This window comes from Biomphalaria glabrata, chromosome 9 (assembly GCF_947242115.1).
Source record: "Biomphalaria glabrata chromosome 9, xgBioGlab47.1, whole genome shotgun sequence".
Classification (NCBI taxonomy): domain Eukaryota; kingdom Metazoa; phylum Mollusca; class Gastropoda; family Planorbidae; genus Biomphalaria; species Biomphalaria glabrata.
The window spans coordinates 4,967,386-5,039,474 of record NC_074719.1 but is presented as its reverse complement, the minus strand read 5'-3'; the positions used below and the strand labels follow the sequence as shown (position 1 = coordinate 5,039,474).

The window sequence follows — 72,089 nt, the reverse complement described above, 5'->3', positions numbered from 1 at the left end:
CGGACAGACAGATATTTGGCACAAACCTAATAGCGGCTTTTCCGCTAATAAAATGGCTTGTCTTCGAGTCCGAAGATTAGTGAGGAATGCAGTATTTCCCGTTATTTATAATATAATTACTACTATAGTGTTAAACATTTATTAAATTATTTATATAAGACCTAATATTTCTAATATTTTTCATTTTATTGAAAATGTATTCTTCCATAAAATTATTTAACATATGTATAATAATAATAATAAGGTTTGACTTCAAGTACGAAGATCAGTGAGGAATGCAGTATCTCCGGTGGCTGCGCAGCCCCAACTGTGACCTACATATTTTGGCACATCCAGGGCAAGCATAACTCTTGTTCATAGGTGGTCGATTTAGTTTTTCTTTTCGCCGTCTGTGTCTGTCCTCGGCAGCGGATTTTCTTTTGATCTCAAATGTGTATCTCCCGGCCTTCGTAAGTGACCTCCAGCTTTCTCGTTCTGAGGCCGCATGTAATAAAGTGCTCTCTTCTGTGTCAGCTAAGGCAAGTTAGCGACTAAGCTGGTCTTTGAAGGGTTTCCGTGAGGCGCTTCTCTTACTTCGACTATCTTTCAACTCAACAAAATAGACTACCTTTGACATACGTTGACATATATGGATAAGTTTAACAATTATTATTTGAAAAAATATAAGTGTACGCTAAATGAATATATGGAAACGCGTTGGCTGAGTGATAATGTGTTTGGCTTACGAACTGGGGATCTTGGGCTAGAATCTTGGTGAAGACTGGGATTTTTACTTTCCGGATCTTCAAGGAACCTTGCACCTGCCTGCAAAAAATCCTGTTGGCACCCATGTTTATTACATGTAACATTTTATTAATTTTGAATGCATGGATAAGGTTAATAACTATTATTTAAAGAAATAAAAGATTACTCTAAAAGAATAGGGCTTATATTGAAGCCGTGGTGGCTGAATGATAAAGCACTTGGCTTCCGAACTGCGGTCCCAGGTTCGAATCCTGGTGAAGACTGGGATTGGTACTTTTGGGATCTTCGTGCGCCTCTAAGTCCATAGGCCACGAATCAGATGACCTTTACATCATTTGCCATATTGACCACATGGTCTGAAAGGAGAACTTACTTTTCTGTATGTTGATGAAAAAAACTAAAAATAACTTCATTTTCGACCCCAGTTTTGGAATTTTACTGGAACATGCAGCTATATGTCTGTCGTGCCTCTAGTGTGCGTTTTAGGCTATACGAATCGCCCCAGGCCAGCGCTAGAAGAGCGGTCAACCGTGACAGTAAAGGCCTGAGTGATCACCCGACATTCCATCCGGTTTAAGAAAGTCAGTGGGGACCCTATATAAGAGCGAATGTGTCAGAGTCAAGTCACTTTATGTTACCTGGTAATGTGACCAGTACAAGGCTAAGTCAGAATCAGGTGTGTGAAGTCAGTCTGTTCTTGACTACTGTACAGTATTTGTCGTATATTTGAAATTAAACTGTTACTTTGGAGCCCTGATTTGTGAGGTTCTTTATGTTTGTTATGTCGTGTGGTGCAGTTTGAAGAGAGCCTATATAATAGAGAGACGTAACCATTATTTATAAAGCGCTGTCACATCCGATATTTAACGAAAGGAGTTGTTATATTTAAATTTTAAATATTGAGACTGGCATTTTAAGTCTCGAGAAACGATCTTTTCCACTTCTTGTGTGATTAATGAAACCAATTCTTGATACACAGCTGCGATCGCAGGTTGGGCATATATAATTACCAGGCGCCGTTGCATTTTTACACTTGTTTCTGCTGCTGTTGTGTATAGCGTCTGCAATCCGAGACCCTTCCTTTGTGCCCACTCTCTCTCCATGTGTTACTTTGACTTCCAGCACCATCTCTCCCCAGCTGCCAGTGTCCATTTTAAAGAGCTTCATGTCGCGTTTGCATGCATTGGAATACCTTAAAAGTGGGCGACCAGCGGCTCTCCTGTCTTCTGTTAGATAGTAACACTGAATGTCTTGTGGAAGTTGACCTACTGGCATTCTACGAACGTGGCCAATCCATCCAAGGCGTCTGCTGCTGATAAAAGAGCGGATGTCCTGGCACCCTGCTCTTCGTAGCACTTCCTCTTTGGTTATTTTATCTTGCCACCTTATTTTAAAAATCCATCTTAGTCATCGCAGGCGGAAGACATTCAGCTTTTTTTTTCTGCCATGAGTAGGTTGACAATGTTTCAATTCTGTATTGCAAAGTGCTCATCACACAGGTCCGGTAGACTAAGGCTTTAGTTTTGTTAGTCAACAATAATTACGGAGATAAAGAGTTAATTATGACGCTAGAAGTTTTTCCGATTTTATTGTTCAGAAGTATTGAGCTATGTGCATTTTTATATATAGGGCTTGTCCCTTCACTGTTTGATAGCCAGTGACATGAATATAGTGGTGAAGCACTGGTACACTTTTTTTTATCGGGATTATGATGTTGCACGGGAGAGCTATGAATTATGGGCAGGAAATCTCGTTTTGAGATTTGACCACATGGTCAGAATTTGGTATACGCCATGTTTTTAAGAAGATAGACGTGTCTTGTATCTTTAAGTTGAAACTATTTCTAGCTGTGTGTTCGATGAAATTCTATTTTGATTTTGTTGTATAATTATGTGAACTATTTCACGTGATCTCATTGATGGCTGGAATAGCCAGTGAACTGTTATTTTATGGTCAAATACATATTGTTTGCACATTCAAAGGACACTTTGCAGGGCTTGGATAACATTAATAACATTAATAATGTTTTAATCTATGTTGATCTCCCTCATCACCTGCTGCATGCAATCATGCCAAACTTGGTCAAAAGCTTCTCAAGATCTATGAAGCTGTGTATCACTTTCTTAATTAAAGCTAATTAAGTAGAATTAGATTAATCAGTATGTGTATCGTATATTACCTTTAGTAAAGTGAGAACTGTCTTAGCTGTATTGATGATAAGTGATGCAGCAAGTGATTTAGACTGAATGGGGAAAGAATCTAGATCTAGTACTCTGTTAAGAATGGAGAAAACTGTTGATTGTGTGGTACATTACTGTGTGTTATGTGTATTTATGAATTTTAATTTTTAATACTTTTTTTTTATCTGTCTGTCTGGAAAAAGTTAGAATTTTTTTCCTTCCATTTTCCATTCTCGGATCAACCTGAAATTTCGCACAATTAATTATTTTACCTTTACATTTACAAACGTAAAGCATTAGGGTTTTTTTTAACTTTAACTATTTCACTTTAGCTAGGCCAATTTTAAAATACGCAACAGTTAGGTTGTCAGGGACACTAAAAAAAACATTTCATACAATAATAAAGGCCTCCTAAGGGTTGTTTTTATGTTCAAAACATTTAAGCGATTTATTTACATGAAAATAAATAGTAAAGTGAAAGTGATGTATCATATAACGAGTCGCACCATTTATAAAAGTTACAAAGTAGCAGTGACGTAGCTGGGGTAGGGGGATAGAGTGTTAAAATCCATCTGGTCTTCGCTTGGGAGGCCCGCAAATAAGCGTTCTATTTTTTTTGTTACATTAATTATTACGCAAATGCTATTCATGTTGTCATGTATTTTAGTGATCTTCTTGCATATATTCAAAACATTAGACTTATATATGTATTAGGTACATGATCTCATATCATGGGGTCAAATGTCAAAATGCAGGGGCTCCTAATGAGGCTAACACCCCCCTCCCGGGCCCCAAATCCCCTGCTATGTCACTGCAAAGCAGTATACTTGAACTTGATGACTTCAATTGGACATCCTCTCAGACTACCTATTAGTGATATACGAAACAAATATTCTAAACACAGTAAGGTACCATGATCATTTCAGGTCACAGTAAACCTCAAACTAGGCTGTGACATACGCCCCCTTCCCCCAGGAAAAAGATGTTGCAAAAATCATTTTAATATGGCAACCTATCCCAGTGTTATCTTTTACTACATATATCAACCAGAGGGGAGGTATCCCTGAAAATCTTATTTTTGTTATTTCTAAAGCTAGGCCTTTGAAATTTGGTATGGTGACATATAATGATATTCTAAAATAAATAACGCTAAAAAGGAAAGTTTTTTTTAATGATGGTTGCCATGGTAACGGCGGCCATATTGTTTGTTGTATACAAATTAAAACTCTGAATTTTGTAAAACCTATTGATCAGAAATATATGAAATTGATAAGATAAGAAAAAAGGATCCTCTAAATTGGTACAACGTCAGAATTAAAGATTTAAGTATGTTAAATTTTTTACAAATTTTTGAATTTTTAGTATTTTTTAGACCTAAAAAAACAGGATAAATATTAATTAAAAATACTTTTAAAAAAAAAAGTAAATAAAATATTGAAAAAAAAGCATTGTACGAGTTAAGTAGATGATGCCTTTAAGAAGTGTTTCAAATTTCATCAAAATCTATCAAGTAGTTTAGGAGAAATTCCTACTAAAGCACAATGACATGTGCAAAAACTAACATTTTGAGATAAATGAGTTTAAAAAATAAATTTTATTAAGATTTGGTCTCATAACCCTTACAAAAACATTGAAACAACATGTTTTAGACACAGATTTAAGCAATAAAAATGATTGCAATGTAATGAAAAATAATTGATCTACTTAATTATGTTATTAGTTAAAAATCGATATCCTAGACCTAAAACTCAATTTTCTCTAGGGATACCTCCCCTTAAGACTCCATTCAATCATCAAATAACAAATTACAAGTCATATCAAGTTATTATTCTTAATTATAAAGTGTTTAAGAGGTATATCACCAATAACAATTCAATGTTGATAAAAATTTATTTTTTTTTTCCTGTTTCCAGAAATCACAATGTTTCAACTGAAAAATGTTGTCAGTTGCCAATGAACCTAACATCTTTTTACATTAGGGATAATAGCTTTGGAAAAAATGATACATGTTTTAGAACATAGCATTATCAATGTGTATTGAAGAAAAATTTCAATCCTATGACACAATGAGTGAATTTAATCTAATATAGTTTACAAAAATATAAAATAATTATTGATAAGTGTATCATGCATAGGCGTAGCCAGGATTTTTTTTCGGGGAGGGTTTTGGGGGGGGGGATTCCCCCGCCCCCCCCCCCCCCCCGCGGAAAAAAATTATATATATATTATATATATATCATGGGCGTAGCCAGGATTTTTTTTCGGGGAGGGTTTTGGGGGATTCCCCCCCCCGACCTCCCCCCCCCCCCCGCGGAAAAAAATTATATATATATATATATATATGTGTGTGTGTGTGTGTGTACATAATTAATCTTTATTACATTCTGACCCTTTCGGAAGACGTTTATTGTTTATTGAAGACTCCCCGCCCTTGCTAGCAAGGGGGTCTGGGGGAGTTCGTAGCGCTCCCCCAGCGCGGGGCGAAGCCCCGCCGCCGAGCACTATTTCTGGTATTGAAAGCCAACAAAATGCATATTCTGAGGTATCTACAGTGCATTATCTTGCTATTAAAAGTTTTATTTCAAAAACCTAATGTGCTATTCTTACTGACTTAGACCCCCTCGCACCGTTCGGCGCATTTTCCGGCAAGCTGTTTCCGCAACTCTTATTTTGCGTAATTCATTTTGTCGGAAAACATGTCCCGCAAAACCTCATTTTGTAACCTTTCTTGACTACGCTCTTGGAATTACATGCCTGTATTTCGCTTTAGATTTTATATCGAAAAGGAAAGTTTTTTTCGTCCAATTTTTAAACTAAAAAATCTCTGGGTTTTTTTTTTTGTTTTGTTTTGTTTTTAATTCAAAACACCATTTAGCTACGATCATAGAATTTGGTGACTGTAGTTTGCTTTAAAATAATATTGAAGAGAGAGGTTTTCAACTCTAAACGCTCTGTAGGGGAATTTTAAACTCAAAACCATCTGGAGGGGTTTAAACTTTAAAGAAAAAGCCATCTGGAGGAGGGGGATTTAAACTCAAAACCCCTTTGGCTACGCTTATAGATTTTATAGTGTGTAATTTGTTTTTTTTTTATATTGAAGAGATACTTTTTAGCTTCAAACCCCAAATGGAAGGGGGGGGGGGTTAAACTCAAAACCCCTTTGGCTACGCTCATAGAATTTTGAGTGTGTAATTTGCTTTTTTATATTGAAGATGGGGTTTATCGTAAATTTTGGATGGGGTTTTAAAATCAAAATCTTCCTTAACTGTGCTGTTGGAATTTGGGGATTGTTGTTAGCATTTTTTTGTTTTGTTTTATAGAAGAGGGGGATTTAACTGCAAAAACCTCTGGTAGGGGGTTTAAAATTCAAAACCCCCTGTAGGGGGTTTTAAACTCAAAGTCCCCTGGTAGAGGGATTTGTATCTCAAAACCCCCTGATAGGGGTTTTTTAAATCTCAAAACCCCCTGGTAGGGGGGTTTAAACTCAAAACCCCCTGGTAGAGGGTTTTTAACTCAAAACTGCCTCGGCCGTGCTGTGGTAAGTGATGATTTAGTATTAAAATCTCACCTAAAATAAACAAAATGAAAGCAAAAATCATTCACTTAATTCCGTTCCCCCCCCCAGGGGGGGGATTTCATTTCGGGGGGGGGGGGTTTGAACCCCAAGAACCCCCCCCCCCCCTGGCTACGCCCATGGTATCATGTATACAAGAATCACAAGATTAATATGTAATCACCATCATGAAAATATAGTGACATGTAAACAAAGGAATATACATGTTGCCGCTGAAAATTATATATACGTTCTTACTCTCCAAAGGACCAAGTGACAACCGCTGTTTTCATGACGTGGTCAGTTTCAGACCGAGAGCTTTTCCCTGCAAAAGGCACGCGATAACTACAAGATCATTTCATGTCAGAGCAGAGGCGGCCTTAGCAGATCGCGGGGCCCTGGGCGAGTGTCAGAGGCGAGGCCCTAAGCCGTAAGGGTAGACTATATATCCTGTACAACTTAAAGCTAGAGGGCTCGTTCGCCTTTAACGCTATAGACCTTATTTTATTTCAAAACATAGTACCATACTGTTGGCTGTTTGACTACATTACATTGGCCTGGCCTACAGTATTGTAATTGTTCTGCTAGTAAGATTTTGCCTTTAATAATCAACGTAATGATTGAATGATTTTGCATTTAAAAAATCAACAAATTAGATAATAATAGTTTCTGCTATTCCTGTTTGAGTCGAAAAGTAACTATTAGTTACGAGGAAAACCGGAACAGTGACACTAAAACTGACACTGAATAGCTGTTCAGACGGTCACAGATGGATTTAGTCGCGGAACGTTTCTGGCTTTTTGCTGTGTAAGCTGGTGGGTTTTTTTTTTCGAAGCAAGATGAACTGTTAAACAATGATAGCCTCTTAGAATCGACAGGTCACAAGATGCTGTCTTTACAGAAACTGAATGGTATTTCAAAACCAAACATTTCACAGCTTACATGGTAGCAAGTATCAGATAGCTGATATAGCCTAGATGCAGGAAAGGGCTTCCAAAATATGGAGGAACAGTTCCTAGTTTTAGAGAACTCTTCTGTTTTTCGAACCTGAATGTGAAAGAGAATTTCTCATGTGCGGGACCTTGGGCGGCTGCCCCACTTGCCATTCGATAAGTCCACGACTGGTCAAATAAGGCTGTGACACCAACACTATGGCAGCCCGTTACAGTACAGGTCTGCTTGACCTACACATTTAACTATACACTGGTCATTCTAGGAAAATAAAAACATTTAGGGGACAAAGGTCACAAAAAAAAACAATAAATAAATATTGTTCATAATTTGTGTACTCTACTTAGAGACGTGACTTCCAAAAAGAATCTAATTATGTTAATTGAGACGTTTTTCTTATCTTATCGATTACAGACGTTAATTCCAAAAGGAAGTTAAAAATCAGCTTTTAATATTTTCAGAAAAAATAGAATGAAATTCTATCAAAGGCAAATGACAGACAAGAATGAAGAATGAAGGTTGACAGATCTTGTGTGGTGCCCTAACAGACCAAGGGATAGGTGCTAGTGAAGGTGAAGTTAGATGTGTACCTGGCCTAACTGATGACATATAATGATTAGCTAATTGATCTAATAGCAGTGCATTGCCTGCAGGTCTGAATTAAAGCCCAAATAATTATTATGTTTTTAGTGTTCTGTGTCAATGGTGCAGCTCTGCAGTTTACGCAATAATTTGAAAAACTACTTTCAAAATTTAAGTATCAATACAATTATAGTCCCATCTTTAGAGAGAAAAAAATAATATATACTAATGTACAATGTATGCTATATTCTCTTGCACATGTCTTATCATGCCATCAAAAAATTTGATGAGACTAATATATGGTCTCGTTTGACCTTACAATATTTGAAAAAAAAATTTGTCTGTGAAGACAGTACTCATAGTTGTCAACATTATTTACAAAAGCAAGTGTCTCTTCTTTACACAAAATTTTCAAAATGTAAATTTTCAATTTATCAATAGAATGCTTTCAATATTAATTTTACAACAGAATGAGCAGCCATGAAAAATGCTCAGTTTATCCAAACAGGTTACAAAAACAAATGAAAAAATATTGACAATATCATTTCAAATAAATCAATGCAAGTGAAATATATCAATAATAAATATTAATATTGTCTTAATGGCTTGTGTACGAAAATAATGACAATGTTTTGACAATGCAACTAAATCATGAAAGTCAAAAAATATATTCCTCATAAATCATCATAATCATCATATTATTATAAATCATCAAAGTCATAAGCATATTATCAATAAAGCATGAAGGTCGTAATCATGATATTCATTTGGCTCATCTGTCTTACTGTGAGCTCAAGTTGCTTTAATATATGTATAAGTTACAATCTTCTCTCAAAAAAATCAGTTTACGTTACACAATATCAAGTATATTAGTTCGAGCCATTAATAGTGATCCAATAATCTTCATGAATCAAATACAATGTTCTTTTCAAAAATCAGTGCTTACATCACATATCATATATTGCTTTAAGACATCAATAATGCTCCAATAGTTTTCTCATATTCATACAAAATTCTTCTCAAAATTAGTGTTATCATCAATTAGTATCAAATATATTTCAAGCCATCAGTAATGCTTAAATAGGTCTCACTAGCTAAATACAATATTCTTTTTCCAAAAAATCATTGTTTGCATTACTCAACATCAATTTTATCATTTCAAGCCCTGAATTCAGCTCAAATAATCTTCAAAACTGATATGTGGGAAAAAAATAAATTCATCAATGAAGATCAATGTCAATATGATATGTCTACAATTTACAAAGATTATGTACATTTAAAAAAAGTGAAAAATATATTTCAATAAATAGTGTCACATACTCAGGTTCCATTTTGACAGTTCTGTTCAAATGGCGTCATGTAAAAATAATTTACACATATGCAAACATTCGGACACATATGACCTTTTGAAGTGTCATGTGTACTAATAAAATTTAACTTATACATAGAATATGGCATCAATAGATTCAATGGATGAAAAAAATATATATTTGAATTGGTTAATGAATCCTTCTCAGTGCTAGTGTTATGTAGAAATAGTGTGATAGTTATAGTTGCTGACTTTGTATACTATTGTTTAGCTATATTACTGTTGTATAATAAATAAAATTGAATGTTGTGCAGACCTATGTCTAGCTAACTACTAGTGTCATGTGTGTTTATAGTTTTACTGTTACTGTTTCGTGATGCGTTGTCTGGCCCGTTTGTAAGTGATGGATAGTGATTATGTTCAGGTGTTGGTGAGTTCATGAATGCTTACATGTTCATGTCCATGGGTGTCTATAGTTGCGGCTGAGTTGTCATAGTTGGTAGTTGGACGTCTGTAATCTCTATTAATGTTAGTGTCCCATCTGTTTGAGGTATTTCTGTTGTATCTGCCTCGTTCATAGCCAGAACTTCTGGACTGTCTCTGATAGTTCTAAAAGATGTTGTGGTATTGTATTGCTGTCTTCTTTGATAGTTCTGAAAGTTGAAGTTATTGTTGTTGGTGTTGTATCGCCTTCTGTAATTAGGGCTGTAGCTTTGGGTTGCTCTGGTATTTCTTCTGTTGTCATATCGATTGTTCTGATATGTGGCCACTTCTATACATTGGCTCTTTATATGGCCACCACAATTGGCTCTTTATATGGCCACTTCAATACTGGAAATTACTTCTATTATTTGATCTACATTGGCTCTTTATATGGCCACCACAATTGGCTCTTTATATGGCCACTTCTATACTGAAAATTACTTCTGTTATTTGATCTACATTGGCTCTTTATATGGCCACCACAATTGGCTCTTAATATGGCCACTTCTATACTGAAAATTACTTCTGTTGTTTGATCTACATTGGCTCTTTATATGGCCACTTCTATACTGGAAATTACTTCTGTTGTTTGATCTACATTGGCTCTTTATATGGCCACTTCTATACTGAAAATTACTTCTGTTGTTTGATCTACATTGGCTCTTTATATGGCCACTTCTATACTGAAAATTACTTCTGTTGTTTGATATACATTGGCTCTTTATATGGCCACTTATATACTGAAAATTACTTCTGTTGTTTGATCTACATTGGCCTTTATATGGCCACTTCTCTATTGGAAATTACTTCTGTTGTTTGATCTACATTGGCTCTTTTTATGGCCACTTCTATACTGGAAATTACTTCTGTTGTTTGATCTACATTGGCTCTTTATATGGCCACTTCTATACTGGAAATTACTTCTGTTGTTTGATCTACACTGGCTCTTTATGTGGACTCTTCTATACTGGAAATTACTTCTGTTGTTTGATCTACATTGGCTCTTTATGTGGACTCTTCTATACTGGAAATTACTTTTGTTGTTTGATCTACATTGGCTCTTTATGTGGCCACTTCTGCGATGGGCAGGTCACGTCTACAGAATGGAAGACCACCGCATCCCTAAACGACTCTTGTATGGCCAATTAAGCGAAGGAAAGCGCTCGCAAGGTGGTCAAAGAAAGCGCTTCAGGGACACCCTCAAAGCTTCTCTGAAGGCGTTCAGCATAGACCCAAGCACCTGGGAGACAGAGGCACATGACAGAGCATCATGACGTCGCGCTGTGAGAACTGGCGCACAGGTTGCTGAGGAAAAAAGAACAATGCTGGCAGAAAAAAAACGCCAGAAAAGAAAAGCAAGGCCCACGACACTAGCTCCAGCTGGAATAACCTGCCCAGTGTGCGGCCGAACATTCCGGGCTCACATAGGTTCACCAGCCACATGAGGAGGCATAAAACCCCAGTGCAAAGCCCTCAGCCCCATGGATGACAAAGTGGTCATCATCGAACCACGATGGACGAACTATATATATGTAGCCACTTCTATACTGGAAATTACTTCTGTTGTTTGATCTACATTGGCTCTTTATATGGCCACTTCTATAATGGAAATTACTTCTTTTGTTTGATCTACATTGGCTATTTATATGGCCACTTCTGCCGCAATTAAAGCAGGTTTCATTATTATTGTTACTGTACTTGAACTTGCTTGAATCAGTGTTAATGGTGGCAGCTACATGAAGGTCTCTTCTGCCGATGGTGTGATTAGGATGGCTGTCTTTAAATAAATTCAGGTTAGTTATGAGTTCCGTTTCGTTTTTAATTTTCTTTTCTTTCAGGAAAGTGAAAATGTTGTCTGTAACATTTAATAGTACACTGTCAATTAAGAACATATCAATGATTTCTTCTGGTTTCTTCATATCACAGTTGGAGAGTTCAAGCCACGTTAAGATATTTTGCTTAATTTCAAAGATATTTCTGTTATAATTTCCATTCTTTTGTAATTTAATGTCTCGAGAGAGTTTTCTCTAGTGGTCCTCGGATTTGCCAAAGTGCTCGAGGAGTCTGTTTTTCACATCCTTGTAGTCAATCTTCTGTTCGGGTGTCAGGGTAGCTATTATTTTAAGCGGTTCACCTGCAAGATTGGCGAGTAGGTGCTTAGCCATATCTTTAGGAGACATCTCATAATAATAATAATAATAATAATAATAATAATTTTATTTATAAAGCGCTGTTAACAAACAAAATGTAGGCTCAAGGCGCTGTAACAACATTACAAACAAAAACACGAGAGCTAAAATGGAGCGTGGCAATCTTAATAATTTCTGTCTTGTCTTCGTTCATTTTGAGTTTATTTTCAACCATCCAATCGCTCACCCTTGCAACGGTACCACTGATTTTCTCTGCCAGATGCGACACCTCTGAGGGTACTGATGAATCGTATAACTGTGAGTCATCGGCAAAGAAATGGTATAAGATGCCGGTTGGCCTTAAGACACCGCTGAGTGGATATGTGTACTGTTAGACACCTTATTTATATAGATTAGTTATTTAGCGACGCACCATAGAAGACGCATATTGAACGGGACTAGTGACGTTTGGGATATGTTGGGTTAGAGACCGGAAAATCAGTTAGCGATATAATCCTCCAGGGTAACGACGTGTTTAGTGACAGAGACTTTTACTGTGGCCTTTTTTTAGAATAAATACATGTTACATTGTTCTTCAGCGTTGACTACATCTCTTTACTAGTTAAAACCGATGTGTTTGTTTTGTCTGGATTGTTGATCAAATTACACGGAATTTAATACACCCGAACAATAACACCCAAACGCTTGCAGAGTAATTGGTTAAAATTCAACAGTCATCCATAGTTGACCTCAAGACAGCCTGAACAAGCAACATCACAGTACATAGTGAACAGTACTGGGCCTAGAACTGATCATTGGGGTACTCCGTACTTCAAAAGTAAGCTTGTTGATTCCGTCCCGCTAACAACGACACTTTGGGTGCGTTCCGTCGGGTAGGATCCAAGCCACTTTAGGACGACTCCTGCTAAACCAAAAGTTGCAGAGAATCTGGCCATCATAATTTCATGGTCTAGCGTATCAAAGGCTGCGGACAAGTCCAGCATGGAAAGAATTGATATGTGGCCTTTGTCGGAATTGTGAAGTAAGTCGTTTAGTACCCTGACCACTGCTGTCTCTGTGCTACGGCACTTCCTATATTTAGATTGAAATTCTTCCAAGAGACAGTACTGTTCAAGATGAGAAAGAGTTTGCGCTAACACGATGCGCTCCAGAAGCTTTGACAGGAAGGGAAGATTTGATACCGGGCGATAGTTTTTTAGACATTCCGGGTCAAGACTGGATTTCTTTAATAAGGGCCTGACAAGTGCATGCTTAAATTGCTGTGGTACAATGCCTGAAGTCAGTGAAGAGTTCACAATGTTAGTAATTGTAGGTACAAGCTCATCTAAACATTCAAGGAGCAAGGAAGTTGGAATGGTATCAAGGTCACATGACTTATTTGGCATCTTTAAAATAGTACTTTTGACATAATCTTCAGATACACGCTGAAACTCGCAAAAAGGAGTATTTTGAAAAATTGGAGAGTGGTCAAGCTGTGATGAGAGGGATGGCATGTCATTTCTAATCTGCTCAATCTTCCCAATGAAGAATCTATTGAAGGAATCAGGAAGTTCAGATACTGGGATAGATGACGGCAAACGTTCGTTATTTGCTCCCCCTATGTGGCTATGTGGAGCTTGATGATGATTATGATTCGCCATTTCTTCTCCATTGTTTGACTACCATGAAAACGTCTATTATAAGTTGAATAACCTCAAAAACACTTATGACAGATAATCCTAGCCATAAACCAATACAACCACCAAGCTCTGTTAAATAATCTGTGGTCTGAAAACAAAAAAAGTGTTCAAAGATCTATATTAGTCCTAATATTATATCGATTTTTTAATGGTAAATCGTGTCTTACACTTTTACATATTGTAATAGCTCTGACCTGCGCACTACCGCACTAAAAGATACAGCACACCATTTATTACAGGACATGATACAGAAAAGCCTCATGTCGCCTTAAGCGTCAAATAGCTACTTAATAAATTAAACATAGAACTAAGAAAGAGATGAGTAGTATATATGATTACCAGACGATTGACATGTGGAACTTAAGTAACACTGGCAGGGGCATAATATTTAAGGCATTATATCATGACACTCCCAGAGCAAACGTTTGTCATAGGGACGGATAGGCTAACTGGTAAAGAATACTGCCTCCTTTGGGCTCTCATAGCACCTGGAGTGGATGAAAGAAAGGCTTCTCTAAACAGTTCCATTTGCAACGCAATTTCCTTTAACTTGGTTATAAGGGTATTAATTGCCCACACACGGTATTGGCGGTACATTATGGGAATACTAAGAAATTATTTTTTACTCAGCCTCCGGCCTTGACTTGGGAAAGAGGAACCCTGATGGGGCTTAAGGTAATGGTAGTGATTGAATGATTATCTAGTTTAGTGATAGTCAACCTTTTTTGGTCTACCGCCACCCTTTTGTATGTTTTTCTTTAATAAATCATCCAGGGCCCCCTCTAAGAAAAAATACTAATAAAGAGTCTAGAGAAGGCTAATTTAATAAAATGTCATTTGTGTATTAATTTTCATACTGTCAATAACAGATCGTCAATTTTATGTCAACACTTACAGTGATCGCGTGCGAAAATAATTCTCATTATTATGACTTTCTTTCAATACTTTTGAATAATTCCTTTTATCTAGGCTATAATTGTTACTTTACTTTTAAGTCTTCTATCCTGAAGGCTTTCTAAATTAAGTGATTTTACTAAAGGTGTTTCTACAGTCAGATTTGAATATTCCCTTGTTATAAATCTCGCTGCCCTATTTTGTGTCTGTTTCTTAATGATTTCTCGAGTTGAGGGGTCCCAAACAGAAGATGCATATCTATTATTGATTATTCTAGGTTAAATAATATTCTAGTACATGTTCTTATTTGATTTATAGAAATTTCTTTTAATAGATATGGGGATTCTATGACAGTTTTTCATTTAGTATAACATATTTCGCGTTTTTAGTCTGTGTTACAGGTTTACCATAAAAAAGGTAAGTGGAATTTATTAATTAATTTTAATAATTGACTTTGTAACGGGTGGCTAGACATGCTCCAATTTAATTCACATTTCTGTAATTCATCTAATTCTCTTTGTAAAATGTCTGAATCTTGTGTTGTTTTTATTGTTCTATATATAATGCAATCGTCTGCAGAAAATCTGACTTTTGTTCCTGAACTAATATAATTTGGAAAGTCAATTATGTAAATTAAAAATAGTAGTGGACCTAAGACTGTTCCTTGAGGTACACCTGAGTTTAATTTTATTGGTGTTGATTTAGAGCCATTTATTATTACAGTTTGTTCTCTCCCTATCAGAAAATATTTAATCCACAGATGCAATGGACCATCAATGCCAAAATATTTTAATTTTTTAAGCAAACTATGGTGGTGAACTTTATCAAAAGCTTTGGAAAATCTAGTAAGATAATTTAGCCATTTACGCGGTGACTGATGTCGGTGCGTAGATTATGGCATTCTAGCACCAATGTGTATTAAGCATTGTGTGACAAGAGGGACAATAGGGATAGCTACTTTTATTTTCAATAAGAGTAAGTCTAAGTCCATTTAGTACTAAATTTAAGTCCCCGTTAACTGTTTACAATTGCCGCTCTCTCTTGAGTCTTTGAGCTGACCAGTGTATTTTGAACTAAATCTCTAGAATGTTTAATACTTGTGTTGTTGCACTATTATTATGTTACTCAAGAGGAGTGTGCCACTGTTATGGGAAGAGTGTTTCGATAATGAGCTAAGTAGACTTTATTTATTTGTTAGTAATAAGTAGGCTTATGTAAATATTATATGTCTAGTTAGTCTCTTATCCTCTCTTGTATGTTTTTTTATTAAAGACATCTTATGTTTTGATAAGAGACAGTAGTGTGTCTCACGGATGATGTCATTTCATTGTTAATGCGTATATATTATTGTAAACCATCTTTTTGGTCTTTGACATAAGACATTATTGTGTCTCTGTGATGGTGGTTCTTTAATTATGTAGACCTGAACCTGTCTTACTACTTTGATTTGTTTCATTATGTCATTTTCTTTTGTGAACCTTTATTTCCATAAATACTTTCCATGATCTTTTTTTTTCTTCTTCTAAATAAACTATTTTTTTTGTTGCAACTGAAATCTCAGACTTATTACTTGTCCGTGTCAGTAGTTTTGTATATCTAGAGGCTATAGTTAATAGACTAGATAATATAATTTGGGACCACAAAGTACCACTGGACTAACTTGCTAGTACAGCAGAAGTCACTGGTCTTATGACCTGTCCTAATACAAGGTCACACATAGACAAACAAGGCAGCCGCCTAGAGACTCCAATTGGAAGGCACAGGATTAAAACAATAAGAGAAATAAATGCAAATCTCAAATTAGATCTCAAACATAATAGAACACTATGACTCTAAGCTTGCTAGTTTAGCTCTGAGTCTACAACGAAAATTGCAATATTTATATTTCAATTTTGGTCGATTTAGGTATAGATTCTCGCAGATTTTAAATAAATTGAGAAATTTTATTTTTTCGCTGTTTCTTTTCTTTTTTTTTTTTTATCTCATTCAAGGCCACTTAGTTCACTTCGCCTACGGCCTCCAATTATCCAAAGACTGCCCTGGCAAGAAGTTATCCACAGAGCGAATAGTACATTGAAATTAAAATTAACAATCTAGGTAAATATACAAACGACTTACGGTCATATCCGGCTCATCTGTGTAAACCTCTTCATACATTGAGTCATAGTATATCATAAGGTTTAAAAAATTCTCTCTGAGGAAAAAAACACGTAAATTTGGTATTTTGAGCTAATGGAAGATGTAGTAATCTATATTTGTTATAGTCAAAAAAAAAAAAGATTCAGAGAAAAAAAAAAACACATTTAAATATAGCCTCTCGATCATGCTTCCCAGGCTTCAAATAATCATATCTCTTTGTAGCGAAGAAAAAACACAACTTACTTTAAGTCTTGCTCTGACTGATTTCGAAGATCATTACATCTTTCATTAGACATAGAAGCGCTGTCACATTGAAATTCCAAAAGAAATCTCTAAAGTTGGACATAAAAACATGGATTTTGGCTCAGATACAAGACTTTTTTTTTAAATCGTACTTGAACAAATAGCTACATCAGTAAGACCAACAAAAAAATAACAAAAAAAAAAAAACATAAAAAAAAAACAAGGTTACAAAAGACAGTTTGTGTGGAAACACAAACTCAGAATTGGCCCCCGAAGTGGTCCACCCAGGCAGGCTTCAATATTTTCAGAAAGAACATCCGAATGAAATTATATCAAAGACAAATGAGAGAATGAAGGTTAACAGATCTTGTATAGTGCCCCAACGGTCCATCAGATCAAAGGATAGGTGAAAGTGAATGTAAAGTTAGAAGTGAACCTGGCCTAACTGGTTCCCCTTTCAGAGCTTGTGGTCTATAGGGCAGATGATGTAAAGTTCATCTGTTTTTGTGGCCTACAGTTAGCCAGCACAACGACCAACCGCCTTTACTTTTCCCCAACTTATGTCAGGTACCCATTAGAGCTGAGTGGACTCCCGGTTCGGAAGCCAAGCGCTTTACCGCTCAGCAACCGCCCCCCCCCCCCCTGCGGCCTAACTATAATTGATCTAATTGTTTTGAAAAGGCTCAATCTCTTATTCGAATACTCAAAAAAAACAAAACAAAAAATACATTCTCGGTATACATGAAACAGTTAAGGAAAATAAAGTTTACAAGATTACTATTCGTTTTAAATTAGGTATAACTTATAATGCATACTAATTAGCTTTTTCTCTTTAAAAAAACTGCTTGCATAAAGGATTTAAAAAATTAGATTTTTCACTTTCAAAAAAAAGTAGCCGTTGCATCAGAACTTTGAATGGTCTAAAATATTGTGATGTCGGATTTTCACTATCTTTGTTAGTTTAAACGGGACGGACGGACAGACATTTCACACAAAACTAATAGCGTCTTTTCCCCTTTCGGGGTCGCTAAAAACATTAGCAGCAACAATAACCAGAGAAGCAGTAGCAAAAAACAACTAAAACAATAACATCAGCATCATACAAACATCAATAACAACAGCACAGCACAAGCATTAAAAACAACAATTAAAAAAGAAAAACATTAACAACAGCACAAAACCAGCAGCTTCAACAAAAATAACAGCAACAGCAACACAAATAGAAGTTTAAACAACAACATCAGCAGTAAAATCAGCTAAAACACAAACACTTACACCCACAGAAGCAGCAGCAACAACAATAAACACTACAACATACAGTTATATTGACAGTTGCAACAACCGCAAACAAAAACACATGAATGGGATGTAGAATCTCCCACGAAAAGTGAACGGACCTTTACTTTTTGTGGAACATAATAAGCTAACATATTTTTTTTTATATTAAAGAAATTGTGACTTTTTTTAAAAACAAATCAGAAAACGGCTTTATGAAACAAATATTGCGCATTTTTTATTTGAGCCGCGAAAAAAAGATTATTAACTTACGCATAGAGATTAGAGGATCGATGGGAATATTCACTAAGAATAACTTCTTCAATCAGGAGCTGTCTCTCCATCGTATTAAGAAAATTGAGGGCCGTTCATTTATAGATTCATCGTGCTCAATTATCTGTATTCTAATCACTTGGATTTTGTAGTAAGATTATGTTCATTGCTGGATATTGGTCATATTTATATTTAATACGTGCATTGTGTTTATTTCTATGAGTATTAAACAAAATTATCTCAATATGCTAAATATGCTAAACATAGCAGTCACAGACACAACCCTGAAAATATTAGGAAAGCTCCGCTCGTCCTAAGAACCCTTGGTAACAGAGGATATACTCCAACTCTGTAACAAGCAACGGGAGCTTAAAGGGAAAAAGTTGTCCGACGAATACAAAAGCATGAACAAACGGATTAGAATGGGAATGATAGAAGCAAAGAAAAGAGTGGATAGAGAATAAGTGTCAAGAAATTGAAAAGGGACTTAATAGGAATGACAGTCTAAAAGCGTACCAACTAGTAAAGGAACTCACCACCTCAAAGCATGGAAGAACTAACGCTATGTAAGACAAAACAATAGATGCTTTAAATGAGAAAAAAGATAAGATAAATAGATACGGAATACTATTCTGAGTTATATAACATTGAAATCTCAGGAGATACAGAGATATTCCGGTAGTATCCAACATAGACGACTATCCTATTCTTCGATGGGAAGTAGCATCAGCAGTAAAAGTCCTGAAAAAGGGAAAATAGGCCTGAGTTGACAACATTCCTGGTGAACTTCTACAGGCGGGAGGAGAAACCATGATACATGCACTTTTTATGATTTACAACAAGATCTGGCAATCAGGAGAATGGCCCAAACCCTGGACCAAATCACTCATCATCACCCTTCCAAAGAAAGGCAACTTACAACTCTGTCAAAATTACCGCACCATCAGTCTCATTAGTCATCCCAGCAAAGTAGTGTTAAAAATTATATTAAATCGGCCAAAACCTATACCAGACAAAATCATATCAGAAGAACAAGTGGGTCTTAGACGAGTTCGCAGCACAACAAAACAAATCCTAAACCTCAGAAAACTCGGTGAAAAATACCTCCAACAAAAAGAGAATCTTGACAATGTCTTTATTGATTTTAAGAAGCTTTCAATCGAGTTTGGCTTGGAACACTCTGGTCGACAATAGAAAAGTATAATATAAACAAAAACATAATTAAAGTTATCCAAAACCTTTACAAGGATGCCACCAGTGCGGTGTACTTCAAGAATAATAGTGGGGACTGGTTCAAAACCACAGTTGGAGTAAGACAAGGCTGCCTACTGTCACCAACACTTTTCAATATCTTCCTTAAAAGGATAATGGAAGATACTTTCGAGGGCTACGACGGTACTGTTAGCATTGGAGGAAGAAGAATCACTAACTTGCGCTTCGCAGATGACATTGACGGCCTAGCAGGGACAGAAGAACTAGCTGACTTGGTGATGCACATCGACAAGACATCCGCAGCATATGATATGCAAATATATGCCGTAAAAAAACAAATTATGACCGATAGCCAACAGGGCTTAAAAGATGCATTAGTATTGGAGGTGAAAAGCTGACTAGCTTTAGCATGGGCGTAGCCAGGATTTTCTTTCGGGTGGGGGATTTCCCCCCCCCCCAATCCCGCGAATTTTTTTTTATATGTATTTATGTGTGTGTACATAATCTTTATTGCATTCTGACTCTTCATTCTTTCGGAAGACGTTTATTGTGCCCTAGAATAGGTTCTTCCATGAGTTATTGGAAAAATTGTAGATTCCCCGTGAATACTAGCAAGCGGGTCTGGGGGAGCACTAGGAGCTCCCTCAGCGTGGGGCGAAGCCCCGCCTCCAAGCACTATTTCTGATATTGAAAGCCAACAAAATGCATATTCTGAGGTATCTACAGTGCATTTTCCTGCTATTAAAAAATTTTATTTCAAAAACCTAATGTGCTATTCTTACTGACTTAGACCCTCCCGCGCCGTTTGGCGCATTTGCCGTCAAGCTGTTTCCATAAACTTGTAGATTCCCTGCCATTACTAGCAATGGGGTCTGGGGAGCGCTAGTACGGGGCGAAGCCCCGCCGCCATGCACTATTTCTGGTATTGAAAGCCAACAAAATGCATATTCTGAGGTATCTACAGTGCATTTTCCTGCTATTAAAAAGTTTTATTTCGAAAACCTAATGTGCTATTTTTACTGACTTAGACCCTACCGCGCCGTTCGGAGCATTTGACGTCAAGCTGTTTCCATAAAAATCTGTCACTGGTAATGTCTGAAGCCTCTTCCCACCTGCCATGAGGACCTCAATGAATGAGTGGCGTCAAGTTGTATTAGGATATCATTGCAACTCTTCTTATGCGTAATTCATTTTGTCGGAGAACATGTCCCGCAAACCTCATGCGTCGCTCTCTCACAATCTTACTAAAAGGTCGACTCCCAGTTCGACATAGGATTTCCTTGATTTAAACCCGATCGCTATAACGGACTTCTAAAATCTGTCTTAGCCATCTTTTTTGAGCCACTGTACATTTAGTATTATTCAATTTCGGCAGATGACTATTTACTGCAGTTTATTAAGGAAGCCCTGCCACTGGTAAAAATGTGTAACCACTCTTGAATACGCTCTTGGAATTAAGTGACTGTAGTTTGCTTTAGATTTTATATCGAAAAGAGAAGTTTTATCGTCAAAATCATCTGTTGGGGGTTTTCCACCTCAAAATGCTCTGTAGAGGGATCTTATACTCAAAACCATCTGGAGGGGTTTTAAACTTTAAACAAACGCCATCTGTAGAAGAAGGGTTTAAACTCAAAACCCCCGATTGGATTGGCTACGCTGAAATAATTTTAGTGTGTAATTTGCTTTTTTTTTATATTGAAGAGATATTTTAAGCATTAAACCCCTCTGAATGGGGGTTTAAACTCAAAACCCCTTTTGGCAACGCTCATAGCATTTTGAGTGCGTAATTTGCTTTTTTTCTTACGCTGAAGATGTATTTTTTAGCCTCAAACCCCTTTGGCTGCGTTCATAGATTTTAGTGTGGGTAATTTGCTTTTATTTATATTGAAGAGGTACTTTTTAGCTTTAAACTACACTGGAGGGGAGTTTAATCTCAAAACCCCTTTGACTACACACAAAACATTTTGAGTGTATAATTTGCTTTGTTGTTATTATTAAAGAGGTATTTTTTACCTTCAAACCCCGCTGAAGTGGGGTTTAAACTAAAAACTAAGTCAAAACCCATTTAGCTACTCTCATAACATTTTGAGTGCGTAATTAACTTTTGTTTTATATTGAAGAGGGGGTTTATCGTAAATTTTGGAGGGGGTGTTAAAATCAAAATCTCCCTTAACTGTGCTCTTGGAATTAGGGGATTTTCGTTTGTATTTTTGTATTGTTTTGTTTAATAGAAGAGGGGGGGGGTAACTGCAAAAACCCCAAGTAGGGGGTCTAAAACTCAAAACCCCTGGTAGGGGTTTTTAAACTCGAACTCCCCTGGTAGGGGGTTTTAAACTCAAAACCCCATTGGTTGTGATGGGGCAATTGATGGTTTAGTATTAAAATCTCACCTAAAATAAACAAAATCAAAGCAAAAAAGCATTCACTAAATTCCGATCCCCCCCCTTGGGATTTCATTTCGGGGGGGGGGGGTGAACCCCTGGCTACGCCCATGAGCTTTAGCAGCTTAAAATACCTTGGAGCCATTGTCTCAGATGAGGGAAAGTAACCGGAACTACTACTTCGAACGGCACAGTACAAAGCAGCCCTTTCAAAACTTAAAATAATATGAAAAGACAAAAACGTAGCCCTCGGCACCAAAATCAGACTGATGCGCACCCTGGTCAAGGCCACATTTTTATATGCTTGTGAGTCTTGGCGCTGACTGCAGAAATAGAGAGGAGGAATTGAGATGCTACAGAAGGATCCTTGGTATCAACACAAACCAAGAGATTAGAGACAGGGTTGTTACAGTGATTGAAACCCATGATGACCTGCTATCGTAAAAAATGGAAGCTAAAAATCTAGGGCCATATTACAAGAACTTCGGGGTTTGCCAATCCTTTCTTTCAGGGAACATTATCAGGAAAAAGAAGAAGAGGCAGACAGAGAAAGCGTTGGGAGGACAACATAAAAGAATGGACGGGCATGCCATTGAATGAGGTTCTAACTAAGGCTAAGAACAGAGAGAAATGGAGAAGGAAGGTCGACAAATCTTGCTTGGTGCCCCAACCGTCCAACAGACTAAGGCAGTGATACCCAACCTTACTCGGTCTGCGGGCCATTTTAATTTTCGGCACTCGTGTCGCGGGCCATAACACCAAAAAGAAAAAAAAATATAATAAGCTATTTTTAATAGCTTAATTTGTAGACCTACTTACATAAATTAATGTGATGTATGACGTTTATCCAAAATCATCTTCTGAATATCTGTCTGCATAGATGAAACACCAAGTCGGAGCACTGAATCTAGATGTTCATCCGTGAGGCGATTACGTCACATGGTTTTCGCCCGTTTCATCATTGAAAAAGTTTGTTCCCACAAATAAGTGCTTGAAAACATTGTGGTCATCCTTAGCGCTTGTTTTCGAAGATTTGGAAACGCTTCCTCAGGTAACATTTAGTAGAAGTCAGTGGTCTGCATCAATTGAAATTTGTCAAGCAGGGATGTCTGGTTTTGTAAGTCAATCAGTTCCAGTTGCAGATCTGTCGGGGCACTTGACACATCGGCAGCAATCGGATTTTCAAAAAGACTGATTTCATTTTTTAAATTCTGAAAATCCGCAAATCTTTCACTGAAATTATTCATCAAGAGCCTCAGACGTTGGATCATTCTGTCATTAGGGAAAAACATATTTAGCTGCGCATCATTTTGTAGAGTGGTACTGGTTGGAAAGTGGACAAGATGCACCCTTTCCGCCTGTTTAATGAAGAGTGGCAATTTTGTTTGGAAAGCACAAATGTCTGTATACACATGCGAAATCAATTTGTCTTTCCCTTGTAGTTTGGTGTTGAGTTCATTTAGATGTGATGTCTCATAAAATAGCCAAATCCCACAACCACGAGGGGTCGTTCAGTTGTGGCACTTGTTTTGATTTATCGGTCATAAATATTTCAATTTCGTGTCTCAAATAAAAAAAAACGTTTTAATACTTTTCCTCGGTTTAACCAGCCCCCCCCCCCCGCACTTCACTGGAAAATAGAACGTCTTCATATTCGGACTCTATTTCTGTCAGAAAATCTTTGAAGTTTTGTGATTCAACGTTCTGTGATTTAATGAAATTTATAGTGATGAGCACAATCATCATCACATGGTCCAGATTCAAAACCTTTCCACAGAGATTTTGTTGGCGAATGATGCAGTGAAGCCGCAGGGGTTCAGTTCCATTTGACTCAACAACTTTTTTAATAACTCTTGCTGCCATTCCGCTTTAACATCCAACCATATTTCTAGCGCCATCAGTAGTGACTCCAACTAATTTATTCCAAGGAAGAGCAAGGTCCTCTATGATGGTTGACACTTATTTGATCAGGCCTTCTCCATAGCTGCTAACTCTTCTGTTATATCAAAATTGATGTTTGTACCGCGAATAAATACTAAGAATTGTGCGGTATCAGTTATGTCATTGGACTCGGTAGCGGCAATAGAAAATATTTCGAATTCTGCTGCTCTGTCTTTTAATTGTTAATAGAGACTTTCACCCACATCTTCCATTCGTCGTGTAATTGTCATGCGAGAAAGACTGACAGCTTCTACTGTATTCTTCTTTTCAGGACACATTTCTTCCATCACTGCTAGCAAGCACTTTTTTACACATTCGCCATCGGAAAAAGTCTTCATTGCTCTACTTAAGATGTGAGCAACTCTGTAGCTGGCCCTTATCGCAGACACATTTTCTTGTCTCTTTTTGTTAAATATTCTTGTCAATCTCCCAATCTCTAGTCGTAACTTGACAATCTTGTCTTCGCGGCTCAAGCCAAGAATGCCACCATATGTGTTTATGTGTTTGGCTTCATATTGCCTTTTAATGTTATGTTCTTTAAAAACAGCCACACTTTCTTTACAAATCAGACATGCTGACTTACTATCATATTCCACAAAAGAGTAAAGATCTGTCCACTTTTCTTGAAAGTTTCTACATTCAGAGTCTACTTTTCGTTTCTTAGACTCTCCCATTTCATTAAATCACAAACGTTAAACAATACGGTACCAATGGCTTTGACATTAAAAGAACACGACCCAAAACGATGCATCAATGATGCTCTGTGTTGCACACACTAGGTGTCAAGGACACGGCTAGCTCAAGACAGTAGCGGAATTTTCCAAGAATTAAAAATAGCTGTCTAGTTTTATCGCCATTGGAAAAAAACAACACTTGTGTTCTTACAATACAAAAAGTATTTACTATGAATATTAGAATTCCAAACATAGAGATGGATTTCATCAAAGAATGAGTGAGAATCCTAACTGAATGAGAATATTTTTTCAACATTCTAATTTTTTAATTAAAAAAAAATTTTTTTTTACATTTTTTATTTTTACATTTTTTTATTTTTTATTTTTTTTTTTACATTTTATTCCATTGCGTTGGCGGCCGGATAGAAGTACGTCGCTGGCCGGATCTTGCCCGAGGGTTGTAGTTTGGGCATCGATGGACTAAGGGATAGGTAAAAGTAAACATCATGTGTACATATTTATTTATTACATTAAGTCCACCATGTGTTGACATTACTATTTCTACATTGCTCAACTGACCATTGATGCAACATTGTATATTTTTGTACATTTCATGCGGCTCTTTTGCTCTGCTCTCAGAGATCGCGGGCGTAAATCATTATTTAGGAGAAATAAACAATACTAAAAAAGTACTGTCATGAACATTTTTTAATTTTGATATTAAACACAAAACAAAACTAGAACACAAAGAGAAAGAAAATAATATTGTTTCTTGCGGAGAGCATAAGAATTGTTCAAAGCTATAAGTACTTTGGAACATTTTCCCATCACAAAGAAGATATATTCAACCGATCACAAAGTCATTACACAGAAACTCTTTTGTTCCTTTGGCAATTAAATTGTTTAGCAAAATGTAACTTTCTGTTTTGTAAATTTCGCATGTAATGTTAAAGAGAACCTGGGCTATGAACTGTGGTATCTTGTGTGCTATCGTAACAATGTTTGCAATAATTATGCTTTTTTTTCAATTCATATTTGAAAAACAAATTTGCTCACGGATAATAAAGGTTATTATCAGGGGCGGACTGGGTATCAAAATCGGCCCGGGCATTACCATATAAACCGGCCCACAAATGGCATATCATATATTTACGGTGTGGGGGTGGGGGGATTTTTACCCCACTCCGCAATTTATATATATATATATATATATATATAGGCCTATATATATATATATATATATATATATATATATATATATATATATATATATATATTAGTGTGTGAATATGTAATTAATCTTCATTACATTCTGATCTTTCATTCTTTCAAACGTTTTTTTACCCTAGATCACTCTCTTCCTATAATTAGTGAAAAGACAGTACACACCGCCAAGGGACAGGTAGGGACTTCGGGGGAGTGCTGTGAGCTAAGCCCCGGAACCAAGCATCATTTCCATTATTTTAAGCTTTAAAAAATGCATATTCTGAGGTATACACAGTGCAATTAGCCTGCTACTCTTCAGCTAAAGAAAATTCAAAAACTAAATTTGCTATTCACTAGAGTTCAGGGGCTGGTAGAAAACGGTAAAATGCTTTAGTTTTTGTATTGGTGGGGGGAGGGCAACTACAAAACCCCTTTAGGCTACGCTCATGAAATTAGATGACTGTAGTTTGCTTAAGTTGGCTGCACTGGGGCAGTACGTAAAGTTTCCCTTTAAGACAATGAGGTCTGAGGCAAGTGATGGTTTGAACCCCTCCCCTCCCGACTACGCCCATGTGTTATATTATGTGTGTAAGCCTAATTCTCTACAAAATATATAAAGCTTGATAACGCATCGAAAACTGGATGGATGCATTCTTAGGATTACATAATGTATTCTATTTTTATACATGTATGTAGTCTGGAAACTATAAACAATACAATAGCTGACAAATGAGTTTGAAGCTTTTTGGTATTAGTTATAGATTAAAGTCGTTTCTTAAAAAAAAATAAGATAGTTACGTCCTACGCATTTCACGTGTCAATCTAGTCATGCATGTTGATCTATGACTTAAAATATGCATAATCATTTGTTTCCTGGCTGACTCAGGCAACCTATTCCATTAAAAGATACGAGAAAGCAGAACGGTTAAAGAGGTCATGGGCGTAGCCAGGGGGGGGGGGTTTTGGGGTTCAAACCCCCCCCGAAATGAAATCCCCCCCTTGGGGGGGGGGGGGGGATCGGAATTTAGTGAATGATTTTTTGCTTTGATTTTGTTTATTTTAGGTGAGATTTTAATACTAAACCATCAATTGCCCTAGCACAACCAATGGGGTTTTGAGTTTAAAACCCCTTACCAGGGGGGTTTGAGTTTAAAAACCCCTACCAGGGGGGTTCGAGTTTAAAAACTCATACCAGGGGTTTTGAGTTTAAAACCCCCTACTAGGGGTTTTGAGTTTTAAACCCCCTACTTGGGGTTTTTGCAGTTAACCCCCCCCCCCTCTTCTATAAAACAAAACAAAAAAAAATGCAAACGAAAATCCCCTAATTCCAAGAGCACAGTTAAGGGAGATTTTGATTTTAAAACCCCCTCCAAAATTTACGATAAACCCCCGCTTCAATATAAAAAAAAGTTAATTACGCACTCAAAATGTTATGAGCGTAGCTAAATGGGTTTTGACTTAGTTTTTAGTTTAAACCCCACTTCAGCGGGGTTTGAAGGTCAAAAATTCCTCTTTAATAATAAAACCAAAAAAAAAATTATACACTCAAAATGTTTTGAGTGTAGTCAAAGGGGTTTTGAGTTTAAACTCCCCTCCAGTGGAGTTTGAAGCTAAAAAGTACATCTTCAATATAAATAAAAGCAAATTATTCACACTAAAATCTATGAATACACCCAAAGGGGTTTTGAGTTTAAACCCCCCGCCAGGGGGGTTTGAGGCTAAAAAATACATCTTCAGTGTAAGAAAAAAAAGCAAATTACGCACTCAAAATGCTATGAGCGTTGCCAAAAGGGGTTTTGAGTTTAAACCTCCATTCAGAGGGGTTTAATGCTAAAAATACCTCTTCAATATAAAAAAAAAGCAAATTACACACTAAAATTATTTGAGCGTAGCCAATCCAATCGGGAGTTTTGAGTTTAAACCCCTCTTCTACAGATGGCGTTTGTTTAAAGTTTAAAACCCCTCCAGAAGGTTTTGAGTTTAAGATCCCCCTACAGAGCATTTTGAGGTGGAAAACCCCCAACAGATGATTTTGACTATAAAACTTCTCTTTTCGATATAAAATCTAAAGCAAAGTACAGTCACTTAATTCCAAGAACGTATTCAAGAGTGGTTACACATTTTTACCAGTGGCAGGGCTCCCTTAATAAACTGCAGTGAATAGTCATCTGCCGAAATTGAAAAACACTAAATGTGGCTCAACAAAGATGGCTAAGACAGATTTTAGGAGTCAGTTATAGAGATCGGGTTTAAATCAAGGAAATCCTATGCCGAACTGGGAGTCGACCCTTTATTAAGATTGTGAGAGAGCGACGCATGAGGTTTGCGGGACATGTTCTCCGACAAATGAATTACGCATAAGAAGAGTTGCAATGATATCCTAGTACAACTTGACGCCACTCATTCATTGAGGTCCTCATGGCAGGTGGGAAGAGGCTTCAGATATTACCAGTGACAGATTTTTATGGAAACAGCTTGACGTCAAATGCTCCGAACGGCGCGGTAGGGTCTAAGTCAGTAAGAATAGCACATTAGGTTTTTGAAATAAACTTTTTAATAGCAGGAAAATGCACTGTAGATACCTCAGAATATGCATTTTGTTGGCTTTCAATACCAGAAATATTGCTTGGCGGCGGGGCTTCGCCCAGCGCTATCGCTCCCCAGACCCCATTGCTAGTAATGGCAGGGAATCTACAATTTTATGGAAACAGCTTGACGGCAAATGCGCCAAACGGCGCGGTAGAGTCTAAGTCAGTAAGAATAGCACATTAGGTTTTTGAAATAAAACTTTTTAATAGCAGGAAAATGCACTGTAGATACCTCAGAATATGCATTTTGTTGGCTTTCAATATCAGAAATAGTGCTTGGCGGCGGGGCTTCGCCCCGCGCTGGGGGAGCTCCTACCGCTCCCCCAGACCCCCTTGCTAGTATTGACGGGGAATCTACAATTTTCCACTAACTCATGGAAGAATCTATTCTAGGGTACAATAAACGTCTTCCGAAAGAATGAAGGGTCAGAATGCAATAAAGATTATGTAGGCACACACACACACACACACATAAATACATATAAAAAAAAAATTCGCGGGGGGGGGAGAAAAAAATCCCCCCCCAAACCCCCCCCCGAAAAAAAATCCTGGCTACGCCCATGAAAGAGGTACTTACTTAATGTGAAAAGCTCTTGCTTCGTCCTAGTACATTCTCAAAAACGCGAATTGTATATGAATATACCATGACACATTATTTAAAATATAAATTAAATCTCCTTTCATTAAATATCGGATGTGACAGTGCTATATGAATTATTGTAATTATTGTAATAATTTTCATCATTAATGACTTCATACTAAGCATAAGTTTGCCATTAATTATAATAGTATAAAAATATATTTAGATCTAGATTTATTTTTAATTAAATAATATTTTTTGTAAGCCTCAAGTGTAGTATCTTTAGATCTATGTTTTTAAAAATAAACAAAAAGAAACTTACTATTTCTTTTCAAATCATAGAAAGTAGAACTTTATACCCATATTGAGCTGTGAATAAGTTGGGCGGTTTGCAATTTCGCGGTTGTGTATATGTGTTCAAGTTAATTTCTACTAAGTATTGTTAAACAGCTAATTGTAGCGCCTATTTTTATTTTTTTTTTGCTGCCTTATATCAAAGTTTTCTAACTTAACCTCTCTCATCCCTCTTTTTCGTTAACTGACAATGGAACCATCAAAAGACGGGGGAGGGAAGGAGCACAAAAAAAAAATGGGAGCGCCATCAAAGGCCCATGCCGACCAGCATAATGATTAGACCAAACACAACCTCGAAGACATCAAAGCAGTCTATGCCGCTCGTGCATAGTAGAAAGTACAGTCTATCGTTTTGCAAATGATAATACGTACAGTGTATAGTATATTTTTCTTGATCTTCTTGTTGTTGTTTTAGTCAAACAAAATTAATTGTAATAATAATTTACAAAAAAAAAAAACAACAAGAAAACGTGTTCGTGCCTTTGTGTCTTGCTGCTGTCACTTTTTTTTTTAAGTTGTCTGCATTGAACTTTTTTTTTCTTCGGTCCGCCCCTGGCTATATTTATTATTTTTTTATTATTATATTATTAAGTCAATTGAAAAACCGATAGTATTAAAAGACATGTTTTACATGTAAAGAAAAAAATTCCCTTTCAAACCTTACGGTCTATTGGGTAGATGATGTAAAAGTCATTGTGTCTGTGACCTACGGTTAACGAGTGGCTAGCACAATGACCAACCGCCTTTACTTTTCCCCAACTAACGTCTGTTACCCATTAGAGCTGGATGGTGTCCGAAGATCCCGAAATTAAACATCCCAGTCGTCACCAGGTTTCGAACCCAGCTCGAAAGCCAAGAGATTAACCGCTCAGCCACTGTGCCTCCTTTTAAGCGTAATTGGCTTGGTAATTTAAGCTTATACGAAAGTATCAGTTAGATCAGTGGTTCCCAAACTTTTTTGTCTCGTAGATCCCTTACCATGTTTTCTGGTTTTCGGTAGACCCCCTGCTTAACTTGCTCAACTTGCACATTTGTACATATTTATCACCATTTTTTTAACAAATTTGTAACTGTAGTGAGTTGAAGAGTGAAAAAGTAATTTAAAACTACACAACTAGGGATATTATGTTTCGTATACGAATTTGTCGTTCTGTGAAGTAGTCTTTCCAACATTAAATATAATTAATTAAATTAATTAATTAATTAATATGCCTTAAGTATCATTGTAAAAGGTTTCACAAAGAGCAGTTTCTCGTGTATTTCTTGATCTTTCACGTGTGGCTCAAATATTGAACCTGCGGAAATGTTTTCATTAACAGGAGAAGGGTCGAAGGCGAGTAACTGAAACCTAAACCAGTAAGCTTCGAGCAGGAAGGGCTCATTTACTTCGGCTTGCTACTCACCTAGCAGAAGGAAAATTAATTCAAACCTCTGCTGCCTTGCTACTATAACCAAACATGGGAAAGGTCTCGTGGGTCAACCCTAAGGAAATATAAGGAGACGGTGACAATTAGCACCATGTATTCATGGGCCGTCCCCTCTTTCTCTTTCCTTGGGGGTTACAGGTTAGGGCTTGCCTTGTTATGTTGGATGCAGGCTTGCGAAGGGTGTGGCCTATCCATCTCAAGCCTCTCTGAAGGATAGCTACTTCAATGGGCTGTTGCTTTGTTCTTTGCCACAGTTCCTCATTCAAGATCTTGTCTGGCCAGTGGATTATAAGAATCTTCCTCAGGCAGATATTGATGAATACCTGGATTTTGTTCATGGTGGTGATGGTGGTTCTCCAGGTCTCCGAGATCTGGAAGCAGATGCCAAGCAGATGGGCAAGACGTGGGGACAGTTGGAGAGATTCGCCCAGAGCCGAGATGCCTGGAGGAAGCTGGATGGTGGCCTATGCCCAGAAGGGACCATAGACATAGATGAGATGAGATGGTGACCATTAGACAGTTTGTAGCACACAGCGTTGCACCTTGTCAGACCAAACTGTATTTATATCTTTTGCAAAGATTTATATAAGAAGCTTTTAATTTTATAATTCATGCCACCTTGAATTGTATAGTTGCTTAAAGCAATTCTTTTGATAATAGCAGATGTAGGTTTGTGTAAAACTGCTTGTAAATTTAATGTTTGACCTTTGCTGTTTTCCATGTTTTGCTATAAGTAAAGAAATCTTGTAAGACTCCCACAAACCATCATCTTCTCTATATGATGTCGAACAGAGATTTTGTGGCTCTATTCTGAACTTTGAGTGTTCAAAAGTTTTTTTGATCTTAATTGTTATCAGGGTAGCATTGTCTCAGATGATCCTCCAGCGTAACTGGTCCATATCGTCATAAAAAAAGTCACTTAGGTAACTGCTTGTTTGACAAGGAAGGAAGGAATCTAAATTTTAAATAATTAATGCTCTACTGTCTATATTTCTTTTTTTTTTCTAAATATTAGTTACTTGTATACAAAATTAAGCTATTTAAATAAGTATTGAAATTGATTACAACAATTTTTCATTTGAATAGCAAGATAAATGATTAACGAAGGTACTAATCATATATTAGTGTATGAAATAATTACATTAATGGAATGTGAAAATTAAGTAACTCGATCTGCTTAAATTAAATTTATTATCGTAGACCCCAATGGACATCTCATAGACCCCCAATTTAATTTTTTACTTTCGTAGACTCCTTGGAGGTCTACGTAGATCCCTGGGGGTCTATAAAGACCACTTTGGGAATCACTGAGTTAGATCAAGATTTTAAGTTTAAATACATGTAAACCTATTTAACTATCTTTTGTTATTAGGTGAGTATTAAAGTGATAAAGAACTAACCGCATCTGCATATGTCAGCCATTTTGATGACGTTATTCTGTATGTAAAGGCTTCGGAACTGAAAAAAAAAACGTTTTAGAGAACATGTGATATTTGAATGTAATGACGTAATTGTTTGTAAGAATGTAACTACCATTTTCATAAATTACTATCAGAGGCAGCCTTAGCAGAACACGTGGCCCGGGGCGATTATAAGTACGTGGGCCCTTGAGCCGATTTAACAATAGCAAGAATCATTGACGCCATCTACTGTTGCACTGATATATCTGTATTAATGGACCTCGGGGCCTAAATTAGTATTAGTCTGCAACTCGAATCTGGCAAGCTGTCGGGCGTTTGCTAATGGCTGGCTTGGGGGGGGGGAGGGGAATTAAGTCTCCTTTAGTAGGCGAGGCACTCGGCGCCGCGGATAACATCTCTCAATTTCTTTGAGCTGTAGTTATGCAGTTGGCGCCCTAACATTGAGGCGTGAGTGGCGATGACGCCACAGAAGCTCAAGCCTTTGATGCCAAGTATGTTTAGCCAGTCTACGACTATTGCATTAGAGTGGATACATGACAAGAGGTTTAAATCCTGGCATGGCTCCAACAAGGTCCACGCAGACTGGAATCATTTTCCCGGACAGGGTCTATCCTGGTGGTGATTGAGGAGGTCCTACCAAACAATATCAATGCGCAGTGTAGAACTCTCCTATCGGTATATACTTAGGCAGGTTCCATCAGAACTATGACTCCCTATGCCGGCTTTGTAGTAATAAATTATGTTTTCTTGAATTAGAGCTAATTTAGACATGGAGATATTAATCTTAGCACATGCGTGACCTCTCCGTTATGTCTTATCATGTAGACATGGTAAACATGGCCTAAATCTATAAAATAATAATACTTTAAAAGAGTTGAGCAACTTTTTTTTGAGGGTCTTAAGTTTATTTTAGGGCTACCATACATACGTTACGGTTCTAGTTAGTACTCAAGGAACATTTCTGCCTAGTTTAATCATGAAAAATAAAATGGTTTTAATTTCTATGCGAGACATTCTTGCATGCATATGCATTTCCTTCTACTTTGTAGTATACTAGACATATATTACCTTCGGCCCGCGGGTCTTAATTCGCGGATTAATGTCGATATAGTCTCTGAGAATGTTTTGTAAACAATTAAACGAAATAATAATGTTATAAGTAAAGCGAATACAGAATGCGTGAATATAAAAACAGTATGAATGAAGCTCTTAAAATAGCTAATCGACTTAAATCTATTTTTCAAATAAAAACATTTGCTTGTAGGCTTACGCATATTTGATTAAAATTTTACATGAATAGACTTAATTTTGTATGTTCATGTGTTAAAGTATAAAGCAGATCTTGACTTAGAGATAGATCTAGATCTGGACTAATCTATAGTTAAATATTGGTTTTGGATAGAGTTTGTTTTGCGCGTGCGTGAAGGCTTCGCTCTGCGCATGCGTGACCTATTTTTATAAAATGTACGCGATTCATGAATGAAACTCTTAAAATATCTCAACACGGCTTCGCAGCTTAGCGAACGAATGTATGAAAAATGCTTTAGATGTGTAACATTTCAGAATTGTCTAATGAACGAATGTAATTCTAAATTCGCAGAAAGCCAATAAGGAATGAATTTATGTAAAAAGGCTTTTAAAACACAAATAATTTTAAGGTTAATTTTATTAAGGGTTACTGGTGTGTGAAAAAGTCAATTTTGGGTAAAAAAATTGATTTTTCAATTTTTGTGTAATTAAATAGCTGGACATGTATTTTATAAACTGGCACCCAAAAATTTTCTAAAAAAATAGCATTTTTTATTGAAAAAAAGCATTTAAATGATGCATGGTAAACATGATTTTTACATTTTTTTTAAAACAAATTCACTGTTTTTGAGTGAATGCATTTTTTTGTGACCCCCCCCATCCCAGTGTAGAATTTTTCTAAAATCTCTGGAACTAATAGAGATAAATGTGTCAAATTTGGTACACATATACAGAGATAAATAATACAGAGAATCAGCTAGTTTTAATGACTTTATCTGAAGAATTATTAATATAAGATTTTTTTGAATAAAAAATGTGGATGCATTTTACAGGTAAAAAAATCACCCTTTTAAAAAAAATTATAAAATGCTCAATACTAAAAAAATGTATAAAATCTAGCTAGCTCCTTCCAGCCACCTTTATACTTTAAATTGTAAGTATTTTTAGCTTTGAAATTTATTAATTTTAACAAATTTTAGAATTTTCTTTTATGAACTAATTTTTGTTTATATTCAAGATGACCGCCATTACCATGGCAACCCGAAAACATTAGACAACATTCAATATATATTTTTCTTTATTTAGTTGTCCTATGATATAATATAACAAAAGTTATTAAGTTAAAGCAAAAATAAAAAAAAAAAATTTCGCACTCCAGTAACCCCTTACTTTTGTATTTTCATATGTCAAAAAATATCTGAGCAAAGTGTACTTTAAAATTAGATCTAGATCTAGATCCTTTCGATTTAAACATGGTAAATATGGCCTAGATCGATGACATTATAATACTTTCATAGAGTTGGTCACAATTTTTTTGAGGGTCTTAAGTTTATTTTAGGGCTACAATACATACACCACGGTCCCAGTTAGTACCCAAGGAACATTTATGCCAAAGATTATCAAGATAGGTAAAATCGTTTTGATGTCTACGCAAGACATCATATCTTATCTAATATGTTACTTTAAAAAAAAAGAAGATGATTACGTACTACGCGTCATGCATTTAGTCATGCATATTAACCAATGACTTAAATTCTGCCAAGTCACTGGTTTTCCTGGCTAGCTCAGGCAACCCATTCCATGCTCTAATAGCGCTTGGAAAGAAAGAGCATTTCTACAAATTTGTCCTTGCATATAGGACGAGGAATGTGCCTTTATCTTTGTGTCTTTCTGAGTATTTTATTAATTATTTTTTTTTGTATTTGAAGATTATGGTTCAGTGTTTTATGTACAACTGCTACTTTACTTTTAAGTCTTCTATCCTGTAGGCTTTCTAAATTTAGTGATAATACTAAGGGTGTCACTCTAGTCACAAGTAAATATTCGTTTGTTATGAATCTCACTACTCTATTTTGTGTCTGTTCCAGTTTTGTATGGTTTTCTTGAGTTGAGGGGTCCCAAACAGAGAATGCATATTCTATTATTGGCCTAACCAAGGTTACATAACATTTTAGTTTTATGTTCTAATTTGATTTATAGAATTTTATAGAAATTTCTTATAAAAAAAAACTAATTCTTTGTTTGATTTTTTTTTTTTAGTTTTATCAATTTGGGGGTTCCATTATAGTTTTTCATTTATAAAAACACCTTGGTATTTTGCTTCTTTAGTCTGTGTTACTAATTTACCATGAGTAAGATAAATGGAATTTATTTGTTTTAGTTTTTTAATACTCTTAATAACTGACATTTTCTTTGGGTGGAGGTACACCTGAGTTTACTGTTATCGGGGTTGATTTAGAGCCATTTATTATTACAGTTTGTTCTCTCCTTATCAGAAAATCTTTTATCCAATCGCACAAGTAGCACAAGTATATGTTTATTAGGCATAATTATCGTTATAATATATTCATGTTTAAGCGGAGAGGGGGAAACTGCTGTGTTGGCGACATCGTTCCGACCATAAACAATGCCCAGGATTTTATCTCACAGTCACACGAGGAAGCGTGCGAGATGAACCATAGTCGTTCTACGACTACAGGAGGCCTAAGAAATTGAGAGTGAAGTAGCAAAACCTCTTTATTTACTTCTTTAATGTTCATTACCTGCATTCTACTTTACAATCACAAGGATCTCCAATGTTGGGGTCAACAGAGCAGAGTTCTGTAAAAAAAAAATTTTAATTGAAATATCTTTACATGTTCAGCTTCTGAACTGATACATTCTTAGTAAATAAGTTCAAATAAAATGAATAGTATAACGATGTTTCTCTTGCGTTCTTTCTCTGTGTCCGTCCATACTTCTATCTATCTATCTATCTATCTATCTATCTATCTATCTATCTATCTATCTATCTATCTATCTATCTATCTATCTATCTATCTATCTATCGATTTATCTATCTATCTATCTATCTATCTATCGATTTATCTATCTATCTATTTATCTATCTATCTATCTATCTTTCTATCTATCTACCTATCTATCTATCTATCCATCTATCTATCTATCTATCTATCTATCTATCTATCTATCTACAGTCTTACTCTTAATATCTTCGACGCACAGACTAAGATTCTTAGTGGCGTTGTATAAATTTAAAATGTTGACACTCGCTTCATCTCTACAATCGCATTGTTGAACCTTTCTGCTAAAATCACATAAATATTCACACAGCTGAGAAAGAAAAACATAAAATAACACTTTTTAGAAAAACAAAGCTTATATTAATTCTAGTTTGCATAAATCATGTAATTAAATTTGTAATAGATCTAAAACCAGTGAAAAAGGACTTTTTTTAAAGAAACGGGTCAAAAACTCAAAGGGAAAACATTTGCGGGCCATCATATTTTTTTTTTACCAAGATAAAGACAGAAATTAAGTATTAGATTTCATGGTGCCAAAATTTTAAAAAAATGCAAAGTAATTTGGTTCAAACTCAAACGTAATTAACTATCACAGGTTTTTCTGAGTATCGTTCCTGAAAATAGCTGTTTTCAAATGTATGAAAATACAAACATAGCAAAAATTCTCCAAAATGACATTAAATTAGGAAAATTTCTAAGATATTCTTTCTTTACATAGCTCATTATTTTTTTCCTCGTGACACTATAATAATAGCTGGTTGTTGCTTGAAATCTCGAAAACATGTTAACACAGTCAAGCCTAGCGACACGACACATTAAATGGAAAACTTGTAAATCTATATGCGGAACGACTGGTATGTAGCTTTTGTGCTATATTTAACCAGTCCTGGCAAACGCACAAAATACCTGCCATTTCGAAGACATCAGAAATAGTTCCAATACCCAAAAAGAAGATCATTACTTCTGACAATGACCTACGTCCCGTAGCACTAGTACTTTGAAAATATCTACAGAAAGTTGTCGAAGCAAGTCTTGACCATTTTGCATACATATAGTCAAGAAGTACAGAAAATGAAATATTATTCATGCTGGATCGTTTTATGCCAGTGATGCTCAAGATACAGCCCGCGGGCCACATCCTTTCCTTATTGTTGTTCGATCCGGCCCGTCTAAAGGTCGGTACAAAAAGTAGGAAAATATCCTTCCAAGAAAAAAGTTGAAAAACGTATCTTTACCTACGTTAGGTATTATTATTACCATGACCTTTAACATTTGTGCGTTTATTAAACGGGACTGTAGAATCTACCAAGGAAAGTGAACGGATTTCTACTTTCTTTTTTTATAGATAAAAGATTTTTAAAATACTCATAGAGATTGGATGATCGATGGGGAAAGAAAAGAAAAAAGAAAATGAGTCGGAGGTGAAGCTATCTACAATGTTACTCATATTTTAAGTAGAGAAATGAAGCTATTTTCTGACCTGTAAAAAAAATAGATAAACTTCGAATATCCCATTAATAAATTAAGTACTTGATCCACGGGTTTCTAATCAAATAGTTTAAGGTCAATTTCATTTCGTTTTTGTACCTTTTCGTTCATGTTGCCCGAGACACGAGTGTCGGAAATTAAAATGGCCCGCAGGTCAAATTAGGTTGAGCATCACTGGTTTATACCATTGTCTTGATACTCAAGAGACACTATGCCAGAGTAATATTCGTTGAATTCTTATCCGCCTTCAACATCATCCAACCACATCGCATGATACAAAAACAATGCCTATTGCCCAGTATCAACTGCCAAGTATTCGGCCCAAGCTATCCACTGCCCACTGCCGACTGCTTATAGCAACCTTCACTACAGAAAATAAACTGGTGTGATTCAGCACGACCACAGCTGAGAGATCATTCTACGATAATTACTACAGACTTAGGCTGCAGCACCAATCCTCTCTACTGTTAAACGGGCAGCGGCCTAACCCTAGTGTCAGATTGACTACAGCATAGAAGAAATACCGAGCCGACATCCTAAGACATAGCCGGATGATTCATCCGTCTGAACGTGCTAGCAGCTAAGAAACTAAGTAGACAGGATAATAGGAACACTTTATCATTCACTCATTATTAGTAATCTAGGATGAGAAAATGTATTTTACACATCTTTTCATTTCTCGATTATATTTTTTTCCATCACATTATCTTTTGTAAACTTATATTTATTAAATCAATTTAATGTATAGATTTAATATACTAGTCTGTTCTTACTTTTAAATGTATTGTGCCTGTATATATATATATATATATATATATATATATATATATATATATATATATATATATATATATATTGTATATGCGAGCCAAACAATAATCATAAAAATCTCACAACTAGGAACAACCGTCAACAACAACTGAAATGAAGTGAACACTGTCAAAACCTCTACACCAAAATTCACCAACGATTCTTCTATCTCAGAAAGCTAAGAAAATTTAAAATCGACAAAACAATAATTTAACTTTTTTTTATACAGCAACCATCAACAGTCTAATTAACTTTGCCATCACTTGCTACAAAGACATAGACTAAATAGACTAATAACAAAAAAGCATAGTATATCACTCAACTACAGCTAAAATATTCTTGACGAACTTTTTCAAGAAAGATGCCTTTCCAAAAAACACACACGATAATTAAGGACAAATTAAGGACAACATGCACCCATTAAACCAGTGTTACATACACTAGCGGATCCAGAACGCGAAAAGCGTTTTCTTGCATTCTTCACTGTAGAAACGCATTCTCCTGACATCTAAGCTCATTTAGCATTTCCTTTAAAGAATTTATCTCCATATGACGTCAATGGAAAAAAAAATAAATTCAATGAAGACACTGTCGTGTGCATCTTGCTTGATGTTTTCTTTTGTGCACTTTTGTGCACTTTTGTAAGTTTGTTTCTAAGGACGCGCTTTTGTTAATGTCATTTGTTTCCTTGCTTCTGTTGTGTGCGGATGGTAGATCTTTTGTGGGAGCTTTTCTGTTGCTGTTTTTTTTCCCCACTGTTTGGGTACTTTATTTGATTATTACGTTATTCTTTGCGGGGTACTATTGAAAAATGTAATTAATATAATATTGTAATGGCAGTCTCAGGAATGCGTATTTTCTTGTTTAGGGACGCAGGCCTGGGACTCTGTTGGAGTCACTCCTGATTTTATAGTTTGCCACGATTTGGTTCTTGCATTCATGGTATGGTGAATGATTGTGTGTGGGCTTCGCAAGCACATATCAAATTATAGCACCGAGTTTAAGGTATGATATATTTAATTTGAGTAGCATGTTTAACTTGTAGTTGCCTTTGCAAATGCTTTTGATCTTTATTCATCATTATTTCATAATCTTCATACATTCATTAAATTATTGAACTCCATTTGAGTGAGGGTTTGAGAGGCTCAAATCCTCTCTTGCTAAAGCCCTGGACAGAAACCCTGCTGTATTGCCTAGTGCATGCATGTCACCATACAGGTCGAGAAATTTTCCAGACCTGTCGAGACGGAGTAAAAGAATATGAGGCACGGTTTCCTCGTCTTCCCCCGCAGTGGCCTGTCCTGCTGTGTGCTATAATAGCTTGCTCAGGCCTGGAAAGCCTTCACTACGGGAAAGTGCGGTCAGGGCGCCTCATGCGCTTCCAGATTCCACGGGCTTTTTGGGACTTGTCCCACCACTCAAACCACTTTTGCATTTCTGTTTTTTTTTTAATTACAGCCAGAGCAGGATGAAGCTTACAGCCTTCTCAGTGGGTCGACATTGCCTTTCTTGGTTGGACAAGGAGTATACAATAGTTTTTCCGGTCACACCTATGTGAGGGGGTACCCACTGCATTATTACAGGGGTGCCATAGCGTTGCTTTATACTGTGTGAGGCTATTTGGGGGGCCTTGGTCCAGGGCTTTGCAAAACCAGTAGTACAGGTTTTGAGTTAGTGACCACAACAATCTGTGTTGCCCTCAAATGTTCCTTATGGAGCTGATAGTTAATGACTTTTAAAGATTCACAGACTGCCATGGCCTCCGCATCAAAACTACAAACACTACCACATGGTTTAAAGATTTTGACTGAGTCAGAGCCAAGAAAGTCAATTTAGGCTCCATAGCCTGCTCTTCCAGAATCTATTGATGCCAACACATCAGTATATGCTAAAAAAATGGCACTGGGCTTGAAGGCGTTAATGGTCTCCGGTGCTAGAATTTGAAGATCGTTAGTTGAATGACTTAGCTTAGTGGCATTAGAGTCTACTAGTTTCATGCGTGTGTCTGGGGTCGTCGGGCGACACCAAGGGGGAATGACATGAAAACATTGAATGTTTTGTCGGTTGGTGGCGAGGCCAGCTTTACCAAGTAGTCTAGTATCATGTTGCATAAAAGACTGCATCTGAATACGTCTTCTGCATTTCCAACCATCCACTAGTTTTCTAGCTGGGAGGTATTCATCCAGCCTTTTATACCGCTCAAAGCTAGTCAGTACTGACATTTCCCTTCTAAGATTTAGTGGACCTACATTAGCCATTGTTTCAGACGCATTTACTGGTCTTGTTCTAAAGGTTCCACTAACATATCATAGTGCTTGGGACTGTATTTTATCAAGTTGTTTAAGAGCTGTCCTAGAGCCATAGATTTGCACAAGTAGGCTGTAGTCTATCTGTGATCGGAAAACTTTTAAATAGAGTTATCGGAGCATGTCTGCTCGGACTCCCCACTTTTTGGATGCCAGCTTCCGCACAATGCAAAGTTTCCCTGAGGCCTTTCTAGCAACTTTCTGGATGTGCTCACACTTTTTTAGTTTGCGATCTAAAGTTAAACCAAGGTACTTGTGTAGCTTCTCCATGCTGAGAGGCACTCCGTTTAGGTATAGAAATAAAGGTGGCACGTTTCCAGGCCAGGGACAGGCGACCATCTGCCAAGTTTCTATTTACAAATGCCAAGAGCACTGCCCTTCCTTTCCCCCTACATATAAGTCAGTATAGAGATTTTCGTTTAAAATCTATATTCTATTTACATTAAAAAACCGGAACAACATATGATTAATCATGTGTTTTTGCGACATTTAAGCACGAAAATTAAATGTAATATAAGTTAGAAGAGCAAACAAACATTCGTTGGCATTGATTAGTTTTTCACAAAAACATGCGGAACAATCAATTATAGATACTTGAAACTATTGCAATATTTCGGAAGAAACATTAAAGGTTTAATATAAATTTCAATAAATCTTTGTGTTGTTTTTTTATCTATACGTGACGGACAGAGAGACCAACAGACAAAACGCACAAAAATAAGAGGCTTTTATCTTGTTGAGGGCACTAAACAAAAAATAAATAAAATCTGATTATTTAAAAATTTTACGGAAATTAGTTTAGCATCCTGCCATGCCTTGGCGTCACGCTACTGTACAAACTTCGCTGCATAAAAAGTCTATTTAAAAACTGTTCGTGATATTTACATTCAAAGTCCACTCTTTGACTTTATGGTAAATGTTTTCTGTATTTTTAGCAGCTACATTTACGTATTTGTTTTAGTATTGGTGTATTTGTATGAAAAACCCGCTTGGATAATTAATTTGATAAACTTAACGGTTTGCTTTTAGAAAACCAAAAGTAGCCGTTGCACCTAAACTTTGCAAGCATCATCGTATGGTGAAATAATATTTCTCTTTTCTCTTCTAGTTTCTGAGATCTGAGTGTGACAGCCGAACAGACGGACATTTTGCACACACCTAATAGCCGCTTTTCCCCTTACGGAGGCACTAAAAATACACCACTTTTAAATGAAAAACTTCATGGGAGGTATTTTGTAAAATAAGGTCACAGACTTCTTCATCAATTGGTACAAAAAAAATTGCATCTAAGGTCACAATTGAAAAAGTATAAATGGATCATTATAAAATATATTTTCCATTTATTAAATAACTCATGGAATGGAATACTGATTCAAATGTTGTTTATATACAAGAATTTTAATACAAACTTCGTTTTAGTTGTAAGTTAGAAAGGCTACCATTATAGCACAGTACTGACATATCCTCATTATACAATTGAAAACAACCTAAATTAGACTAAATACAAACAGAGGCCAGATGTCGATCTAGATTTAGATCTAGATTAAAATGTATTTAAAAATTTGAACAACATTTACATCTAAAAATTATTAAGAAAATAGCTTTATCTTCTTACAGCTTAGAGGTGCAAGTTTATTTATTAAATTGACAGTAGTATCACATAAGGAGTGAATATGATGCGAACAGCACTGTGCGCTAATACCAGTTGATAAGAATACTAATCCTGATCATAATATTGGCATAGAACTATAAGATGCATGACTAAATGCATGACGCGTAGGACGTAATCATCTTCTTTTTTGAAGTAACGTCTGTATTATATAAGATAAGATAATTCTTACTGATTTAATCTAATTGAAATTAAGTTTGTACAATAACTATATAGAGAATATAGATGTAACTCGAACAACACTCACACACGAAACACACACACACTCACAACCAGCCCTATATAAGGTCTAATAATCTTAAGAATAATCGTGTAAAGTCATACAAATTCTAGTCTAGATCTAGATCTAGACTAGATTCTAGATCTAGTCTGGATTCTAGATTTAGTTCTAATCTAGCTATAGAGCCTGGTTACCCTAGTGCAGAATATTTGTATTACACAAATAACAAACTAGTGTTTAAGAGGGAAGACATATTAGGAACTCCATTTATTACGTAAACACACGCGGTGTTGCACTGACGCGCTAGTGTGTTTGTAAAATGTTTTGTTTGTAAAATGTTTTACATGTTTCGGATGTTCCTTCAAAGTTGAAGATAGTTTACTTCCTAGACGACGGGGGATGGGAGCGGGCAGGGTTTGAACCCTCGACCGTCGATAAATCCGAACGACAGTCCAGCGCGCAAACCGCACGACCAGGCAGCCATGTGCGAATGTACATATAATACAATTATGTTACACTAGATCAGGTCTAGATTCCAATTCTATATCTAGTCCAGATTCTACTTCTTGATCTAGAACAATATCTAGACTAGGTGTAGAACTAGTCTAGAAATGTAGATCTTGTCTAGATCTACATTTTAGATATATCTATATTCTAGATCTAGTCTACATCTATATAGTAGATAAAGCGATTATGATCAGAATAAGTAGGCCTACTAATGGGTAAATTATGCACTATGCTGTTCACATGGGAAATCGGTTAGTTGTGCGGGCTCATTTTAAAAAATTTCCTAGCCCGTCTATTTTTATATAATAATCGATATTGTTGGAAGAGGTTCTTGTCTGGGAGCAGTGACGTCACTGGGGGGGGGGACGAGAGGGGTGCGGTCCGCACCAAGTGATAACATTCTTTAGGGTGACCAGCAAGTTGGAAAAAATATATCTTAGCAAAAGCAGACACATTAGACAAGATATTATTTATAAAATCTGTAAATATATGCCAAAATGTGCCTAGACACATCTAGATGATGGTTTAAGTTTGAATGACACAGCACAAAGTTATACCATATCTGTCTTAAAGTAAAACAAAGGAAACCTGTTCAGGTGATATTAAGTCTGTTTTTAATTTTAATTAAATATTATTACAAAATTACAACATTTGAATAAATGTCATAAACAGTGGGATTTTTTAATAGAATTGACACAGATTTTACATTTGAGTAAAAAGGAATAAAAGTAGGTAATCAGCTCACTGTATTGGCTCAACAAAAATAACTAACAAGCAACAGTGTTTATTGAAACATATTTTAAGAAAGTTGATGGTGGAGGGGTGACACCCTGAGCTACCCCACTAGGTGACACCGACACTGGTAGGGATTTTTCCATGCTGTTGTTAGGTTATCAGTTAACGCTTTTCTACTTATTCCAGAAGAGTCTGGAGAGTCTTATCAAAGACTACGTGTTGTCCTGTTTGGTGATTTCGATGGAGGCCGCCTCTGAGTTTGTGTGATAACACAAACTCTCTTTGTAATCTTGTTTATTTTCTGTCTATAACCAATATTTTACTTTCTAATACTTTTATTTTTACTTTTATTTACTAATACTTACATTGTGAGTATATGTGAAGTTATATTTTTGTAAGTACATTTGGTCCACACCTTCCTCGCACTCTCCGTATGGCCATGACAACGTCTTCGTCTTTTTCTAATTAAAAATATTAAGAAAAAATGTCCCGTTTAATATGAATCTGTTGATATAAAGAATTAGATTAGGTACTATACGACTTCTTCCAGTAATGCTTTTCACTGTTATAGAAGTCCGACTTATCTTAGAAATTATAGAATTTCTTTCAATAAACAAGACAGTTACGTATTAAGCATGCGTATTTTAGTATCCCTTATGCTGCCAGCGTTTCTCAAACTGGTTTCAAATGTTGTCAAGACCAGGGTAGACAATGGGGATAAGATTGATTGTCTATTGAATAATCATTAACCACTTGTGTATGGAATGGTCTCTGACAAGTTCACCATCTGGTCTGCTAGTTTAGCTTAGATACAAAGCCTGGCTGAATGCGCCTACGGAAAGGTGAAGGGAGGAAGGTGGATACCTGGCGCCTCATACGACACAGAAATGCGCCCATTAGAGGAAATTCTTATTCTGAAGCAAAGCATTTTAAAATAACACAGAGCAGAACCTTGGGGGGGGGGGGAATAAATTAAAAGGATAGGGACGGAGCTGGTCAATTTCTTTTTCAAGGTGCTATAGAGTTTTATTTTCACTACCAATTCACGTTTGATTATTAACCAAGTAAAACGACAATAATATCAAAGTCTAACATATTAACATACCATAAACATCGATTCAGCTTCTACTAACCACCTTTTAAAATGTAGCTTACACCGTTTTCCCTGGAGGCATATGAAGCAATATCGACTCATAACGTTTTGAAGAATGCATTTCAAAACATAACCAAGTACATTATTATTATTTTTAGACTTCCTTATGTTAGGATGGTCGAAAATGTCCCGATTGCTTTACACCGCTATGTTGGTAACATGTGTGTGCCAAAACGAAAGAAAGGAAAAAGGTTCGAGGCTAGGCGTTTTACGTTACAGGATATATGTGGGTGGCTGCCTGGTCGTGCCGTACGCGCTGTATGCGCGCTGGACTGTCTTTCGGTTGTCTCGATTGTCCCTGCCCTCTGCCATCCCCCGTCGTCCTACGAAAGTTTCGGACAAGGAAGAAAAATATATTCAACTATTAAGGAACGTCCGCAACGTCTGAAACAAACAAGCACGTTCATTACTGAAATATTAGCGCAATGTTTAACTTGACTATTATCTTAAAATAACTGAATTTCCATTTGATTGGATCAATACAATTATCTTATCTTATCTTAAAATAGTATCGGCTATAGCTGCTAACGTATTACTATTAGTAAAAAATGAATTATGAATCTCAGGACACAGTAAAACTCTTAAACCCTTGACCACTTCCTGGCTGGAGGGTGAACCTGCTGCCTTTCCAATATTCTCTCAAGTATAACCTTTTCTAGTATATAAAAGTATAATAAAACACTTTAAAAATATCTACAAAACAATTTATTTTTCGAATAGAAAGATCAAACAGACTAGCTTTTATAAACGATTAATACATAACTTTGGATTCTGAACATATTTGGAAAGAAATTGAAAATCTTTACTATAAAACAATTAAAATTATGTCTTTAAGTTTAGTATCTTATTAACAACTATCTAAAGGCCTTTGCGATTCTTATGTAGGACGTAATCATCTTCTTTTTTTAAGTAACGTCTGTAACATATAAGATAAAAGAATATGTGAGTGCATACAGCGCTACTTAGATCCCCCCAACTGCTTAAAGGGGTCACGAACAACATTTTTCTCGTTTAGAGTGGCGGGTGCCACAGGCACATGTTTGAGAAACACTTTTTTAAACATTTGATTAGATGAATCACGTTTCACTCTATTTAACTATAGTAAAATGCTTAAGGCAAATGTCCTGTAGACAAGAGCTATAGTATTGTAAGCAGAGAGTAGAAGTAGCAGTAAAAGAGAAAGCGATGGGAAGACAACAAAATGTATAAACATTGAGATTCTATCCTAAGTAAAAGTCATAGAAGAATGTAGAAAAACGGTCATCATGTGCCCCCAACGGTCCGACAGACTAAGGCATACGTAACGTCCAACAAGCCTTTTTTTTTTCAGCATTGGCAAGGTAACAATTATCTAGCTACTATATTGCGTTTATCCAGTCGCATATCATTGGACAAATGTGGTAAAGGTGACAGCAATGGTCAAATATTAACAGAGGATGACCATTAGTGGTCACGCATAGTGGAAAAGTTGTATTTTGGACAAGTATTTTTGTTTTGATTTGACTAATATTTCAATCAAACTTCTGGAATGCAGAACTGCAACTCAATAACTATAACAACATAAGGGGTAAGCTGGACAATAAGAAACTACCACGTCTAATGTTTAGGGCTAAACATTCTAAGTGAAAGTAGAAAAACGCCATAATACCATTACGAATCAATAAATGAGTTTGCAGCTTAAGAGTTTGGTTAATGCAACGCTTAGACCTGTAGTATCTTAAATGTACTGTTGGAGAAAGTTAACTAAAAATTAGAAACTTTTAATTTAACTAAAAAAATTAATTAAGGCCAAAGTTTAACTAGAAATAAATAGTTTAGCTATAACCGTAGTTTATTTTTTTAAGTTACAAACAATAAAGTTTAATTAAAATGAATCATCATCATCATCAAACTCCATTTGAGTGAGGGCTTGAGAGGCTTAAATCGTCTCTTCCAAAAGCCCTGGACAGTAACCCTGCTGTCTTGCGTAGTGCGTACGCGTCACCATACAGGTCGAGAAGTTTTGGTTTTCCAAACCTGTCGAGGCGGAGATCAGCAAATTTGTTTGAAAATACAAACTCAAAATCGGCCCCCCAAGTGGTCCACCAAGACAGGTCAAAAGGCAGGTATCAATATTTTCAGAAAGAGCATCAGAATTAAATTCTATCAAAGACAAATGACAGAGAAGAATGGAGAAAGAAGGTTGACAGATCTTGTGTGGTGCCCCAGCGGTCCAACAGACCAAAGGATATGTAAGATTGAATGTGAAGTTCAATGTAAACCTGGCCTAACTGATTTCTTATAATGAATATCTAATGGATGTAATTGTTTTGTAAAGAGTCAATGTTTCTTCAAATCCTAAAAAAAAAAAAAAAAATTCGGTAAAAAAAAAATATTTAAAAATCCTTTAATTAAATGCTCTAGGTCTGTAACGTTGCACTGCAATTCACGCAATAATATGAAAAGCTACTTATTAATTGTTGTTTTAAATTATTTTCAACTTATATGCATACTAAATAGATTTTTTTCTCTTAAAAAAAGTAAACATTATTTTGTATAAATGTAGTAGTTAGTTGGACAGAACTTACATAACATAGCAATAAAAATGTAAAAAATAAATAATAATATTTTTTTTACAAAAGTATAAAACCATTTGCATAAATCTGTTAAAAATATTAATAGTGAATAGTTGTAAAAGTGGTGTATTTTAAAAAAAAAAAACTGCTTGAAAAAGTGATTTAAAAAATTAAATTTTTCGATTTTTAAAAAAGAAAAAAGTAGCCGTTGCATCAGAACTTTGAATGGACTAAAATATTATAATGTCGGATTTTCACATCTTTTCAAGTCTACGAGATCTAAATGGGACGGACGGACGGACAAACATTTCACACGTCTTTTCTCTTTTCGGAGGGCTGCTAATAAACTGATTTTGTATGGAGAAATATTTCTACAATGTTCAAAGAATTATGGAGGCGCGGTGGCTAATAGTTAAAGCGCTTGGCTTCTGAACCGGAGGTCCTTTGATCAAATCCTGGTGAAGACTGTGATTTTTATTTCGGGATCTTCGTGCGCTTCTGAGTCCACCCAGCTCTAATGAGTACCTTACATTAGTTGGGGAAAAGTAAAGGCGGTTGGTCGTTGTGCTCGCCACATGACACCCTCGTTAACCGTAGGCCACATAATTAGATGACCTTTACATCATCTGCCCTATAGATCAGAAGGTCTGAAAGGGGAACCCCAACCAAAAAAAAGTTATGACATTTTTGTATAGTTTAATTCATTTTTCTACGTTTTGTTTAATTACATTTTGAAATTCATGATTAACTTTTAGTTTAACTACTTTTTAGCGGCCCCCGAAAGGGGAAAAGACGCTATTAGTTTTGTGTGAAATGTCTTCCGTCTGTCCGTCCGTCCGTCTGACCGTCTGTCCCGTTTAGATCTCGTAAACTAGAAAAGATATTTAAAATCGGAAATCACAATATTTTAGACCATTTAAAGTTCTGATGCAAACGCTACATTTTTTTTCCTGAAAGCGAAAAATCTAATTTTTAAAATCAGTTATGCAGGTATTTTTTTAAAGATAAAAAAGCTAATTAGTATGCATTATAAGTTATACTTAATTTAAAACGAATAGTAATCTTATAAACTACATTTTCCGGAACCTTTTTTAATGCGGAATTTTTTTTTTATTTTTTTTTTTTGAGGATTTGAATAAGAGCCTTTTCAATAAATTAGATCAATTATAAGACAACAGTTAGGCCAGGGGAGACGCGGTGGCTGAGCGGTAAAGCGATTGGCTTCCGAACCTGGGGTCCCGGGTTCGAATCCTGGTGAAGACTGGGATTTTTAACTTTTGGAATCTTTGGGCGCCTCTGAGTCCACTCAGCTCTAATTGGTACCTGACATTAGTTGGGAAAAAGTAAAGGCGGTTGGTCGTTGTGCTGTCTACATGACACCCTCGTTAACCGTAGGCCACAAAAACAGATGAACTTTACATCATCTGCCCTATAGACCACAAGGTATGAAAGGGGAACTAGTTAGGCCAGGTTCACATCTAACTTTACATTCACTTTCACCTATCCTTTGATCTGCTGGACCGTTGGGGCACTATACAAGATCTGATAACCTTCTTTCTACATTCTTATCTCTCATTTGTCTTTGATATAATTTCATTCTTTCTGAAAATATTGAAGCCTGCCTGGGTGGACCACTTCGGGGGCCGATTTTGAGTTTGTGTTTCCACACAAACTGTCTTTTATAACCTTGTTTTTATTGAACTTAATTTTAGTTCAACTTTTTAAAATTTAGTTTAGTTCCTATCTCTACTTAAATGTCATTAATATGAATAAAGTAAACAATGAAGTTCTAAACAGACCTGTTTGTAATATAATATTGTGTGCAAATGCAATACAACTTTAGTTTTTAATACTTTGTAAATTCCTTACGAATTAGGAATTCTTACGGGTTCGAGGCGAGTCAAGAACGCATGTCACATGACCAGGCAGCATTCCACTATTAGGGGAAGGTGGGGCAAAAGGCCCTTTTGGGCAAAACGCCTTTCTTAATTTTTATGCGAATGGCTTTTTGGATGATAAAATTATGAATTCCTGAGATATCTTACATCCTGCCATTGATTGCACGTTGAGCATCTTGGGATTGCTTGTCTATTTTTTCATCAGATGTCTATTTGAATTTTTGAACCCATCCCACTATAAGGTAAGGGGTCATTGTATTTGTCTTTATTTTTGTTATGTATTATGTTATTCTTAATTATAAATATTGTACGCCGAGGTTGTTCAATTTAAATCACTTCAGATGTTGTTAGACTCTGAAAGAGACTTTTTAAAAGTTTATATTTTGAATGTTTCAACATCACCCATATTGAATTGCCCACTCCAGTTAGGGGAAGGTCTTCTTATCGAAATCTGGTTATAAAAGGAAAACTGGAATTTGTAGATATTAAAATGGTTAATCTAGGCTAGATCTAGATCCATATATAGTTTAGGTTTAATGTAGATTATATATATATATATATATATATATATATATATATATATATATATATATGTGTAATAATAAGGCTTGTCTTCGAGTCCGAAGATTAGTGAGGAATACAGTATCTTCGTGGCTGCGCAGCCCCAGCCGTGAGCTACATATTTTGCCACACCCAGGGCTAGCATAACCATTGTCCGCAGGTGGTCGGTTTAGATTTTCTTTTCGTCGTCTGCGTTTGTCCTGGTAAGCAGATCTCAAATGTGTATCCCGCGGCCTTCGCGATTGACCTCCAGCTGTCTATTTCTGACGCCGCATGCAGCCAGGTGGTCTCTTCTATGTCAGCCAAGGATAGTTGATGCCAAAGCTGGTCTTTGAAGCGTTTCCTTTGGGCGCCTCTGTTACGTCGACCACCTTTTAGCTCACCAAAAAAAGACTGCCTTTGGCATACGTTCGTCTCCCATACGGAATACGTGCCCTACCCAGTGCAACTGTCGGACCATAAGAAGTCCCCCTATACTGTCCATACCGGCGTTGGCAAGGACATCGATACAGTAAACAGTGCTATTGAAAACATTTTTTGAAAATTGTTTTTTTGAATATTAATATTCTAACACTTTATTGTGCGTTGCTAATAAGTTTCATTTTGTTTTAATCTCCCTTTATACTTACGGTCTGTAGCGCGATGTTCGTTGTGGCTCCTGCAACAACATGAAAGCCATCACCTTCAGGGAATGGATATGTCTTTGAACTATGAAGCGTTAATATAATGCCCTTAGATTCAGTTAGTTCTGGCAAATACTCATCAGTCTCCAAAAATAAGAAAAGTTGCAGTCCTTTGATTAAAAAAAAAAGAAAAGAAAAAACACATATTTAAACCTTCCAAAAAAGACCAATACTCGATTCTCAGAACCCTAAACAAAGGAATAATGCTAAAGTTGTTCAAATACATTGGATATTTTTTTTGTATTAAACTAATGTAATTGTAAGTGAAATAGTTTACTAATAAATCTTTTGAAAAAAAAATAATTATAAAATATAGTTATTAATTGAAAAAAATATATTTATATATATATATTTTTAAAGAAAGTCGATTAAAAGGATATAGTAAATTATTAGAAACATTGGGGGTCTGAATGTCAAAATAGAACCGCCGTGCAATAATCGCAACCTTATTTCGACAAGTGTGGTAACATATTCATGAAGCCCAATCACACTTGGGATTGGTGTGCACATGACCAGATGATGATAATTTTTTGATGATTATATGATGATTATAGCTTTTATAAAGTGCTACTTTTATGCCTATAGCATGCTTAGAGCGCTGTAGTCCAATGTCGTGTGTGGACCAGTGGGGGGAGGAGTGGGGTATCTGGGAGAAGGTTTTTCAGTGCTGCCTTTAGGCGCTCAGTAAACATAACTCTGCTCGAGTTCGTGTCGAACCACGAGTAACTTTAATAGTTAGCCAAGCCAAGCGTACTTAGCCTCTCAACCACGCTTCCCAATTTAAGTTTGTGGAGGCCCTACACTTTTTCGAGAGTTTTAATAAAGAACCCTTATGAATAATAATACGTATATCTAAAAACATCGATATTTTTAGAAGAAAAGAATAGAGTTGAAATTTTAATCTCATTTTCTTTTTTTTTTTAATATTTAATATGCATATTGTTATAACCACAGACCTATATATATTTATATATATACCTATGTGTATATATATATATATATATATATATATATATATATATATATATATATATATGATTTTTATCTCTATATAATATTTAGATAGAACATGGAGATATTTCAACACTACAAAGAAACTATCGTGAAAAACATTTCAAAGCGTTGTTGTGTAAAGTAGTTATAAAAAGTAAAGTATTTTTTTTCAACCCTAACTTATGTAGCATATACTTTTATATTTAAATGTATATAAGATGATTAAAATTAATAGACCTGAATCATTTCGATCTAGGATTTTCGAAACATTATCTCAATGGAAACTTAAAGGGCATGCTTTATGTCATAGATATGTAAATATATAGTTCTGTGATTATTAGCCCATTCTATTTTTAAAAAATCAACAAAATGGTATTGCCAATTACTCATATATTATACTAGACTGGAAACCGGAAATAAATTCTTATCCGCGATTGATCGATTCGCAGACTTATATATATATATATATATATATATATATGGATTTTTATGTACGTAAACTCTTTTTCAAGCTCTAAGGGAAGTCGCCCCAATCAATCTTTTCTGTCCTTTCAAAGTTTAGAAATAATGCAAAATCATTTCTCGGATATTCACGCAAATGTTTGAAACAAAGCAATTTCCTATTTGTTTCCATTAAGATAATGTTTTAAAAATCCTACGTCGAAATAATTCATGTTGATTTAAATCATCTTATGTACATTTAAATAGATTGATTACCTATATCTTTACTAGATTATGTATCTAAACATTGCAAAATAATAATTATCAGACGAGAGTGCTCTTATTTTTAATGTTCAATTACTAGATCTATATCTAAAAATTAAATTATATGTTAAGCCTACATAGGCTAGGGTTGAGACAGAATGTACTTCTTTTAACTACTTTACAAAATAACGCCTTTTCCAACTTTCTAAAAAAAAATTCGCGACATTTTTTGTAGTGTTCAAAAGTTTCCATGTCCAGTCTAGAGTAGTATATATAAGTCTATGGGTATTGCATTATTTCTAAACTTTAAAAACTATAGATCATTACTTTTCAAAGACAGAAAAAATTAATGTTCCTAGATTTGGAGCGACTTCCCTTACAGCTTGAAAAAGAGTTACGTACATAAATATATATATATATATATATATATATATATATATCAGAGCCCTTCGAAGTATCAAACGGGGTAAAACAAGGCTGTGTCCTAGCACCTACACTGTTCAGTATCATGTTCTCCGCTATGCTGACAGATGCATTCACAAATAGAGAAAACAAAGGGATAAATATATCATACAGATTTGATGGTGGCCTATTCAACCCGAAGCGGCTTAAAGCAAAATCAAAAACAAATGCAGCAGTAATCAGAGACTTGCTATTTGCTGATGACTGTGCCCTAAATGCCTGCTCTGAAAACGATTTGCAGAGTATCGTCAGTGACTTCTCAAGAGCATGCTCAGACTTTGGCCTTACCATCAATACGAACAAGACTGAAGTCTTACATCTACCTGCTCCTGGGAAAGCCTACTCGGATCCAAGCATTACTATAAATGGACAGGATATAAACGCAGTGGACAAATTCACATATCTTGGCAGCACACTCTCCAGAAATGGAAAAATCGATAGTGAAATCGACCTGCGTATCGCCAAGGCCAGTGCATCCTATGGCAGACTGTCTACAAATGTCTGGAACAGACCTGGTATCACCACAAACACCAAGCTAGGGGTCTATAGAGCCGTCATCCTCCCTACATTGCTCTATGCCTCAGAAACATGGACAGTGTACAGTAAACATGCAAAGAAACTAAACCACTTCCACATGACATGTCTGAGAAAAATACTAAATGTCAAATGGCAAGACTAAATACCAGATACTGAAGTCCTTCGAAGAGCGTGTCTGCAAAGCATCCACACAATCCTGATGCAGTCCCAGCTGCGATGGGCAGGTCATGTCTACAGAATGGAAGACCACCGCATCCCAAAACGACTCTTGTATGGCCAACTAAGCGAAGGAAAGCGCTCGCAAGGTGGGCAAAGAAAGCGCTTCAGGGACACCCTCAAAGCTTCTCTGAAGGCGTTCAGCATAGACCCTGGCACCTGGGAGACAGAGGCACATGACAGAGCATCATGGCGTCGCGCTGTGAAAACTGGCGCACAGGTTGCTGAGGAAAAAAGAACAACGCTGGCAGAAGAAAAACACCAGAAAAGAAAAGCAAGACAAACGACACTAGCTCCAGCTGGAATAACCTGCCCAGTGTGCGGCCGAACATTCCGGGCTCACATAGGTCTCACCAGCCCCATGAGGAGGCATAAAACCCCAGTGCAAAGCCCTCAGCCCCCCTGGATGACAAAGTGGTCATCATCGAACCACGATATATATATATGTCTCTGATTCGATCAATCGCGGATAGCAATTTTTTTTTCTGATTTCCAGTCTGGATATGATTTTATGTCTATGATAAGGTATATGGTTATAGCCTTGCCATGCACACCGCCATCCTAATTGTGCAGTAGATGCGCATTGCTAGAGACTAGACTGAGAAGGGTATTTACATCAGAGAGTAGAGAACAAAGTTCCGCCAAAGTCTAGAACTGATGAATAGGCTGTGCTCAATGCAAACATTGTTATTATGTATTTGTGATGTCCCCGAGTGAATAAACACTAGTATTCGTTGGGTCGCCTACCTTAAGTTATTACAATATTTTAGTTTTTAAAAAGTGTATATATTTTAGTTTGTAAAGGATAAGGCCCTTGGTAGACGCTATGACGTAAATCCTTAGATGTATCTGCATGCTAAAAGCAGACAGCTTTGCCAGCAGATGTACGATTTATAGTGATCTGATCATTATCGGGTATGGATTTGTTTCTGTTTTCTAGTCTAGGTATAATCATAGACCTAAATATTATATACATATATATATATATAATTACCTCTTTTGTGGAGACCCCTTTCTTTTTCTTGTGAATACACCGCGGCAGTAGCCCCACCTGTCTTCCCTTTAATCTGAGCCTGAGTATGCATGTCGTTGCAACAGCCACAGCCTCGCGCTTAATTAAAAAATTGATGCATTAGCAAGAGCTAATTGTTTGTACGTCTATTTAGGAAGCACCATATCAGCAGACGTAAACCTAGATGACGAGGTAGACTTCCGTGTTGCACGTGCCAATGCTGCTTTTGGCAGACTTCAAGGACATATCCACAAAACTGAAAGTCTCTGGCCCTGCCTTAAATCTTATATGCATCAGAGTCCTGGGCCGTATATTCCCGCCATATCAAAAAACTAAACTCCTAAGAAAAATTCATTAGGTGAAATGGTTTGACACACATATGAGACTTAAAAATTCTACAACTGTCAATAGTTGTCACATGTGAAAAGTATTCAAGTCATAGAAAAAAGATTCCAATTCCGATGGGTGGGACATGTAGTCCATATGCCAGAAAATAGCCTTACTATACGACTTCTTAATGGGTAGCTGTATGCAGGAAAGCGCTCTCAGAGGGTTAAACACAAGCGCTACAAAGACACCATCAAGAGCTCACTCAAGTAGTGTGATATTGACACTCACGGCTTGGCAACATTAGCTCTCGTTCACTCCTCAGCCGTGAGTGACGGAGTTTCAAGAAATAAGGAAAGTGACCAGCATGAAAGAACTTAGAACTAGTAAAAAGATTATCTGCACTAGACCCAACCTACCCATACAATGTGTGCGCTTTCGGATCCAGAAAGGGGGGGGGGGCCTAAACCACCAACATTTTTCTTTATTTCGCTTTTTTTTTTTTGCCGAAGGCTGAGAAAAACGTTTTTTTTTTAAATTATATATAATTATATTTATAAATACAAGTATTTTCATTCATAAGTGGATCTTTATTAAAGCTTTCGAAAAATTTTAGGGGCCTCCAAAAATGTTATGCCCAGGGGCCTACACTTAACCTACTTAAATCCAGTCTTGACCGTTCTTTTTATCGAAAAAATATTCTTAGATTAAACGTTTAATTAACTAATAAATAGTGATGGGAACTAAACTAACTTTTAAAAGTTAAACTAAAACTAGTTTTCAACTAAAATAAAGTAGTTAAACTATTAGTTTATCATGAATTTCAAAAGATAGTTAAACTAAACTAAATCTAAAGAAAGTTAATTAAACTATAACAAACTATTCATAACTTTTTTTTTTGGGGGGGGGGGTGTTGAACTATATAGATATAATCATCCGACTGTATGCCTACGGTTCGATCTTATTCTTTTAACATTCTAGTAATATTTATCCATAATAAAATCAGTATTAAAAAATATGTTTCTTACATAAACATTAATGCACAATAAAGTAAAATGTCTAAATAAATATGTGTGCTTGTATTTTTGCCTTGAATTAAAACCTTTAGAAAATAATGGTACTCTTTTTTTTTTAAATATATTAACTTATTATACAATGGAAAATCTTACTTATACTGGTAAAGTTTAAATAACATAGATCTAGAATATCAAATGTAGATCTAGTATCCAAAGAAATAGAAACGAAATCGTTGGAGTTTTTAAAACATTTGAGCTATATAACTATTTTATAGTGTAAAATACATGATACATGCTTGACTAACCATGCTAATGTGCAATTTTCTTGTCTGACCACTAAAAATACAACTAACACTATTGCATAACCGTTAAACGCGCAAGGGAAAAAAACTGGGTGGTCTTGTCATTATGGACTGCACACTCAGTACACTATATAGGCCTACACGTGTACGTCTATCTGGCCAGGTCTTATTTTATCTTATATAATACAGACGTTACTTCAAAAAAGAAGATGATTACGTCCTACGCGTCATGCATTTAGTCATGCATATTAAGTTATTAACCAATTACTTAAATTCTGCCAAGTCAATGGTTTTCCTGGCTAGCTCAGGCAACCCATTCCATGCTCTAATAGCACTAGAGAAGGAGTTTTTGTACAAATTTGTCCTAGCATATGGGATGAGGTATGTGCCTTTATCTTAGTGTCTTTCTGAGTATTTTATTAAATATTTGTATTTGAAGATTATGGTTCAGTGTTTTATGTATAATTGCTACTTTACTTTCAAATCTTCTGTCCTGAAGGCTTTCTAAATTTAGTGATTTTACTAAAGGTGTTACTCTAGGCAAATGTGAATATTCGTTTGTTATGAATCTCACTGCTCTATTTTGTGTCTGTTTCTTAATGTTTTCTTGAGTTGAGGCGTCCAAACGGAGGATAAATTATTGGCCTAAACAATGACAGGTTGTTAAAATCAGTCAGACACATTTACTTTCTGGGCAGGAAGGGTGTATAAGTATTTTAGTGTAAAGATATATCTACGAACATGTTGACTAGCCACGCCAGTGTGTTATTTTCTTGTCTGACCTTTCCACATTAAGCAAACACTATCGCATAACGGGGGGGGGGGCGATTTTTTTTCCAAACCCTAACCCTAACGCCCAGTAAACCCTAACCCTATGCATAAACGTGCGTACAGCCTATACATATATATTTATATATGAGAATAAAATAAAGCAGTGTCTCTCAACCTTCGGCGAAAAAAAGTCATGTTGAGGCCTTTCTCTTGCAAGCTTAGGGGTCTAGGGGAGCTTTGCAAACTGCCGCCGACGCGTTTTCTTGTATTCTTCACTGCAGAAACGCATTTTCCTGACATCTACAATTCATTATTCATTAGTGGGATTCGAGGCTTCGCCAAAAGCGTTTTCTTCGCACAACAATTCTCGGATCAAGCTGAAACTTCGCACAATTATTCATTACATGAACAAGACATGAATCAATAAAACAAAAGGGTAACCAGTTAGACAATTAATTACTGGTAACTCTTTACTTTTGTTAAATAGCAAGAAGGAAAACTGATACTTTAGTATTCACATATATGGCTAAATCTGTTGGGTGTCTTCCATTTAAATAATTGTTAACTCTATTTCTCCCTCACGCATTCTCCTCTCAAGTTGATACTTTTTAAATAATTATTAATTGTACCTAACAAAACACGAATCATAAACAAAAATATTAAATAGTTGTTAACTTTTTTTGATAATCAAAGTTATTGATATCACATGACCAGAAAACAGGGAGGGCGTTTCAACCCTGACCACATGTTGAAAGTTTTACAAATTTTAATTAAACTTTTAGTTAGTAGCTAAACAAAATTAATTAAACTACGATTTTAACTAAACTTTTTTTTCTAGTTAAACAATTGTCTTGACTATTTTTTTTTAGTTAAACTAAAAGTTTCTAACTTTTTAGTTAACTTTTGCCCATCACTACTAATAAATAACTCCAAATGGACCTAGAAATCAATAAGGACAATGATGTAAACGAGATGATTTTATTGACATTTGGTCAATGTGGATACCATGAGGCCAGGGCAACGATCAATAAACATTTCTTCCATCAAATTAACCTCCGAGCTTTCACTAGGATAGGAATTCGAGTCCCCCTGTCCAGAAGCCAAACGCTCTTTCGCTTGACCACGCTCCTCTTGTAAATGTATATTTTAAGATAACTTATTTTTTTTTATTTGCATGGAAATGTGTGTTTAAAAATATATAAGCAGATTTAAATGAATACCATTAGGAACTCCTTCCGCATTTTGCATTATGTTTGTAGTGTCCATAGTAAAACAGTTTCCATATTTGCTTGATAGAAATGGTTTAAAATCACTGGAATAAATGAAATTACTTAATGAAATAGGCTTATGAAAATAAGACTCTAGGTAGATTTTCCAAACTAGGTATATATTCTACATTTTGAATTATATGATTAACATTCATTTAATAATAAATATTGAATATAAGTAAAAAGAATAGAAACATGACAAGAACTGAGAAAAAAACATTAAAAACACTTTAACCTTTCCAACCAGGTAACTATATTCGTCCACACGACATCGCACTATCTGGTCCGCGGACTGTCATGTAAAAAATCGATTAGGGCAAGCTGTCTTATTTTACATATTTGTAATTGTGAAGAAACAAGTTCCCTAAATTGTAAAGTGCCTTTAATAGTAAAGAATTTAATAGTAGCGTATGTACAAGGCTAATATGTATATACATGCAACTCCCCTCGATGTTCTTTCCTCGCCCTTGTATACAACACACCCCTGACTTCCAGCAAGTCCCCGAACTCCAAGGTACCCAACACTTGACCAAGTGTCACGGTTGACCACACATAGTAACCGTGTCACAACAGTAATATGTGTAACGTTTTACAAGTATGTATCAATTTGCTTTTTACTTCAAACTATATTCGCAACGTGTAATCGTCATTAATCTTTCCATCTTGTTCTATTTAGAATAGGAAATACTTTACCTTACGTCATTTCAGCATTACACCTAGTATCATGTAAACAGTTTGTACTTTTTTTTATAGTACAACTGTTTTTTTACACTAGAAAAAAGCTCAATACTCAAAGAAGTTAGATAAAAGCTTAGCATTATCCACGTTCTTGTTCGCGAATATTTACAGTTGATCTTTGTAACTGTGATTGCTAACTCTATGAATAGAAAAACTCCATTTAGAGTATAGCCTTGATCCTAAGTTCTTGACTCGAGTCTTTGTCCGAATACTAGATAGTAAAATCCTTCGCAACTCCAAGACTAGAAAACAAATGAATTGAAATAGCACTAGCTGAGCCCACCCAAAATAGATTTTCAACTTTCCATAACTGCTACTCTCAAGAGCATCCGACTTCTGTCTCCAAATCGTTCTGTTATCACGTGATTTTAACACGGCTACCACTGCTTCCCCCCTCTGAGACAAAGGCACGTGACAAAGACGAACACGTGATTTGCGTGTTAAAGTTTTACAAACCTTTCTTTGCATTGGTATCCTCTTATGAAACACCACATATACATCTCAGTGAACTGATGACCCATAGAAAAACGGGTTTTCCTAAGAAGAAAATAGAGAGAATATTTTTTACAAAGCTTCTATCAACTCACTCTGTATGTCTGTTGGTAAAAAAGTGTGTATACGTTATTTCTCGCACAACAATTATCGGATCAAGCTGAAACTTCGCACAATTATTCATTACATGAACAAGACATGAATCAATAAAACAAATGGGTAAGCAGTTAGACAATTAATTACTGGTAACTCATTATTTTTGTTTAATAGCAACAATGAAAACTGATACTTTAGTATTCACATATATGGCTAAATCTGTTGGGTGTCTTCCATTTAAATAATTGTTAACTCTATTTCTCCCTCACGCATTGTCCGATCAAGTTGATACTTTTTAAATAATTATTAATTGCACCTAACAAAACACGAATCATAAACAAAAATATTAAATTAGTCAATTAATTATTGGTAATTAATTATTTTGTCTGATATTGAATAAGGGAAATAACGTATACAATATTGGTAGATATAGTTTTCAGGACGGAGTTATTTCCATTTAGATAAGCTTTGTTTTTTTAAAGGATGTTAAAAAATATTGCTTGTTACAAAGCTTTTATCAATTCACTGTATCTGTCTGTCTGTCTGTCTGGTAAAAAGTTTGTACACGTTATTTATCTGACAGGCAATCTCGGATCAAGCTGAAATTTTTCACAATTATTTCTTTTACCTGACAACACAAGAATCAATTTAAAAACGGTCCGGCTCGCTAGTTAATTGGTAATTAATTATTTTGTTTGGTATCTAGAACAAGGTAAAGAAAATTCACTTCATTGAAGTGGTGATATAAGCTGAATTGGTCTGCTTTATAAGTCGCCGCTTTAAATTGTAATAAATAATATTTAACTATACAATCTTCTCTAGTGATAAGTATCTCACTAGCAGAGTATTTGGCAATTCGACCCGAGGAGGCGCGACACACAAGTTCAATTTTAGATTTTTCCTTCTTATTTTTTTAGAAAAGCTTTTCTAAACCAATTACGATAAAATCCACCTCGGTAATTTTTTTTCCCTCCCCCCCCCCCCCTCCCATTTTTCCAACTGGTCCAGATAAGTGATAGGATCACAGTGTATTGAGAAAGATAAAAGCATGAAATAGCGCTAAACAAAAAAAAAATTGTTAAAAATATTATTAAACCTACTCTTTCATATTCCTATCATTTCATATGTTAAAACATATTCGTAAAAGTGTTGCTTCGCACCTAGAACAATGAGCGAATGGATCGGGTTGCCTGAATCAGCTTAGCAAAACCAATTACTTAAACAGAGTTAATTCTCTGAGATAAACAACTAGATTAAAACATGAGTATAAGTATGATGTTATCAGCTTTTCTAATGAAGAAACAGGTTTACACATTTACAACAAAATAGATTTACATGTTTTGGATGTTCCTTGAGAATTAAAGATTATCACATTCTAGCCCAAACATCAAAATAAACGGCGGAGGATTCTGGCAATCATGTTTCGAAACCGCAAACTTCGCAAAACTTACGACCAGGCAACCATTCCTATTGTTCACTAAGTCTTTAAGAAGGCAGTTTTTAACTTGTATAAAATGTTGGAAAAATCATTGATATTGCTAAAGGTAAATAGAGATATTACCAGTAGCCGGTAGGAATAAACTAAATCAAGATAAGTAACCAGATATCAATAGCTAATTCCTAAGGCATCTAAAATATCTTATCTTATAAATTACTTCAAAAGAGATGAATACGTTGAGATCTATCTATAAACATTATACTTACTTGTCAAGCCTAGCTATGAGTTCAGTTAGGTCATCTGTATAGTTCTATATCGAGATTCAAATAATGAGATAATTTTTACTTGCAAGTAAGTACAAAATAAACAATAAACGTACAAAAGCAACAACAACAACAACAACCCCAGTTAAAACGTTTACATTAGGAACTGATCAACGATTTGTACCTTAGTTAATCGTTTGAATTACATTCCTGTTATTCGAATGAATTTATAACGTATTTAAATGTTATCAACTTATTTTAATACCTTAATTGTGTCAACATCAAGCTAATATAAAACATGGCCGAATTTGGATAAGCATGCAAATGTTAGAGTGTTTATTATTGAAAATGTGGGTTCATATCTTCATTTATTGCCCATTAGCTTTTTATGCCACAAATAATAACGTAATGCCGACATAAAAACCATCTATAGTGGAGAATCATTTAGAAAGATATCAGCGTTTATAAAATTAGGATTTAAAATATTTTCGAAAACTTAAAGCTTAGAATAGACCCACAGCGGACAAAATATTAGCTTCAAAATCACTTGCGAGCTTCAAGAGTGTCTTACAATATCTCTACTTGTAGAAAAATCCAGAAAACCGTACACTGTACGCAAAAAAAAAATAATTTTGCCAGGGATATAAGTTCTTCTAACTTGAAAAAGATTTTACATGATAGTGCCTACTTATTATCAAAGGTTTTCCAATCTTCTAATGAAAACTGGATAGCACTAAGAAATTTTAATATAAAATTTAATTAAAAGAGTAGCCGATATTGAATTATTCTCATAAAAGCATCTCACGATTTGGCAAACAAACAAAAACACGCAAATATGTTGTTATAAATTAAATTAAAGGTTGATAACAGGTACATGTGAAAATAGTGTTACAAGAGAGAATATAAACGTACCGAAGATTCATGAAGCCTTGAAGAAAGCAGGTAGTCAAAATATGGAATTGAAGAGTGCATGTTATTACTCAAATATGAATTTGATATCGATCTATCTATCTATCTGTCTGTCTGTCTGTCTGCCTGTCTGTCTGTCTGTCTGTCTATCTATCTATCTATCTATCTATCTATCTATCTATCTATCTATCTATCTATCTATCTATCTATCTGTCTGTCTATCTATCTATCTATCTATCTATCTATCTATCTATCTATCTATCTGTCTGTCTGTCTGTCTGTCTGTCTGTCTGTATGTCTGTCTGTCTATCTATCTATCTATCTATCTATCTGCCTATCTATCTATCTATCTATCTATCTATCTATCTATCTATCTATCATTAATCTATCTCTATCTATCTAATCTCTGTATTAATATATATATATATTTATATATATATATATATATATATATATATATTATTTATATATATATATATATAATTGTCTTAGTGTCTGTATATCTATCTATCTGTCTGTCTGTCTATCTATGACTTTTTATATAGAAACGTTATAGAAATGAAGTTTAGATCCAATTATTTTAAAAATGGTATGTTTAAGCAACACATTAGATCTCCTCTCAACTTAAGATAGTGGTAAATTATCATTGGGATGATATATTGAAATATAAACTGTAATCAAACAAAAATAAAAAACAAAATCTTATTCGGGAATAAATGTAACCTAAGGTAATGATAGAAAGCTGCATTACACTTTTAAATAATTTCTATTAGAATAAGATGTTAATCTACCAGTTGATGGCCTCTGGAACTATATTAAAAGCCATCTTAAAAACATCATAGAACAAGATTACAAAGAGAGTTTGTGTTACCACACAAACTCAGAGACGGCTCCCGTCGGAGTCGATCCCTGTTAGATCCGTCTATTCGCAAGGAATATTCAAGACGTCATTTAATTTTGATGGTCAAAAGAAATAATGTTGTAAAAAAATGTGCAGTTTGCGCGCTGGACTGTCGTTCGGATTTATCGATGGTCCCTGGTTCGAACCCTGCGAGCTCTCATCAGCCGTCGTCCTACGTGAGGTTTGAACTAGGAAGTAAAGTATCTTAAAAAAAAATGTTTTTTTAACAACAGAGATTTCATAAGGGTTTAAGACCTCTAATGGACAGAGTTCTAAAAGAATTCATTTAAAGATATTATAAATATTATTAGGATTAAAGCCGCATTTTTGGTGCATTTTGTCTGTCTGTCTGTCCGTCATATTAATATCGAAAAAAAAAACAATTCAAAACTATTGAAAATGTGATTAACCTTTGATTTTCCTTCCGAAACATCGCAATATTTTTAAGTATCTATAAAAGATTGTTCCGGATGTTTGTATTATATAGTGAGGGAAAAAAAGGGAATTCCAGAAAAATCTAATACCGTTAGTTAAATTTTTGGAATGGTTTCTTATGAAAATTAGATGTACCAAAGCCTTCTGGAGAGACTTTTTTTTACCTTAATATTAACGATAATTAGATTTTTAAAACATTTAGCTAGAAAATTAACTGTAATGTACGACAGAAGTGCGATTTTACATAAATAGAGTTAGAATTGTTTTCGTGAGAAGAAGATTATTTGTTTTATTTATTAGAAGAATGATTTCAAACAGTTGTTTGTGTTAGTAGATTTTTCATATAAAATTTGGAACAATGTTGGCGACGATTTGTAAAAACATTTTTTTTTTTTGTTTTCAGTAATCGCTTCTAGCAAATTACTTCCTTATTTTAAAAAACCTGAACAACCTATTGTCGATATTTTTGAAACATATAGTCATTTGACATAAATTTGTTTTAAGTTTAAAATACGGAACAATTGGATATCGATAATTGAACTATAGTGTCCAAGAATATAAGGGTAATGTAAGTCAATGTTGCTATTTCAAATAATCGTTTGACATTTTCTATTAATAAAACAATATCCGGAACAACTTCATAGTTCATAGCACGGAAAACTTAAAAACATCCGGAACGAAAGATACTTAAATCTATTGCAATGTTTTGGAAGGAACATTAAAGGTTAGTGAAATCGGGTCTTCAATAGCGTTTAGTTTTTTTTTTGGTTAGTTTTGTTTTTTTATAAACGTGACAGACAGACCGACCAACAGACAAAACGCTCAAAAATAAGTGACCTTTATCCTGACGGTGGCACTAAACATAAAATAAATAAAACCTTATTATTTAAAATTGTGTAAGGAATTAGTTTAGCAGCATATCATGTCTCGGCGTTACGCTGTGCGTGATATTTACATAGAAAGTGCATTCTTAGCCTTTATAAACAAACATAAATGTTTTCTTTTAGTTTTAGCAGCTAGTTGACCAGAAAAAAACACCTTTTAACTCTTTCTCTCCGCAATTATTTACCACATTCTGGTGGAAATAAACGCTGGTATCGTCAGTTAGGATAGTTAGAGTTAACTAATATTTACATATATGTTGTGAACATTTCTTGTACATTTTATATATATATATTTGACCAAGTGATACTGAAAACTACTCGGGGCTACAAATAAAGGCATACAAGAAATGACGGAGAGCCTAGATAGAGAAGGACCTAAAATTGGCCTCAGCATAAATTTAGACCAAATTTTTGCGAGTGGGATATAAGGCAAAGGGTGCCCCCGTCAGACTTGGCGGGTCAAAGCTTGAAGAGCTGGACAAGTTCACTTACCTTGGCAGCATCATAACAAATGATGGGGATGCCTACCATGATGTAGCGTGCCGAAAAGGAAAGGCAGGCAGCGCTTTCTAAAGGCTGCAGCTTATTTGTACAAACCAAGCCATTGGACTAAAGACAAAAATACACCTTCTCAAAAATATCGTCATTCCAACTGCACCATATGCATGTGAGGCATGGAAGTCATCTGTCAAAATTGAGAAAAGGCTAAATGTGGCTCAACAAAAATGGCTGAGACGGATTTTGGGAGTCAGTTACACAGATCGGGTCTCAAACAAGGAAATCCTTTGCCGAACTGGGAGTCGAACACTTTGTGAGGTTGTGACAGAGCGTCGCATGAGGTTTGCGGGACATGTTCTACAACAAAATGAATTACGCATACCAAGAGTTGCTATAACATGGAAGCCAATACGAGGAAAGCGCAAACAGGGTCGTCCTCGTATTACTTGGCGCCACACCTTCATGGAGGACCTCAGAATAGTGGACACCAAGTGGGAGGAGGCTTCAGACATTGCCAATGACAGATCTTTATGGAGACAGCTTGCTGCCTAATGCACCGAACGGCGCGGGAGGACCTAAGTCTAAGTAAGTCTAAAGATACTGAAAATACACAAATAATGGTCTTTCTTTGTAACATTGCCTCCCTTACATTTACGCAATTGTTTTAGAATTAGTGTATTTTTATTAAAATGTGCTTGCATAATTAATTTTATAAACTAAACGATTTGCTTTTAGAAAACCAAAAGTAACCGTTGCACACACTTTTCAAGCCGCATCGCATGGTGAAATAATATTTTTCTTTTCTCTTCTAGTTTTCGAAATCTGATATTGACAGACGGACAGACGGACATTTTGCACAAAACTAATACCGGCTTTTCCCCTTACGGAGGCCGCTAAAAATGTACGTACCAAATTAGTACTAGTGAAATAAAATAAGCAAAACTGGTTTAAGAATAAATAAAGCAATTTTGCAATTAGAAAGAAAATCTACTTTTAAAACAAGTTACGAAACTAAGGCTTTAAAATTAAACACTAAACCCAAAAAGTTAGCAGACAGCTTTAGATTGAATAGATAAACAAAGTAATTTTCTAAGGATAAAAATATATCGTTTTACATTAAATTTTAAAAAAAAATGGAAACAACAAGAGTAGCACCATTAAAACTCACAATGAGAAGAAAACTAAGCTAAAATAATTTTAAAATACTTTGCATTAGATTTCTCAGCACTAAGACACAAAGAGATATTGCTTACTTTAAATAAAGTTTAAAATACAGGAGAATATAGAGGTGCAAGATAAAATACAAAATAAATTTTTAAAAATCCTATTAACTTGCATAAAATCAAATAATGCATCTGAACCTGATGATATTCAAGCTAGATTGCTCTAACGACTAAGCCACTAGCTTGCACCAGTATTTAAATTAAATCTTTCTCTCCGTAATTATTTACCACATTCTGGTGGAATCAACGCTGGTATCGTCAGTTAGGAGAGAAAGAGTTAATACTGTTTAAGATATCACTTTATCAGGGTAGGCTACCGAGGAGCTGGAAAAAAAGAAGAAAAATCTGATATGGGAAACTAGAGACGAGCACCGCTAACAGCATCACATGTAAAATACTTGAACACTAGAACTAACATAGAACATATAGGTAAACCTTATGTCCTCGCTTTATACTAACATAGAACATATAGGTAAACCTTATGTCCTCGCTTTATACTAACATAGAACATATAGGTAAACCTTATGTCCTCGCTTTATACTAACATAGAACATATAGGCAAACCTTATGTCCTCGCTTTATACTAACATAGAACATATAGGTAAACCTTATGTCCTCGCTTTATACTAACATAGAACATATAGGTAAACATTATGTCCTCGCTTTATACTAACATAGAACATATAGGTAAACCTTATGTCCTCGCTTTATACTAACATGGCTTTAGAAAATATAGGTGAAACTCAACTAATAGGTCTTTTTGACGATTCTTTAAAAGGGATTAGATATTTAAAATACTTATATAACAATAATTATTAAAAAAAATAATTATTAAAATAATTAAATAAAATACATTTAAAATACTTTTCTAAAGCTTTTGAGTTCGCCTCCATAGCTTGCTTAATTATATATATAACATATTGGCATTGTTGGTATATTACATCAAAGAATTCAGGATTTTCAGATATGGAGAGAACAAACTTTAATAATAAATAGCTCTAAATCTATAGACCTAACAATAACAATAAACTCAGGTTTAGGTCCAATACTATCTCTGAATTACATAAATTATTTACCAAATTTCATTAGTTAGGAAACAAAAGTCAGATTATATAACGACGATTAAATAATATATAGAACAATAAAAAACAAAACAAAGATACTGACATTATACAAAATAGAATTAGAAGAATTATAGAACTAGGAATCAAGTTGGAGTATGTCTTTCCCCCAAGAAAATGGAAATTGTTAAGAGTAGGCTAACAAAGATACTAAAACAAATTAATTCCATTTATCTTATTCATGGTAAACCAGTTACACAGACTAAAACTCAAAATACTTAGGTGTAATAATAAATTAAAATGTATTATGAAATTCCCATCTTGATGAAACTATTAAACATCTAACAATGCATTAGGGTTTATTAAAAGAAATTTATTTAAATCAAATAAATGTTATTTAATCTTGGAAAGGCCAATTTAGAATATAGGTTCTCTTCTTGGGACGCCTCAACTCAAGAAAACATGAAGAAACTGGAAGAGTTTAAATCACTTATTAACATGCAGGAATAGTTTGTCGATTGAAAAGTGTAGGGAAGAATTATCATCTCTTTTGAATCAGATGTCCTTAAGGTCCGAGAACGTCCCGTTCCCTATTATGGGACCTCTTGACCAAGGAAAGGATTTTGGCTCTTCACCAATCCCTCTGTAAGAAGTCCCACCTTATCCAAAGTGATCATGTATTCACACCCGGTGTGTCGCTAGTCATGGCCTCCTTGAGCCAAGCACGAGTTCCCTCTCCCGTGCGAGGCCGGAGGCCAAGCCGCGTGGGGGCCCTTCGTATGCCTATACTGTCCCACCGAACCCGTGCGAGGGTCCCTCATAGCCCGTATGGCCCCCTTAGGAAACGAATCGATGGGGGGTTGGACGGGTTAGCGAGCCTTTGTTACATCCCTACCACGTGCAGTGTACAGTCTCTCGACCGTACGTGTGGTAGCCCACTGAGAGCTATGTGCGCTACCGTACTTGGCCTATCCGACTCCCTTGGCGGACGTTTCCACAGGAGGGCCACACTGAGGCGACGGGAGCATTCCCCCAGCGTCTCTTTTGAAGAAACGTCTGTAACTTATAAGATAGAATAGATTTGGTGTCTATTTGTGTGCTAATATTAAATGATATTACGTCATTGTTTGTTGTTTATGTTTTTGTGCGATAGCAAATGATTGAACGGAAATAAAAGAGTTCTCTATGTCTATCATTGCTATTCATTAATGTCTACAGTATGTCAATGTTAATATTTATCCTTGACAACAGAACAATTTGTATAGAAAACGTTGGGTATTATAAATATGACAATTACTTGCGTGTCCAGCCAGGAGTTTTGGGTATTCGCTGTAGCACATTTTCCAGGCGATTGTCCTCTACATACTTTAGTATTTCAGCGGATGTTTCGTTCAGCTGAAAAAATATTTTAAATACTAGAGATATATTTATACAAAAAAAAAAAATTTGGCTAGAGGACTACAAATTATTTGATCTTAAACGGACTATATGTATTCGGTAATTTCCGTATTCGTCCAATAATAAATGTTAATGTGAATGTTCAGGAACATTTTGCGTCTCTGACTTCTAAGTGTCGAGGAAAAGGCATGTCATGGATTATTATAAAGTGCAGAAGATCTATACATTCGATCAACCAGGATTCTTTGTCTGGGAGGGGGGCGGGAATAGTTTGGAATAAACTTTTTCCATTTTTTAAATCTAACTTTCGTTAGATATTAAGAAAAAATAAACAAATATCTCTATAAGAAAATACTCTGAAAGACACAAAGACAAAGGCACATTCCTCGTCCCATATGCTAGGACAAATTTGTACAAATACTCCTTCTTCTCTAGTGCTATTAGAGCATGGAATGGGTTGCCTGAGCTAGCCAGGAAAACCAGTGACTTGGCAGAATTTAAGTCATTGGTTAATATATGCATGACTAAATGCATGACGCGTAGGACGTAATTATCTTCTTTTTTGAAGTAACGTCTTTATTATATTAGATAAGATAAGAAAAGAATTGATAGCTATGTATTGAAAAACTCTAGTTTAGCCAATATACTTTTTCAAAGTATAACAAAAAAAAATTGCTATTGGACCAGACGATCTTTATCTTAAACAGTCAGCATGTAGGCCTTATTTATTAAGAGTTTAAAAACTTAATAGATGTCCAATAATATTTTAGGAGGCGCAGTGGCTGAGCGGTAAAGCGCTTGGCTTCATAACCGGAGTCCGGGGTTCGAATCCTGGTGAACACTGGTATTTTTATTTTCAGCATCTTCGGATCTTCGAGTCCACCCAGCTCTAATGAGTACCTTTAAGTGGGGAAAAGTAAAGGTGGTTGGTCGTTGTGCTGGCCACATGACACCCTCGTTAACCGTAGGCCACAGAAACAGATGGCCTTTACATCATCTGCCCTATAGACCACCAGGTCTGAAAGGGGAACTTTAATTTACAATAATATTTTGCTCACAGTCTTTCAATTCTTGATCCGTAAGCCTTTCTTCATTATATTTGTATGTACTGTGAGTAGATGAACACATCGGTTTTATCACAATTTTTTTTCAAGGAGAGGGAGAAAATGTGCCACTTGTTACGAAACAGTCAGCAGATTTTTAAGGTAGGATCAGTCTTTATTTTAAGCATTTATTTGTATATTTTACTTGTTAAATAATTATGTCATTGCTCTAATGATAGAAAAAAAAAACGACAACACTGCAAGCACTAAATACATTACCTTCGATTTCCGTATTGGATTCATATTGCACAAAGTCATAAATGGGAAGGGGAGTTCATGCTTGAATCCTCGTTGAACTGTTGTCTTGGTAGCAAATTTGAAAAACTTTTCTGTGACGCTAGAAAACAAAAAAAGATATGATTGTTTTTTTTTTAATTTCATACCAGTTTAAAATTGTGTTACCAAAGGTAAAACCAGAAAAGTGTAACAATAAACATAAATACTAAACAGTATCTTTACAAGTGTGAAAATGCAAAGCAGATACACTCTAATCATTCTTTATTATATACGTTTACCCTCAATATAAAAATGATAGACTTAAACATGCATATAATTTAGTTTTTAATATACTTTACACATAAAAACTCGTACCTAGTGAATGTAGACTCACATAACAAAGAACAAATAAGATTGTCTTCAAAAGCAAAAAGAAGCAAAATTTCACAGTCCTTCAGATTTGGGCCTAAATTGAGAAATATCGTTTTCGGTAAATTTAACAGCTTCGAATGTGATTAAATGAGAATTTTGTTGAAGGGGGCCTCCTGTTAGAAGGGTCAGTGAAGAGTCAACCCTTCATTTTAACCATGATATAAAATCCTTTTCTGGCTCAAAGGTCCATAAAAGGGTCTTATCGTTAACCTATATGGACATCAGGAAAAAAGTATTCTGTGCCGCCATTACAAAAGTAATCAAGTAAAGTAGCTTTATCACCTGTAAAGCAGAGGATGTAAATGTCTTCTTGTGTGTTATATGGCCAGCATATTTGACCTACCGATTTTTTTATTCCATGGCTAAAGTCTGGTACTCATTAATGTTGATTTGACTTTGGGACGACTTAAAAATCTCTAATTTAAAATTCTGAGCCCGTTTGGTTCAAAAGTCATGGGCTCTTTCAATTGCCTCCCCAGTTAGAAAGATAATGGAAAATAAACACGCCGACAATTATTTCGAGAAAAGCATTTTACTTTTTAAAAAATAAACAAGTCACTGACCACAATGACCAACATGACTGGAGAACACTTTTTTGTTTTCAAGAAAAAAATCATTTTTTATGTAAATTTAACAGGTAGGCCTAATAGTAAAAAAAAAGTAAAGTTCCCCTTTCAGACCTTGTGGTCTACAGGTCAAATAATGTAAAGATCATCTGTTTCTGTGGCATACGGTTAACGAGGCTCTCATGTGGCCAGCACAACGACCAACCGCCTTTACTTTTCCCCAACTAATGTCTGTGTTACGTACAGATGAGACTTTTAATGATACAATTACAGACTCATATATGGTAGATTATGATGACTTTAATCTTGAGTTACAATTAATAATGTGTTAATAATAACTTTGATTACATTACTCCATTTTCGGATTCCATCTTCTCTACCCTTTCAACACATATTCGCGCCATTCCACATTCACACTATGCTGCGCACGTAACAGTCAGGTACCCATTAGGACTGGGCAGACTAAGAGACGCCCGAAAATCCCGAAATTAAATATCCCAGTAATAACCAGGATTCGAACCCCGGACCCGGTGCTGAGGTAAAGCGCTTTCCCGCTCAGCCACCGCGTCTCACGGTAGGCCTAATGTTTGAGTGAAAAATAAGAAATTTAGTGCCATTTAACGTTGAAAAGCTCTGTACTATATAACGCACACTTGTAAGATACATTCTCAAAGGATATAAAGATCTTATCTTCTTATCTTATATAATACAGACGTTACTTCAAAAAAGAAGATGATTTCGTCCTACGCGTCATGCATTTAGTCATGCATATTATTAACCAATGACTTAAATTCTGCCAAGTCACTGGTTTTTCTGGCTAGCTCAGGCAACCCATTCCATGCTCTAATAGCACTAGAGAAGAAGGAGTATTTGTACAAATTTGTCCTAGCATATGGGACGAGGAATGTGCCTTTGTCTTTGTGTACTTAGTTTTAAAATTATATATTTAAC

At 35.6% G+C, this 72,089-nt stretch overlaps 1 long non-coding RNA gene across 1 annotated transcript; it reads right to left on the bottom strand.

Moving 5' to 3' along the window:
* Window positions 1-36,030: 36,030 nt before the first annotated feature.
* On the bottom strand, window positions 36,031-44,424 carry LOC129928138 (uncharacterized). The gene is made up of 3 exons (XR_008779752.1): window positions 44,392-44,424; window positions 36,472-36,601; window positions 36,031-36,088 (listed from the first exon to the last, which is right to left on the bottom strand). It is a non-coding gene; the product is annotated as an uncharacterized LOC129928138 (long non-coding RNA).
* Between the last annotated feature and the right edge of the window lie 27,665 nt (window positions 44,425-72,089).